We start from the raw sequence: 72,089 nt of genomic DNA on the forward strand, positions 1-72,089 counted from the left end.
TATAATTTTTATTTTGTGAGTCTAATTTATAAGTGGATAAAGTAATTTAAAAATTAACAGGAAAGTGGCCTTATTTTTTAGGTAATGTTTTAGTGGAAGTTAAAGTTGCATTTTTACTAAATTATCATTTAGTTTTGTTTCTACTTAAATATAGGAGTGTAAGAGCATTTTTAAACTAAAAATTGAGGAATCCAAACAGGAAAAGCTCCTTAAATAATAGTATAGATAATCTAATCTCTCTCACTCCGTTCTCTCCCTCGATCTGTTTATCTTTTCCTCACTGTCTCTTTCTTTCAACTACCCATTACCACCATCTCTACCCAGGGGCGGAGCTGTGTTGAAGCTTGGGGTCCATGGCCCCCCAAAATTTTGAAAATTTTGAAATTATATATATAATTACTTTAGTATTTTTAAAGTTTAGTCTATAAAAATAAGAGTTGGCCCTCCAAATATTTGAATTAGTCCAATGATACTCTTAAAAAAAATAATTGGTCTAATAGTTATAGAGATATAACTTTATTTTTTGCAATTTTATTTTTTATTGTAAAATGTGCTCTTATATCTGTTAAATATTTGATAAATTTTGCCATCAAACATGTTTGAATTTATCTTTTTTAACCCGTTATGTGGTGATTAATAAGTCATTGACTCATTAAAAAAATCTTGTCACTAAAACTACACATGAAATGTGTCTTTAGTTGGCACATAATAGGTTAGAACAAAATAGTTTTAAATATGTTTAGAGCCTAACTTATTTTAATGTCTTTAGTTGCTTGTTTTTGAAGTTTTCATTAGTTCAATTGAAAGATTTTTTTACTTTAGTATAAAATTTGATAATTTATATTTAAAATGAAACTTTTTAAGAATTTTACTATAAAAATGAAAAAAATAAATTTTATTTTATAAAGATCGTCATCAAATATAACTTTGATTGAAAATACTTTTTTTATTTTATTTTTAGTGAGTTTATATATATAACTTATCAAATAAAAAAGTGTGTATATATAATAAAAAAAAACACACACACACATATATATATATATATATATATATATATATATATATATAAAAGCTGATAAATACATTAGTGCCAAAATTTGACCTCAAATAAAAATTCCTGAGCCCGACCCTGCCTCTACCACAAGAAACCCACCACCACCGTTAAAAAAACCCACCCCTACCACAAAGAACAAAACCCATAAAATCCATCACCACCACCTCTTCCTCCACCCACAAAACTAAATAAACCAAATAAAAATCCACCATTACCACGGCAACAACACAAAAAAAAAAAAAAAAAAACCATCACCACCACGGCAACAACACATAAAAAACAAAGAAAAATCCACCACCACCATGGCAAATCCACGGCAACAACACACCCACACCACCATGGACAGAAACTCACAAAAAAAGCAAAGAAAAATCCACCTTAGAACCCATCACAGTCCACTGGAAATCAAACCCATCAGAACTCACGCCGAAAACCAACATCAGAACCCACGCCGGATATCCACATCAAAACCCATGCCGGAAACCCACATCAAAACCCATGCCGGAAACCCACATCAGACCCATGCTGGAAATTAAATCCATATAAGATCTCGTCACGCCGTGACCATGCCGTTACCACACCGTATCCACTCCAAATCTAACTCAGCTCTGGTGGCAAGCTTTGAACGAGAGAGAGAGAGAGAGATGTGAGAGAGGGAGTGAGGACTGAGAACTGAAAAAAGAGAGGGAATCAGAGAAAAAAGAAAGAGATGAAGAACTGAGTGAGAATTAGAGAAATAAAGAAAAAAGAAGTAGCACTAAGTGAGAATCAGAGAGAAAAAAAATAAAAAAATAAATATAAAATAAAATAAAAAGAGAAAGGAAGAAGGAGAACTGAGGAAGAAGAGCTGAAAGAGAATCAGAGTAAAAAAAAAAAAAAAAAAAGGTGAGGAAGAAGTATAACTGAGTGGGTGAGAGATAGAAAAAAGTAATATAATATTATGAAAAATGATATGTCCACAATATTTTTACAATATTTTTACAACAAATTTTAAGTGGCAGGTTTTTACTGGTTGTTATTGTTGGGGTAAAAAAGTAATCTTAGTGTTAAGTTCAAATTTGAACCAATAACAACTAACCACCTATTATTTGTTGTAAAAATATTGTGGACGTAGTACCTCTAATATTATACTAGTTTCGTCTTAATTTGTTTGTCCTCTATTCTCTCTATTCCATTTTAGGATGTCCCAAAATATTGTCCTGTTTCTAAAAATAAAAATTATTAGTTTACTAATATTCTTATTATACCCATACTTTATTTTCAAAACTATTTAAAAAGAAAACTAACTAATATTTTTTTTTAAATCAATTTATTTGCGGCACATTTTTAGCAGTTGCCTCATTAAAAATAACTCTTTTTAAAAAAGTTGATAAATTTATTTAAGAGTAGGGATGGCAATGGGGCGGAGCGGGCCGAAGAATGGGATCTTCGCCCCCGCCCTGTATAAATTTTCTTGCCCCATCCCCGCTTACCCCGCCCCGCCCCACATGACGGGAAAAATTTCTTTCCCCATCCCTGCCCCTTAAGGCCCCGCGAAGACGGCGCTACACCGTAAAACTTTATTTCTTAATAATTTTCCCTATAACTATTACAATTTTTTCAAATAAAATGACATATTTCAATATTAAAAATATACTTGAAATTATAAATAAATTTATCTTATCAAATAAAACTAATTTTTAGCAAAAACTAAATAATATTATCTAAATGTTTAACAAGACAATGTCACAACAAAAATCTCATAGTATGACACAAAAATCTCATATTATGTCAATGATGAAAAGTATGTTGAGAAAGACATATGAATCATGAATGAAAAGACAAAAAAAAAAGAGTTAAAATTGGTACCTTATTTCCAACTTTGCTTGAGAGAAAAGAGAGGTAGAACCACGTTAGGTAGAATAAAATAAGCTGATGAAATAGTAGTATTTTAAAGTATGAAAAAATTACAACTTAATTCTTATTAACGCGGGGTGGGGCAGGGCGGGTCGGGGTGGGTCTAAAAAGTATAAACTCATCCCCGCCCCGCCCCATGGTGCGGGTCTAAAATCTTGCCATATCCCTGCTTCATCACCTTTGTGGGGGCGGGAAAAACCCGCACAGGGCGAAGCGGAGAGGGGCGGGGAAAAATTGCCATCCCTGTTTAAGAGTAGTTTTGTAAATTTATACATTTTTATAAGGAAGACAAGACAATAAATGATGTTTCCTTAAAAAATTTAACTTTTCAAACAAGACAAACAAATTGAGACTGAGGAAGTATACAAGATGCTATGTTACTGTCATAAAAGTAAGACGGTCATTCTAAAAATAAAAAAAAAGACAGCATTGAAGTACTATTGTAAAAATGTATACAATTAAGAGACTGAATAACGAGTGGTTTTGGGCTCTGATGCTAAACATTACCAACATATGGCATTTGCAAGACTCAATGTGAATGCTCTAAGAGCACTAGTATCCAAGGATGCAAAAAGAAAAAACCTATTTTACATCTTCAAACATTACTTTATCTATTTTACCAACTCATTTTACAACTCACCCTATATCTCAATTTTTCTTTTTACATATAACCCAATAAAATAATATAAATTATCTAATAAAATAATAAAAAGCATTCTTATCTCTTTTTTCTCCCACTATCTTTTTCTCTTCGCACACAATTACAATATTAAATATTACTTTTTTCTTTACAACCAATGAATATTAACTATTTATAGGTTGCAAGGTATACAATCATGGATGGAGTGGGATTTTACATTCTTGGGTTGTAAAATGGCAAGGGGGGGTGTTTACACCTCCCTAATGCTAGTGCTTCCGTTTAAAAAAAATTTATAACTGAGCTACAATTTAAATTTAAATTTAGAAGACTCTTTAGCTCAGTTGTAAAAATAAAATACTCTTTTTTATTCATTCTCCTCAAAACATCTCATTCTTTCTCTCTCTCCCTGACTCACTTCTCTCTTTCTCTCTAGTTGAAGGTGGCAACGGCATGGGTTTTGTTGCCATAGTTGGGTTGTTCACTTCTCTCTCAGCCCCTCTCTCTTAGATTCTCACTCTTCCTGGATTGGTGTGGATGAGTTGTGATTTGTTGCTGTATGTCGATTTTTGATGGGTTATGATTTGTGCGGGAGTGGGTTTTGGGTCGGTGGGTGGCGGTGGTGTGGTGGCTTGTGGGTCTGGGGTCGTGTTTCAGTAGTGGTTTTGGTGTTTGGTGTGGTGGGCTGTGGGTTGTGGTGGCATGGTGGGTCTAGGGCTGAGTTTCAGTGGTGGCTTTGGTGTTTGGTGTGGTGGTAGCTATGGCGGTGGTGTGGGGTTTGTGTTTTGAGTTTTGTTTGGGTATTGAGTTTTAGTTTTAGTTTTAGTTTGGGTATTAAGTTTTGTTTGAGTTTGAATTTGCGGTTGTGTTGGTGGTGGGTCTAGGGCTGAGTTTCGGTGGTGGCTCTAGTGTTTGGTGTGGTGGTAGCCATAGTGGTGGTGTGGGGTTTGTGTTTTGGTTTTGTTTGGGTATTGAGTTTGAGTTTTGGTTTGGGTATTGAGTTTTGTTTGAGTTTGAATTCACGGTTGTGGTGGTGGTGGGTGGTATGACTGGGTTGCTCGACGGTGGTGGTGGTGGTGGTGGTGGATGGTTGAGAGAAGTGAGATATATTTTTATATTATTTTACTATGTTGTTTATATTATTTTAATGTATTGTTTAGTAAAATAAAAGTTGAAATATTTGGTGTATTATAAAATGATGTAATATAACAGATAAATAGTGAAATGGTAAAGTGAGATATTTTTTAGAAATCAGATGCTAATGCTCTTAGTAGTTGTAGCATACTAAACTTATATGTATTGTTGAGTTTGAGTGAGATACCCAGAAAGTTATCCTAGACAGGGCACTTTCATACAATTTAAGGCATATGATGATAATTTTAAATAACGTTTTTTTTATATATTTAAATATAAAAAAAAATTACAACAATTAAAAAAAAACTTTTTATTATAAATTTTTTATTATTTAAAATCCATTTTTCTCATCATTTTTTGATATGTTACATTAATAATTACGTTTTTTTATTCAAATTTTTACCAACATTTGAGTATTTCACTCTTCTTGTAATATAATTGATATTAAGTAGTATTTCATCAGTTTTAATTTTAACCTTTTTTTTTCTTTCTATAATAAGCAATTGTGAGAAGTATTGTTACTAAACATTTGAAAGTGAATGCATGCCTATTAAAAAAAAAATTGATCTTTTTATATAATTTAGTTTGTCATTTTGAGTATTTTATTCTATTTTTAAACTTTTGGTTCTAAAAATAGATCTAAACAATTAATACTGTCATCTAAGTTTTTTGTGATATTTGTTTATTGCATGTAAGAGCATTTATATCTAGAAACGTGAGCCCATTTTTAAGACAAAATTGGCTAGTACTGTAGCTAATTTTATTTTATTTTATTAAGTTGTTGCACTTGGCTCTGTTTAACGCTCAGTTTCCTTCTCTGTTCTCAATCTTCTAGAACCATTTTGCTTGAGACTTTTGGTAAAAAGTGTCACCATATAACAATTTTTTTGGCTTTTTACCACCTACTGTTAAAAAATTTATGGAAATGACAAATAGTGGAAAATTTTTGGTTAAAAATTTATTGTCGATTTTTTTTAAAAAAAATAAAACATTTGACAAGCCTTTACCGATTTCTTAAAAAAAATTAATTAATTTTATTTTTGAAATTTACAATGTGATTGTCAATTTCTCATTTCTTAAGGTTTTAGGGTGAATGGTGAAATCGGGCATGATCTTACAGATTTCTTAATGAATTTCTTAATTTGAAAAAAAAAATCTTCGAAATTGGCAATGAAAGTGCCCATTTCTTGTAAAGATTCAAAAAATAAAAATGGCAAACGATTTCTTTTTAAAAAGCAAGGAATAAAAAATTCATGCATGGAATTTAATTTCTTGATAACTTTCTTTCGTTTGCCATGCATACTATTCAGCCTTTTTTTTTTTTTTTTGGATAGGATATTTATTTTATTCTTCAATCTTGATTCTTACTACTTTTTTTCCCCATTCCAAAGCACAATATTCTTAATTCTTATTGGGGTTATTTTGTCAACTTCACTTTTTGACATTCTCTACCGATTTGGAAACTACGTAACAAAGCAATGGGCTTTCCTGAGTGCTATGAAAATTCCTTCATATGTATGATATAATAATACCATTCAGAGCAGTAGAAAAAGTGTAGAACTGTAAAAGTCTTTTGCAGTTTCACTAAGGAAGAAAGTCTTTTGTGGGTATTGTCACAGTTAGACTTGATTTAGGTTCAATGCATCTAGTATATTGGATCTGGTCAAATGGTGACATGTGTCTAAAAATAGACACATGTTATCATTTTTAATAGGTCCAACACTAAACCTAAGTCTGACCCGCCACAATTTTAGACACATTTCATATTAATTAGTGGGTCCCAGTCCACACTCCCACTAGTTCAAAATTTCTTTGTTTCTAGTGCAATTTACCTTTCTGAGCATCGGCATTCGGTGTGCTAAATGCTATATTTTAGCATTTAACACACTAAACACTAAAAACTCAATCACATCAAATATTTAAAATTTCAAAAAATTTAGCATGATGCTACAGTGTCATCCTAAAAATGAGAGGGTACAAACTAAAATGCTTAGGGTCTATTTGTTAGTATTGTTTAAACAACAGTTTTCATTGTTTAAACATCACAGCTCATATTTTCACATTACTTTTTCATCCACACGTATTTTTACAACACTTAAACAACACAACTGAATAAAACTAAAACTTTTATTTATTTTTTGTTCACTCTCTTTCCACTCCTCTAACCATCGTCTCTAGCTATCTTCTCTCTCTTCTATTTGTCTTCTCTTTTTGTTCTATCTCTCACTTAGCCCTTTCAATGTCTCTCTCTTGTCCATCTATGGCAGTGGCTTTTCGATGGTGGTGCATGGCCGATCTTGTGGGTCATTGGCGGTAATATGTTGCTCTTTGGCAGCGGTTTGATCTATGGGTTTTGGAGGTGGGTTGTGGTATTGGTAGTTGTGGGTGGCAGTCAAGGGCAGCCCAACAAATTTGGAGGCCTAATGCGTTATAATTAAATGGGGTCTTTTTGTTATTACTTAAATAATATTTAACTAGTATTTAATATCATAATTTTTTTATAACAAAAATCTATTCCTTTCATTTTGTAATATGCTTTTTGGGGGGGGGGGGGGAAATGCTAAAACTATAACAAATTTTACTAAAAAAAACTTTCAAACGATGTAAAAATGAATGCGATTAATGACACCTTAAGAAGATATTAAACAAGCATTTGAATGAAAGATGTTAGGGATATTATAAATTTTATAACATGAGGCTTACAAAGATGTATCACTAATCACAAAAAATAATTTAAAAATGTTTTTAATAGGTTATTGATGTCCATATATCATATTAATTGTCACATCAATTTGTAAAGTTTTCAAGTAAAATTAATAATAATTCTAACATTTTCCTATCTTAATTATTTTTTGTGATTAGTGAAACATATATTTGTAAGGGAAAATGCTAGAGATACAAATTCTTTTACAAAAACTTTTACAAACTAATGATGTGGTAAATGATTATAGATAAATAAAAAAGTGATGTTATATGTGGGTCTAGATGAGATCCAGTGAGAAGTTGGCTATAACAACAATTTGTAAAAATGTTGTAAAATAGTTTGTAATTGTAGCATTACTCTATTTGTAAAATCCATGTATTTAAAGTTGTATTATCTATAGTATTACTCAATTCTTTTGGACTTCTTAAAAGTAGAGGAAAAATATAAAACTAGTTTTTATTTTTTTCTATATCTCCAATTTTTATTTTTTTTAAATATATCAATTTTTTCCTCAAAATTTTGGTCCTTCCTCTAGTAGGGGGCCCTAGGCAGTGGCCTAAGTGGCCTAGGCCTAGGGCCGGCCCTGGCAGTGATGGTTTCGATGACTGGGTGGTTCCAATGGGTTTGGTTTTCGGTTGGTTTCAGAGGTGGGTTGTGGTGCTAGTGGTTTTGGTGGTTTCGATGCGTTTGGTTTTCGGTTGGTTTAACAGGTGGGTTGTGGGTTGCAAGAGAGGGGTGGCAGTACTGGTTTCTGTGATTAGGTGGTTTTGGTGAGTTTTGGGTGGGTTGTGGTGCTAGTTTTGATTTGGAGGTGGGTTTGCACTTTGCAGTAGTGTTGGGTTACGATTTGGTGGTGGGTTTCAGTCTCTCTCCTTTTGTCTTCCTCTCTATTCAGTGGTGGTGGCTTTGGGCTAGGCTAAATGTGGGTTCTGAGATGCAATTGGTGGGCTTGGCAGTGGCTGGGCTGCTTGATTTTTTATTTTTAATTCTGTAAGGGTTATTATCTATACTATATATAAGAGGACTCCCCTCTTTCAACTGGACTTTTATATGGTTTAAAAATTTTCTCATTAATGAAGGGTAACTTCACTTAGAAAAATGGTCATAAATGTCAAATAACAAATTTCATTTTAAATTTTAAAAAAGAACTCCTAAAATTTAGGATTTTTTCCCCTTCATATACAAAAAAGAAATTACTGTTTATATTTAAAGTTTATCATTTTTATTTTTTTGAAAAATAAATAAATATATTTTTAAATTGCGTATAATAGATGCAAATTACTATTAATTTTTATTTAAAAAAATAGAAGAGCCTCTAAGCATGTGCAACGTGCGTGCTTAGAGGTTAGTTTTAAGATATTTTAATGTGTTTTAATCTTAAAATAAAAAATGTGATGCAAAGTATATTATAAAATGATGTACTAAAATTGATAAAATAAATTTTAATGTGTTAAAATGGCAATTGGCCTAGAACAACTAATGCAAATGCTCTAAGTAAAGGATTGAAACAGTGGGTCCCACAACTAAAATAATCATATTTTTATATATACTACTATTTAAGGAGTTTTCCTAAAACAACCTTATTCTTATACTTTTGTACTTTTGCCAATTTTAATATATCAATTCTATCTTCTTCCATCAAAAAAAGAAAGACATTTTTAGTAATTCAGAAGTACCCTTACACCCCTATGTATAAGTAGAGGCAAAATTTGGGAACAACTTAGTAAAAATGTTTACAAAACTTTTCTATAGGTTTTCAAATTAATTGATCCACTTATAAATTAAATTCTAAAAGAAAATTTATATAATTAAAAAAACAAAGGTTTATGTCTTTCTTAAAAAAAAAAAAAAAACATGAATTGCTACAAAATAGAACCACTCTGTATAAAGAGATTTGAAATGCTCCTACTCCCCTACAATCCTTCAATCACCCAGAATGGTAAGCCCCCCCCCCCCCTTGTGTTTCTTTACTTCTAATCTCACGTTTTTTGTTTTTATTTTTTTCAAATCTCTTCTTTTTTATTTTGAATTAAAAAAAAAACTTCTACTATAATTTCTCATCTATATCCATAAATTTAGGCACTACCAAATATTCTTATTTTTTATGAATTGTAAGCTAGTTTTCAAAATAAAACATAAATAAATGTCTTCTTTCTCCCTCCCTCTTTTTATCTTTAGGCATAAGTAGAGGTAATTTTCTTAATACTCTTATTTTATGTTCTCTTGGTTATATGTTTGTATGTCTGTCTTTATTTTACATAAGTTTAAAGTTTTGAAAAGATTTGCCTTAACTTTCTTTAGGTGTTCAAATTCAAAACACTATTCTACACTAAAATTGGTTTATATTTCAAATTTTCATTTTGTAAATAGAAATACAAAGAAGGCGAAAACACCATTTTGGAGTCACAATTAATTTGGTCCCTACATGTTGGAAATAGTTAATTTAGTTTATGTTATTTTCAACTTGCAATCAATTTGGTCTATACCGTTAACTCATTAACAAAAAATGTCTGTGTCGCAAATGGTGTGCATTGTTGGCAAACTTAAATTCTACACGGCAGATAAAATAATAATAACAAATTTAAATAGACACTAAAAAATTCCACATCATCATTTAAATGAAAAAATATTAAAATATTATTTTCTTGTTTATATTCTATTTTTCTTTTAATGTTGTGTTTGGTGCAGGGTAGTATTTTAGGATTCCCGTGAATGTTAAAGATTTTCATATTTGGTTACAAATCACACCAAGAATGCTAGGGGTATTCAGATTCCTCTTTAACCCCTTTTTTTTTGTAGGAATGTGGATTTCCTTTAAAACATGTAGGTATCTAAATTTCTAAATTTAAAGGAAATTGTATTTTTTATAAATTGATAATTTAAACCATTTTTCCTTATCATTTGGGATAAGGAAAAATAGTAAAGAATTAATATCTTATAGACCTAATGCTGTCAAGATGTTTTGTTACGGATTTAGCTCTTTTTAAAATTGTTCTTAAGAATTAATTATTCCCCTTTTTTATATCCCCTATTTGGGATTGGTTAGATGCTAAAGTAAAATAAATTATTTACATTTATAAACAAGATTTTCATAAAGAATAATAATTTAAATAATAATTTGTATTGTACTTGTCATTTTGAAATTGTAGACTATAGTTTTAATGAATTTGTCATAATTTATAGTTCACATTTTGTTTGTCATTATTTATTTGGAGGCATATTTAAAATTAAAAAAAAAACTCGATATTGGATTTACAAATCTAAGGATAGTATAAAAAAAAAAAAATTCATTCAAGATTCTTAGGAATAAACAAAACATTATTATCTCACATTCCTAAGAATTTTATTAGATTCTCAATTAAACTAAACATAGAAATAATTACATATCTAAGCATCTAGATTGCAAAGCAGATCTGATCTTTTTCACGCCACAGAATCCCTCACTTCATTTTTTTTTGCCTTGTCCCTTGTTTTTTCATTTATTTCTCATCTATTCTTCTCTCTCTCTCTGATGTAGGACACAATTTACTATTTAATTATTGTAATTGATTAAATTTGGTATTTAATTTGTAATTTTTGTTATTTTAGGTTTGGTGTTATTATTTCCTTATTTTTAGGCGTTTTTAATGTTTTTTAGGTCAAATTTGATTCCCGTTATGGTTAGGTATTAATTAAGAGAGGTGCTACGTACACAACATTTTTACAACATTTTTACAATAAATCATAGGTGGTTAGTTGTTATTGGTTCAAATTTGAACCTAACACTAAGATTACTTTTTTGCCCCAACAATAACAACCAGTAACATCCTGCCACTTAGGATTTGTTGTAAAAATGTTGTGAAAATGTTGTGGACATATCATTTCTCTATTAATTAGGAGTCATTTTAGAATATATTTATTGTCTGTCAAGTTTTACAGAGCCCTTAAGTCTATACAATTTTTTGAACAATTATTCAATCAATAAAATTCAGACTTTTGTCTTTTTATTTTTTGGTAGATTCCAGACCCTTTCTCTTTGTCGATTCAAGGAACCCTTGTGGATTCAAGGTTAATTTTTAGAAGCAAACGTGTTTTGTTTCTTGTTTTCTAGAGATAGACGTGTTCTGCTTCTTGACACTTCTGCATTCCGCATCAGTTGGTATCAGAGCCTTGACTTATCTTGGTCTAGTGGCTGACATATGAGGTAGTAGCGATTCCCGGTGACAGAAAAATTAGCAAGTATTACATGACGTACATCAAGCACTCACAAATATCATTGCTAGGAAGCTGTCTTTGGAGCATGGAAACAATAGGGACAACTATTGCGGAGACATTACTCACGGGCAACCTATTGGTAAGCAAATTTCATATAGGCCTTATAAAAGATTTGCAAGTTTTAATGGTTATTTTTATAAAGTAGATTTTCTTGATTGGTTACTTGATCTAAAAGATTTATTTGACTTTGAGAATATTTGTAATGAGAAAAAAACTAAACTTGTTTTGTATAAACTTAGAGAGTATGCCTTATGTTGGTGGGAACGAATACATACTGATAGAATCTAATAAGGTAAAGACAAAATTCGTTCATGGCCATGGATGACAAAAAAAATGCTTGCTATCAAGTATTATCCTTTGGATTGTGATGAACTTTTTTTGTATACAAAACAAGATTATTATTGGCCAAGAAGTTCACACTTGAATTATTTTAAAAAGCCATATATTCCACCATTAAGAGAAGAATTACATGTTGAAGAAAATACTTTTCTTGAAGAATATGTAGAAGTCAAAGAAAAATATATAGAGTTTTTTAAAGAAATTAATGAAGACCTTGTTATAGAAGGACTTGAAATTAAGATTGTGTTGAAGATTAATGAAGACCCTATTATAGAGAAAGATCTTGAGCTTGAGATAGTAGAGAACATTAAAGAAGAAATTTCAGAGGAAGTTGTCAATGATCCCAATGAAGTCAAGTTAGATGATTGCAATGTTCAAGCTTCTATTATTTTGGTGGGAGACAATGAAACAGAGTTTATTGATTTTATTGGGGTTGATAGATTTGATTTGATTGTCAGTTTTTATTTGGTAAATCTCTACAACTACATGAAGACTAAGGAAAAAGAAATTTAAGTTAATTGTTTATTCCATTGATGAGTTGCAAGTATGGAAAAAAGATCAAGGGGCTCAAGCATTTGAAGTATTTGTTTATTTGGAGTAGAAGATTTTAGATTTCAAACATGAACTCGAGGACGAGTTTGTTTTAAGTGGAGAGGTCTGATATAGGACACAATGTACTATTTAATTATTGTAATTTATTAATTTTGGTATTTAATTTGTAATTTTCGTTATTTTAGGTTTAGGGTTATTATTTCCTTTTTTTTAAAGGAGTTTTTAATGCTTTTTAGGTCATATTTGGTTCCTGTTATGGTTAGGTATTAATTAGGGCGGATTTTAGAATATATTTTCATGTTTGTCAAGTTTTACGGGCCTTTAAATAGGCCCCTAAGTCTGTACACGTTTTTTGAACAATTGTTTAATCAATAAAATTTAGACTTTTATCTTTTTATTTTCTGGTAAATTCCATATTAGACTTTTGTCTTTCTATTTTTTGGTGGATTTCTCCTTATGGATTCAAGAAATCCTCGTGGATTCGAGGTTAATTTTGAAAAACAAACGTCTTTTGTTTATTGGAGGTAGACGTTTTCTGCTTCTTGGTGCTTCTGCGTCCCACATCACTCACTCTCTCTCTCTCTCTCTCTCTCTCTCATGGCTTTGGAATCTCCAATGGGCTAGCACAACGAATCACAACCCAGTTTATGCCTTCGAAGAAAGAGATGTTGTTTAATCTCTATTGCTCCCTTGAAAGGAATCATTGCCATGACCTTCACCTTAATTTGATTATTTCAGGTGCCAAGCACTCGTGGGTTTCGACGAATGACATGGAATTCAACAAATATTTTTCATATAAGAAACCAGAACGACATATACTTGGGATTTGCTTTTAAATTTATTGGATTTCTTGTAAAGTAATGAGATTGTTATTTTTATTCTTGAGGATTTTGCTTTGTAGTGGTGGTGCTGAACTGTTGAGGTGGTGGTAATTTGGAATTGGTGAGGGTGGAACTGGGTTAAGTGTTGGTGAAGAAGAAGAAAGAAATGGTAAAAAAAAAAAAAAAGATAAAATTGGTAATCTTTATATGTCAAGACAATTTAGGAAGTTACTTATCATTCCAAAAAAATCTAAAAAATTCTCCAAATCTAATTAGATAATTCTTTTTTATAAAAAAATAAAAAAAGTAGGGTTAAAATTATAATTAACAAAATTCAAAAACAAAAAACTATGGGAAAAACTTTTATTTTTTCCTAAAAATTAGCACACATACTCTCTATATAAATATATCTTACACACATGTATGATTTAATTTTTTCCTAAACATTAGCACACATTAAACTTAGTAGTTTACTCATTTTCAAAGTTCTAAATTTTAGCTTCTTAAAATTCATTCCCATGTAATCTCACTAACAATAAAAAAATATAAATTGAAAAATTACGACATTAAAATCAAAATAAAAAAAGAATCTCATTGCACATGTGTAGCGCATGTTATGAGATTAATATATATCAAATGTTTATGTGTTTTTTTTTTTTATTGTGCACGTTGATTTGACCCCTAAAATTTAGACATGTCAACAATATACATTGTTTATCACATAGACAATTTTTAATAATGAGTTAATGGTAGAAACTAAATCGATTATAAATTAGAAACAACAAAAGACAAATTAACTGCTATCAAAACGTGAGAATTAAATGGCTTGTAACTCTAAAATATAGAATCCAAAATTGGCAAATATTGTATGTGAACACTGTACTAATAATGTTTTTTTTTTTTTGCTTTTCTTTTCTTTTCGGGGGCAATGTGAATGCTAATTCTAAAGTCTAAACAGAAAGTTGTGGAGCCAATCCACCCATAGAATACAAGGAGCAGAAGCAGCTTTACAGTGTAGAAGCAGAATATAAGAGGATAATTCCCCTGGTCAAAGAGATGACCGAAAGATCTAGTTCACAAGGACACTTGGCAGTGTGTCATTGGCAAATTAGATATGACGGTTTGACCAAAGGAATCACGATCTTCAAGATGCCGACATGGCTTTGTCAAGCTTTTTCCTCTTGGCTTTATCACCGTGATTTAATACTTCTGTCATGTCCAACAACTATTTATTATAAATAAATAAAAAAATATGTGGGAATCCGCACGTGGACTTCCACGTGTAAAGATTGGATAAGATTTGTACAAATGACACCTCTTTTTCTTCTTGTCGGTGTTTTTGTTTACATTTTAAAAGTTCCTAACATATATTCTTTGCTGGCTTGGTTTTTTTTTTCTTATTTTATTTATTTGTTTAGTCACACTTTTTTCTTATATTATTATGAAGTGCTTAAAGGATAACAGTATAATTTTCGAAGTAGTCAGATCAATTTGCTTTAGAGTTAAAAAGTCTAATTTTTACTACTTTCCATCTTAATTTTTGTTGCTTTCTAGTATAAGTGGAATCTATTTTATTGTCTTTAAAAATTGCCTATAAAATAATTAAAAAAAGTTAAATTACAAATTATACCATTTAATTTTGCTTAAAATTCTATTCAGTCTTATAACTTTTGATCATTTAATTCACTTTTTAACTTTTAACTTTATTCAATTAACTAAATTACGCCCTTTTGCCAATGTTTATAAAAATTATGCTGTTAATCTCCCAAAAATCAACGTAGTTTCTATTTTGGAGAGAACTTCAAATCAGTAAATCACCAAAATAACCATTTTTCTTTCTCTTTTAATAAAAGCAGCTTTCAAGTACGTGCATGAGCGCATATTCAGAGGCTTTTTTTTTTTCTTTTTGTGTAAAGTAATCACATATATACAAAATGAATACATATATAAGTAAATTGCAAAAATGTGCTGAAAAAAGACTAAAATATTCCCTAGAAAAGAAGGCCTAAAAATAATTTGAAGATGAATTTTTACTACATCAATAGTATAAAATAGAAAAAAGAAACAAACTCAACAAAACAAAACAAAAAAGATATCAACAAAAAAAAAAAATCAAAAATCTTAAAACTTACAACGTAAAATAATCATAAAATTTGAAGTAGCCGGCCACTTATAAAAATTCTTGGATGCTATTACTTTTATTTTTTTTCTATGTTTGACACAATCTACCAATTTCTTCTCATAAAAGTACATACTTTTTTATTTCTATTTTTTTAAAGCCTGGTTTGTCATGAGGTTTAAGTCGTAGCCTCTGGAACTCTTGGAGATGGTTGAGAGCTAAAGTTGGTATTTTCTGAAAGGGGCACATAAGGTTCATAGACCCGAGATTTATTCCGTCTCTGCCAAATGGCCCAACAGATCATCGCAAACAAACCCGAACTAATGTTAGAGTTTCTCACTAGACCAAGAATATCTGCCAAAGATGTTACAAAAAGTAGGCCCATTTGGTAAGAAATTTTTAGTAACACTATTTGTATTTTTTGGAAGTAAGTGTGGATGAAAAAATATGTAATGTTATTTAAATACTAAAAACTGTTGTTTAAACAACGATAACAAACCGACCCTATTTCTCAATTTTCGCCCAATTAAAAAGGCTGGTACGTAGAATGAAATTGAGAAGTCTACTAGTAATGAAAATTGTTAGGATAAATTTAAACAATTCCCAGCACATGACAACAGGATTGGAAGAAGAAAAATTGTACTAATGAGACAGTGCAGTATGCCTACAATTTACGTTGACAGAGTAAGATGTGCATGAATGAATGAGCTCAATGGACGTTAAAGAACATTTTCAAACGTTTCTTTCTTGGAAGTACTCTGAGTTGATTTACGAACTAAACTGCTAATCCCACTTGACAGTTGTTTTTCATTTTCCAGGTCTTTTCTCTGTTGTTGGAGTACTTGTTTGTTTACATGATAAAAAAAAGTGTACTCAATTGATCACAAAAAATATAATAATATAATTGATTTTGTCAAAGTAAAGTCTTCCTCTTAAATTTTTCTATATGTGGTGGATCCAGTTAATGCAACTTGGAGAATCCTTCGGAGTTTAAATTATACATCTAGTTCAGTTATGGTTATTACGGTGTTTAATTTTTGCTTCCCATGCTCTGTTCCAAAATGTGAGATAAGCTTGAAAGAGAGATACAAATTTCTACTAAAAATGCCATAATTTATGGCGACAAAATGTGCTAATACTTCCCAACTCCAAGTCGCCCCCATACAAATTTCATTGCATAAGAGCTGCCCACAGTCTATAAAGGATCCAAGCAATCATTTCCTGCTAATCCAGGAAATGATTTGTGTTGATATTGGGCCCGTGTGGCTTGAATTGCCAAGCCCAAATTTGGTCACCTTAGTTGACGGAATCCAAATTGTAAAAGGAATGCTCCTGCCGACTTGGTTAATAACACACACACACAGATATATATATATATATATATATTGTTATGTGCCGCACTATATAGTGAAAAAATTGAGAATTCTTAAAAACCTAGCAGTAGCTGCATAAGAAGAATAGTGTTTTCTTGTCTTGTGGGTGAGAGATTTAGAAAGTATTGGGATTTAGGTTTCTTAAGAGTGTTCTTGTGTACTATTGTATCTCCCTAATTTTATAGTGAAATTTATCCATCATCATCGTGGAGGTAGGTAGTTTGCCGAACCACGTAAATTCTTGTGTTCTTTGTGTGTGCTTGTTATTTAATTTTCGCTTATTTACTGTTTTTGATTTGAGTCCTAAGGTACTATTTGCATAACAAGTGGTATCAGAGCCAAGTTAAGATTCAATCCTTTGAACACTAAAAAGATGTCAAGCACAAAGTATGATGTAGAGAAGTTTTGTGGTAAGAGAAATTTTTCTCTGAACAAGGAGTTCATAAGGCCTTGCTTGGGAAGGAGAAAAAATCGGAAAAAATGAAGGATGTAGAATGGGTAGAGATGGATTAGAAAGCAGCTAGCACTATTTGTCTCAACCTAGGTGATGAGGTCATTCACAACATCCTAGAAGCAAAGACCGCAAAGGAGGTTTGGGAAAAACTAGAAGGTTTTTATATGAGAAAGAATCTGACGAACAAATTATACGTGAAGAAGCAACTGTATAGTTTGCATATGAAGGAAGGTTCATATCTGTTGAAGAATTTCAACACGTTTAACATATTGAATACCCAATTGTCAAGTTTTGGGGTGAATTATGAGACGAAGATAAATCGTTACTCTTATTAGCATCACTTCCTGCTTTTTTTGATTATCTAGTGACTATGTTGATGTACGAGAAAGAGACTATAGTACTCGAGGAGATGACTAGTGCTCTCTTGTCACACATAAAGATGAAGCAAGATGGTGATGGTTCTCAGGATAATGGACTTATTGTAAAGTTTGAGTCAAGTAATAGGGGTAGAAGCAAGTCAAGAGGACGGAACTCCAACAGGAATAGATCACAGTCTAAATCACGTGCAAAGAAAGATGTAGAGTGCTTTTATTGTCACAAGAAAGGGCACTACAAGAATCAATGTAAAGAAGAATGGAAAGAAGCCCCTAGAATCAGCTAGTGTTGCTGAAGAAATATCAGATGACAGTGAAGTTGGTGTAGATTTACTTTCACTTTCAGTTGGTGCAGATTTACCCTTAACATGCTCATATCATATGACTCCAAAGAAAGATTGGTTTGACATGTATAAGCCTTACAACGGTGGTATGATCCAAATGGGTAATGATGCTACATGCCTGGTTATTGGAATTAGTACCGTGAAGATCAAGATGTTTGATGGAGTTGTGAGAGTTCTTAGTAATGTCAGACATGTTACAGATCTTAGAAAGAATTTAATTTCTCTAGGAGTATTGGATGATTTGGGCTTCATACTCATCAAAGGGTGGAATCATGAAGATTACCAAAGGTGCTTTGATGGTGATGAAGGGACATAAAGTAAGCACGCTTTACAGATTGATTGGGAACACAATTGTAGGAAGAGTTGCAGTTACCACTTCGGTGGAGTCTAGCACTAACGACACAAAATTAAGGTATATGCGACTTGGCCATATTGGTGAATGTGGTATGTTAGAGTTGCACAAAGGAAATTAATTGAAAGGGGTGAAGGCATGCAAGCTAGACTTCTGCAAGTATTGTGTGTATGAGATGCAGCATAGAGTTAGTTTCAAGATAGGCTCTCATACAAGTAAGGGTGTTCTTGACTACATTCATTCAAATGTTTGGGGTCCCGTATCAGTTTCTTCTCATAGTGGTGCTTAGTATATCCTCAGTCTCATTGATGACTACTCTAGAAAGGTAGGGATTTATTTTATGAAGCATAAGTCTGATGTGTTTGGCATATTTAAAAAGTGGAAAGCACAGGTTGAGAATCAGACTGGTAGGAACATAAAATACCTTAGAACAAATAATAGACTAGAGTATAGAGATAAAGAATTCATAAGATTTTGTGAATTAGAAGGCATTACTAGTCCCTTCACAGTTAAAGGAACTCCAAAGCAGAATGGAATTGCAGAGAGAATGAATAGAACCTTAGCAGAAAGAGCTAGATGCATGAGATTGAATGCAGGGTTACTTAAGGTGTTCAGGGCAGAGATAGTTAACACAACAAGTTTCATTATTAATAGATCTCCATCATTAGCCATCGATTTCAAGATTCCAGAAGAGGTTTGGTCAGGTAAACAAATTGATTATTTGAGTTTAAAAATCTTTGGTTGTCCAGCTTTTGTGCATGTACAGAGTGGAGAGCGTTTTAAATTGGATTTGAAGTCAAGAAAATGTGTATTTCTTGGTTTTGAAAAAGGTGTTAACGGCTATAGGCTTTAGGATCCAATCTCAAAGAAAACGGTGACTAGCAGAGATGTCATATTTGATGAAACTTTTATGTTGAAACAGAATGAAGCAAGGACATGTGATGATAGTCCACAGGAGAAATTAACTACTGAGGTGGAGTTTGACGAGAATAGTTCACCCAGTGATAACGGTGATGTTGAGATTGATCCATAGTAGCAACAAGAAGAGTTTTATTTAATTGCTAAAGGTAAAGAGAATCGGGTTTACAAAGCGCCACAGTAATATGGCTTTGAAGACATGGTTAGATTTGCTCTTATAACTAGTAGTGGAGATCCATTGTCTTACAGGGATGTAGAAGAGATGGGGTCACTACAAAAGAATAAGACTTGGGAATCCTCTAGTATGTTGACAAAGCCAGTTCCAATAGGCAAGTTCAAGGGCTACTTGGACTTGGTTGATGTTTGCAGCTTGCAAGCCCTTAAGGGCTAAGGTGGAGGTGATGGAGGAGTTTGCTCGTGTAGCTTGATCAATTTAAGCTAAGGTGGAGATTTGTTGATATTGGGCTCGTATGGCTTGAATTGCCAAGCCTAAATTTGGTCACCTTAGTTGAACGAATCCAAATTGTAAAAGGAATGCTCTTGCTGACTTGGTTAATAACACACATATATATGTTGTTATGTGCGGCACTAAATAGTGAAAAAATTGAGGATTCCTTAAAACCTAGCAGCAGCCGCATAAGAAGAAGAATAGTGTTTTCTTGTCTTGTGGGTGAGAGAAAGTTAGGGTGTATTAGGATTTGGGTTTCTTGAGAGTGTTCTTGTGCACTATTGTATCTCCTTAATTTTATAGTGAAATTTCTTCGTCATCGTCATGGAGGTAGGCAGTTTGCCGAACCACGTAAATTCTTGTGTTCTTTGTGTGTGCTTGTTATTTAATTTCCGCTTATTTACTATTATTGATTTGAGTCCTAAGGTGCTATCTGCACAGCAAGTAAGGGTGAAATTGCCCAAGGGAAAGAAGGCTATTGGTTGCAAGTGGATATTCTGCAAGAAAGAAGCGTTGTCAGAAAAGGAAGGTGAAAAATTCAAGGCACGATTAGTGGCTAAAGGTTACTCACAGAGAGAAGGAATTGATTATAATGAGATTTTTTCACCAGTTTTGAAGCACACTTCAATTTGAGTAATCCAAGGATTTGTGACAATGCATGACATAGAGTTAAACCAGTTAGATGTGAAGACCGCATTCCTCCATGGAGATTTAGAAGAAGAGATTTACATGCAACAGCCCGAAGGCTTCCAAGAACCTGGCAAGGAAGATTATGTTTGTCTATTGAAGAGATCATTATATGGCTTGAAGCAATCTCCCAGGAAATGGTACAAACGGTTTGATTCATTCATGGTCACACATGGGTACATGCGTTGTGAGTATGATTGTTGTGTTTATTTTAGAGTACTTGTTGATGACTCTTATATATTTCTTGCTCTATATGTTGATGATATGTTAGTAGCTGCAAAGAGTAAGTAAGAAATTGCGAAGTTGAAGTCTTTGTTGAGTAGTGAATTTTACTTGAAGGATCTTGGAGCTGCTAAGAAGATCCTTGGGATAGAAATTCATCGAGATAGAGGGGCTGGTAAATTATGGTTATCTCAGAAGGGATATCTTAAGAAGGTGTTAGAGAGGTTTAGTATGCTTGATGCAAAACCTGCTAGTACACCGCTTTCTGCCCATTCTAAATTGTCCTCATAGTTGTGTCCAAGTTCAGATGAGGAGTCAAGGTATAAGTCTAAAGTGCCATATGTGAATGCAGTTGGGTGTCTCATGTATTTGATGGTGTGCACTAGGCCTAATATTTCTCATGCAGTCAGTGTGGTTAGTAGGTATATGGCAGATCCAGGCAAAGAGCATTGGAATGCAGTAAAGTGGATCTTTAGATATCTTACAGGCACTCGTGATTTCGGTATCCTCTTTGATCAGAGAGCTAATACAGAAGTTGTGGGTTATGTGGATTTTGACTATGTAGGAGACCTTGATTCTAGAAAGTCCATGACAGGCTATGTGTTTAGGTTTGCTGGTGGCCCAATTTGCTAGAAGGCTACACTACAAGATGTAGTTGTTTTATCCACTACAAAAGCAGAATATATGGCAATGACAAAGGCAAGAAAAGAAGCCGTTTGGCTTAGTGGACTGGTTAATGAGCTTGGTTACAAGCAGGATAGCATGGTGCTACATTGTGATAGTTAGAGTGCAATTCATTTGGCAAAGAATCAGGTATATCGTGCAAGAACAAAGCACATTGCTATGCGGTATCACAAGATCAGAGAATGGGTTTTGTCTGGTGATATTTCTTTGTTGAAGATTCTTACTAGTGAGAATGCTTCTGATATGTTAACAAAGCCAGTTCCAACAGACAAGTTCAAGTACTACTTAGACTTGATTGGTGTGTGCAGCTTGTGAGCCCCTAAGGGCTAAGGTGGAGGCGATGGAGGAGTTTGTTCGTGTAGCTTGATCAATTCAAGCCAAGGTGGAGATTTGTTGACGTGGGTGGCTTGAATTGCCACTAAAGCCCACAAGCCCATTGCTTGTATGTCGGTCAAGTATGACCAAATACAACTAGGAATATAAATCCTAGTACAACCAACCTATGACACACACACACACACACACACACACACATATATATATATATATTAGGTTTATGTTGTATGGCAATAGAGACTATTCCAGTTAACCTAGTGAGCAGCAACCGTATAAGAGAAAATAGAGAAAAGGAGAGGCAGTCAGCTTTTATTCTTATTATTTCTGTGAGAGAGTGCTAGGGTGTAATTGGGATTTGGGTTTTTTGAGAGTGTTCTTGTGCACTATTGTATCTCTTTATTTTTTATAGTGAAATTTCTTCGTCGTCGTTGTGAAGGTAGGCAGTTTGCTGAACCATGTAAATCCTTGTGTTCTTTGTATGTGCTTGTTATTTAATTTCCTTTTATTTACTGTTATTGATTTGAGTCCTGAGGTGCTGTCTTCACAACAATTTGCAATATGAGATTGTGGAGGTCCTGATGATTATCCTAAGGTCGCATCATGGACGAATGAGGGAGAAAATAGCAGTTGTTGCTCATGGATGGGGTTGATTATAACGGTAATGGTCATGTGATTAGCCTTGAGCTTAGTAGCAGTTGTCTCTATGGTTCCACCAACTCTAGTAGCAGCCATTTCCGCTTTGGTCACCTTCGGCGACTTGACCTCAGCTACAATCACTTCAACTTCTCTCAAATACCATCTACTATGGACAATCTTTCCATGTTAACACATCTCAACCTCTTTTATTCCTTATTTGCTGGTCAAATTCCATAAAAAATTTCACTATTGAACAAGTTGTCTACCCTCAATTTATCTTATAATCACTTATTTTCTCCCGTGCCAAACAATAATAAATCATATCATGAAAAACAACGGAAAGTAAATAACACCATGATATGATGACCTAGGAAAACCGTTTCAAGGTAAAAACCTGAGGAGGATTTGACTTAGAAATCCTAAAGGTAAAGCAAATCTACTATATGAGAATTGAAAATTTTACAATCAGATTTAACCCTAAATCTATTGCCACCTCAAGTAGTAACTTACTGATACGACCACGTGTAAGCTTCGAATCCACAGACTCCTTCTCTTTTTGGACTTACTGCAACACAAGCACCCACGCTTGTGACTTTGAGATCATACTCAAAGGTTTCAGATCACCTTCACTTGTTAATCTTTATAGCAGCAACTAGGTTCTACCAATGCTTGACTGTAGATCTTGCTCCAGTAGACGCTTGTGTAGTTAGAAGATACAATACCTTTAAGATCTCACAAAGAGTAACACATAAATCTTCCAAAAGTCTCCAAAACGTAACTAGGGTTTCCCTTTTATATGTGGAAAAGTTAGATTGAAACCCTAAATGTTTTCGCAGTCTTGGGCCTTGTTTAAAAATTCTGCAAAATCTGATTTCTGTGATTTTTGATTGGCTGAACCTAATTTTCGATTGATCGAGCTTGGCAGATTTTGACTCTATTCTGCAGTTAGCTCGAATTTGAAGCTTGAAACATACATCTTTGAGTAATTCCTAACACATAGCCTAGACATGTTTTGTTCTCTGTCTGACCACACATACAAAAAATAATTCTAAACATTTAATCCTAAATCTTTAGAACCAAAAAATTTCCCTCTTTGACAATCCGGGACAAAACACACATACAAAATGAGTCACTCAAATCAAACATTAGCCTAATTACAAAGTATTGCCCAAATATAATTCTATCACAACTAGTAACTATTAGTTTCTAGTATAGATAGCAATTGTTGAAAGAATTAACTTGTAAATTCTTGAAACTCTAAAAACAAACCATAAGCACATGTGTGGAAAATACAGTACAAATATAATAAATAAACATCTGAACTTGAATACAAAAAAACATGAAAATAGACAGAATATCAAATGAATAAACATCAAATATACTATCATAGTCAATGAACCAACAATATTTGTGAAAAAAGAACAATAAAACAAAACAAATATACATGAAAATAATGAAAAGAAAACATACATCAAAATCTCTCATCTCAAAATCAAAAGCAACTAAGCAACTAAGCAACTCCCCCTAAATACAAAATCTCTCTACTCCCCCTAAATACAAGGGCCTTCATCTAAACTAAACCTAAAACCTATTCCCCCTTTTGTTACAAATTGCCAAAGGCAACCATCAAGCATCAGAGGGTGGAAGAGGTGGAAAAACACTTCTATACTCGGCAAAATCAGTTCTTAAGGCAGCCACCTTAGGAAGCAACTAGTCAATAAACTGTCCATGAGCTGCCTAAGTAGTCATAAAGGACTCTATCATGGCATGAAGTGAGAGAGGAGGGGTAATTGTAGGGTCAACAGCATCATCATCGCCAGAAGGATCAACAGCTGCAATAGGATCCACATGTACCTCCTCAACAGCAGGCATGTCACCAGAGGCAAGAGACGCATTAGTAGTTTCACCTTATGATCTCTTTGAAGTCCCAGTGCTTGGTTCAGCACTCTTCATCTGTGCTTGTCACTGTTTGAGAAATGTGGCTCCTATTGGGGCAGTGATATGAATTAACTCTAGAGGAGGAAATTTTGATAACCCTAGAAAGCTCAACACCCTATATATGTATACACAGGAAAAAAAAGCTTTTGTGCTTTGGACTTACTCCTATAAATATCAACAATAGTTTGAATGAATAGGGAAGGAAAACACATAGATCCATCTGTGATAAGAGCCAAAAGGAATGCACACCTATCTATAGGAATAATACATGAGAGATAGAGAAGATATTATGGCAGGATATCCTTAAATAAAGATAGTTAAGCTTAGTAAACTCACATGAGTTTATTTTTGGTTTAGATCCCCAAGAAACTGACCTACCACAAAGCAAAGACATGATATCATTTACTATAGGAAACTCAGTGTATGGATATGTGGGTTTACGAACTAAAGGTACACCTAGAGCTTCAGAAACTATTTGTTTAGTAATCTTAAACTCTTTACCTCTAATCCAAGTAGTCATATAATGACAACCTGTAACCTCAGGATAAATAGAGAGATTTAAGTAAAACTCTCAAATTAAAGAAGCAGGAGGAGGATCAGAAACATCACACAAAGAAACCCAATTCCTAGACACTAGATTCCTACATATGGAAGGATCTAACTCATCTAGAACAATCTCTCTCCCCATATCGACCTATACTTGGTTAAGGTCTCGTATACTTCATCAGTCTTAGTAGAAAGAAACCTAACCCTATCAACCAAAGGAGAGGCAGAAGAAGAAGAAGAAGTTGGGTTTCTATTTGCTTTGGTTTTGAATTTCCTACCAACCTTAGGATCCATGTCTAGGGTTTAAAAACAACACAAATAAAAACTAAGGGTAGACTGCATCAAATAGAGTTAGAGCATAGGATAACATGAAATTTTTGAAAAACTATATAATGCATGACACTAGTACACAGACGATGCATGATCTAATGCTCTATAACAGTTCAATTTCATCTCAATTTTGAAAATTGATCAAGAAAAGTAGAAATTTAACAAAATCCCCAATTTTATAAACCCTAATTTTTCAAAAATTCTTATATTGATCAATTGAATGACACAACAAGTATAAAATATGTTATAATTACTCAATTAAGAAGTATCATAAGTCAATTTCAATTAATTTAGCCAAATTGAACAAAATCCCCAATTTTCTTAAGAACACATAAACCCTAATTTCAAAATTTTGAAGAAATCATGAAAGTTTTGACATTAAAGCCTAAGGATCATGTTAATATATTGCATGAACAAAAACCCATCCAACAAATTGGATTAAAACACTCAAAATCATCAAAAACCCTAAAATCTCTTTAGTTCGAAAATTTGAAAAAATTTGATGAAAATGCATGAATGCATGTAATTTAAACAAAAAGAAGGGGTAAAAGAGTCTTACTTGGTGTTGAGGAAGAAAACCTTTGAGACTTTGACTCAGAATAAGACAAAGAAAATTTTGAGTGAGAAGAGCTCGAGAGAGGAATCAAAGAAGAAGAGGACAAAACTCTAAAGAACTATAATCTGATTCCTATTTGTTTTTAAAATAAGATTTTCAATCGGTCGAGAGGAATTAAGACAGGAATCAAAAAAACATGTAAAAACAAATTCAACTAATCAAGAGGAAATGAGACAACCTGAGAGTTTAAGCCTTAAAATTGGTTTTTTCCTTTTCTTTTTGATCGGTCGAAGAACAGCTTCGATCGATCGGATCCTAAAGAATCAGCTTGGAAATATTCTGCGGAACCATTTGGAAAATAAATTTTTATGATATGGAATGCATGTTAATGACTCCAAAGGTTTTCAAAAATTCCTTCCCTTCAAAAAAAATTTCTTTGTTGAGACAAAACGATTTCCATCACACACTTCTTACCTCACACCCCCAAAAAGTATTAAACATCTCAAGAACTTAAATTTTGGATGGTCACAAAAATTAACACACAATCACATGTACAAAGTTTGACAAAGATTTTCTTGTGGGGTGTGCAACTAGTAAGTGTATAAGATACTGTTGTGAAAGTTTAAAGTACTTGTAAGTGTACGAACCGTACCAAAGTATAGTTTGACAAAAACGAGATCGAACCCACATGGACTTGTATGAATGTAGGAAAATTAATTAAATCTTAACCAAATTAATCCTAATCTAGTTTAATAAAAACTTGTTGTTTGAAATTAAATATACGAAGCAAATAATTAAACTAAGCAAAGATATAATATAAAGCAGTAAAGAGATGTAAACAATCTAAAGAAATGAATAAAGGTTTTGGAATCAGTGGCGACTCCAGGAATGTTTTCTAGGGTGTTCCTCAAAAAGCATAAATTACACAATCTAATAAAAAGAAAAATTTATATATTGACAACAACAACACCAACAACAATAACAATAACAATAATAAAAAAACACGCAAATACATAAAGTTTTACAACTTAAAGCTTGTGGAGTTCAGTTGTGATTGTTGTTAGTATTGCTGAACAGGGATGGACGGCGATGGCTGGGGAGAGTAAGTGAGTTTCTTATTTCCTTTTAGCCTTTAGGTTTGATTTAGTTTTAGTTTAAATTGTTTAATTACTTGTGAATTCGCAAGGCACTGAGGATTTGTTTTTAATATTTGTTGAATTAAAAATGTAACCGTGTTGGTGTTGGAGTAGTAATAGTCTTAGTCTGAGATGAGATTGATCTTGTACTGGACTTTTCTATTGGGATTTGGTTTGGGCATTGTTAGTGGTTTTATTATAATTTTTTTTCTAGATTTTCGTTCAAATTTTTTTTTTCGGGGTTTTTTCTATGGTTTTATAAACCAGTATGGTAAAAGAACCGAAAAAGGGACTGGTTACTGGTTTTTTGGTCGGACTGAGATCCAACCAATAGTCGAACCGGTGACGTCATAAATAATATACTTAATAAAATTTTAAATTATATAAATAAAAATATAATAAGTTTATTACTAATAATATGCTAGCAAAATGTAAAAACATAATATTTAGTGACATTTTTTGTGTAAATTTAATCAAATTTCCTTAGAATGGACAATCACATGTTTAATTATAATCATAAAAATAAAAAGTTTATTATATATATATAATGAATTAATTGATGTTATATAAAAATTAAGTAACTTTTTAACTTTATTTACTTAATTAACTAAAACTACTATTTTTTTCTAATAAAAATTATCGGAAAAGGAAAAAAGGAAAGTAGTTGTACAATGAAAAAAAAACTAAATTTACATGATTTTAATCAATTAGTTGTATATTATATATTATAATGTTTTTAAGAAAAAGTAGTCGTACAATGACAGTGTGTCAGGTAAAGCAAAAACTTAAAGTAAAGCCGTAATATAGGCTTAAAAGAATATAAAAACATGTGATTCTTTTTACTTGAAAGACCCTAATATATTATTAAGTTGCTCAAATTATGGACCAAAATTTAATTTTATTGGCATAAAAAAAATTCAGGGTGTTCCCAATTTTTTTTTAAAGGTAGATAAATATAAAATTTTAAATTATTATGTATAAATTTTTTTTTTTTTTTTAGGTCAGGGTGGTCTTGGGACCACTCTGGCCATAAGGTGGCACCGCCCCTATTTGGAATTCACCTTGTTAATTCATATTAGCATATATTTATGATCATTAATTTTTTCCAACTATTGCATGATAATCTAAAAATCAATCTTGCCATCTTAGAAAATATTCTCATTAAAATCCTTGTTTTAAAAATCAAAAGCATGTTCTTCATCGCTTCTTAAGTATAAAATCAAATCATCAATTGTATCCGTAGCCAAACAAATCACAAGAGATATCTAATTTTAAAATCAAGAAATAATAAACCAAGCATTCAATTAATTAAGATAAATCCTAAATCATGAGAAAAATATGATTGAACTCATATCTAGAATCCCATCTTAATCAATTGATATGAAGCAAGAACAATTTAAATCATTAAAGAACAATTATTGTGGAAAAAATCAAATCACATAAATATTACTGATAATCCTTAACAAGGTTTTATTTTCAACCCTAATTATAAATTTAGCTACTCATGGAAATTAAAATAAAACACACGAATAAAATACTAAACATTAAACTAGACAAATAAAATAGAGAAATAAATAGTCATAATGCTATCATGGAGAAAAGCTACAGCACTGCCTCTTGCTCCAATTTTCTGTTTTGCATCCTGCCCTAGAAATCACCTCTTATTTTTGTGTTTTGCTCTCTATTTATATACTTACTTACACCGCTGATACTATGCCTCATCCTAATACAAGTGGAACTATAACTTTTAATGCTTGGACCACACGCTGACTTGAGGAGTTTCACAAGGTATACACCCAAATGGCCCACAAATACCTTTGCTATATATTCTAACGTGCAATTCCTTTAAGTGAGAATGAGGTCCACTTAACAACTATGCATAAAGACCACAAGCCCACTTGTAGACTCCACATAATTGAACTTCTATTTCTTCATCACGTTAGCTTAGCATTAATCCAACTCTTTTTATTTTTATTTTTCTTTCCTTCACATGTCTCCGGGCTTGCAAATTACAATTCTCTACAATTTGCCTTCTTGAATCAGTTGGCCCAACTCGTAGTTTCGGCATAGTCAATTACACTTGCTCTTCTTCTTCTTCATTTTTCTTATCTTTCAATAATTCTTGTAAGCATGCAAAGTCCTTATAACCTATAAAACAAAGATATATTAAATCCAGTCACAAATTACCATAATAATGAGGCCAAAGATGCAAATATGAGGGTATTTTATTGTATATATTTCATGCACATCAAATACCCCAAAACCTACATTTTGTTAGTCCTCGAGCAAAATAGATAAAAAGCAAAACAGTACAAAGAAATTAAAAACACTAGTGGACGAGTTATAGTCTCGTGAGGGTTTGCAAGGAATATACCCACAAAATTCTGAGAATGAATACTAAAAAAAAAAAAAAACAAAACAAAGAAAATAAATTTTTTTTTTCAATTGCCTTTTGCAAAGAGGATTAGTTCAAGTTCAAAAACACTACAAATTCTAAAAAAATTTCTCATGCCATCAAAACTCAATGTGAGTGAAAAGTGGTAGCCGACCCAAACATACTCTTAGTTTAGAATAAACTTGACTTGAATCTCTATTTGAAAGTATGCTTTAACTCAAATCTTTCCGGTGTTATGACTTAACAAATGAAATCACTCTGAAATGGGGTGTAACACTCAACAATATGTGTGAGCGGAATAATGGAAACAAAATCATATCAATAATGCCAAAAATATTTATACCACACCTTTTTCTTCTTAGTCATATCAATATCTAAACTACACAATCTTCAAGATCAATTAAGGACTTTATTAGGACGAAATGTAGGGTAAAAACAAAGGGAATGAAATACGAATGGGTGAAGATAACTATAAGAAGTGTTTTCAAGATCAGTCGGAATCTCAATATTTTTTGGAATTTCCATTCAACACTATTTTTTTTTTTCCAATTCTTCTTCTTCAAAACAACATTCATTCCTTTCATTTCACTTCTTAAAATTTGATGAGAACTTACTTTTTCTTTTCTTTTCTTTTCGACACTTTTCCATTTTGTTGTTCTCTTTTCTTTTTCTTCTACTTCTTTTGTATTTCTCATTCTTCTTTAAATTCTTTCACAACCACCACATTGAGACAAACTGATCAACATTCAATCTTGAAACACCATGGATAAGGGGTTTAAGAAAGAAATGCTAATTAAAAAGCTCAACGGGGTGACTAGCGATAGTGTATCAAGAAAGAAAAATAAAAACACATATAAGGCTCAAAGTAGACAAAAATGACCTAATCTCATCTCTCAAAGACTAGTATAGTTCATTCAACATCAATGACTTCAAAAGATTCAAGTGTGGCATAATTTTTTTTTTTTTTTTTTAATTTCTTGGCCAAAAGAAAGAACAATGAGATTACAACAAGAGAAATATGTTACGCACTTCTATATGAACTTTAAGATTAGAAAAAAAAAACCCTCCAAAAATAATGATTGGCTCAAAACTCACAAAGGTTACAGTCTCCACATTGTTATCTTCAAGATTTTCTAATCACTTTTATCCTTCAACAAGAAGTTGTGTTTGAGTGGCTATGAGCATGTGCAATGAATTGAGCATGAAAGCAATGAAATTCTTTAAGCAGGAGTAGCATAACAAACTCAAAACATAAATCTTAAGCTAGGCAAAAGAAATTTTTTTTTTTTTTTGAGACTAAACAAAACACAACAGAAAGATAGAAATCTATGTACATCCCCCCCAAACCTAAACCAAACATTGTCCTCAATGTTAAAAATGATATTCTCAAATATATGTCTTGAATGAAAAAAAAAAGCAAAATATTTTGGATACGTGACTAGAGACATGTGATTACACCAATGTGATTACACCAATCACTTGACAGAGAGACTCAAAGGTGATTACACCAATCACAAATTACCATAATAATGAGGCCAAAGGTGCAAATATGAGGGTATTTTATTGTATATATTTCATGCACATCAATAACCCAAAAGGTGATATGTAGATGGAAAATAAGCATAATTTCTACATTATCAATCACATAAGTTTGAAAGTGACTGCACCTAAAGAGTTACATCATATAACTCTCATATCTCCAAGAAAACACGCTTGCAACCATGCAATTTTTTTTCCTTTTGCTTTTCTTTTTCTTTTGAAGCATATTTTTCTTGGATTTTCTTTTAGTTTTTTTCTTCTTTTGTTTATTTTGAAAGCAATACTTCTAATATCTTACTGTGCAAGTGCTACACCTTACCAAGCAGGACTTTTATAATTTGCACACAAGTTTTCATGATTGGTGAGTAACAGTGGTAAGATGGTTATTTATGTCTTTCTCCTAGGATTTTTTAGTCCTTACAATCAAAAGAATGTGACTTCAAAATCAAAAGCATGTGTTTAAAAACCATAGACAACTCACACAATTTAAGCACTACATAGCACAAACTAGCAAAGTGCAGAAAAATAAAACTCATCTAAGCTGAACAAGGTACACAATCACGGAATGCAAATTTCATTGGCCAACTTTAATTACACAACTTGAAGATGTGTGATACAATTTTTTTGTTAATTTTATTTATTAAAATAAAAACTCAAAAACATCAAAAGCAAACCTAGAATGAAATGCATGAATGTAATGCAAATGCAAACCCTATGGCATGCAGTGTTTACAGCTTCTCCCTAGAAAGACTTTGGCATACTTTTGTTATTCAACATGACTCTGACCATCTTTTGAATTACTCTATTCTTTCTTTCCACAACCCCATTCTGTTAAGGTATCCTGGGTGAAAAAAATTCTTACTTTGTTCCCTGATCATTGCAAAAGGACTTAAGTTTGGAGTTCTCAAACACTCTTCCATGATCACTTCTAATCGAACAATCAAAGTATTCTTCTCTACTTGCAACTTCTTGCACAGATGAATCGTTTTGTTAGAAGTTTCAGATTTATCTTTCAGGAGAACCATCCAAGTGTATCGTGTGAAATCATCCACCACAATAAGGATGTACTTCATTTCACCTAAGCTTTGAACTCTGACAGGACCCATAGGATCAACATGTAGCAACTCTAAGGGTCTAGATGTCTGGACTTCACTAATTGATGGATGCTTAGCTTTCACTTGTTTACCAATATGACATAGTCCAAAAATACTCTTCTCTATCTTTTCAAACTTTGGTAAACTGAGAACTGCTTCCCATTTGGAGATTTTCTCTATTTGCTTGTGGCTAGCATGTCCTAACTGTTGATGCCATAGGTCCACCTGATTAATTTTTATACTATAACACTTATAATTTATGCTTGGTGTTATACTGTAACAATTATCAACGGTCCTTATTCCAACACAAATGCAGTCACCACCATCATCAAGTATCTCAAATTCATACTTCGTGAATAACACATTTAGCCCATTATCACAGATCTGACTGATACTCAAGAAGTTTACCTTCAATTCATCCACATACCACACATCTTCGAACATGGGCAACTCTGGACTGTCTATTGTTCCAATACCTAGGATGACTAACTTGCTTCCATCTCCAAATGTGACGGTTCCAATCTTTCCTTCAAAAAGAGTATTGAACAATGCTTTATTACTTGTTATGTGCCTGGAACAACCACTATCCAAATACCAAAGACAAGTATCACGTGCCTTTAAAGCAGTTAAAGCAGTACAAAAAAAATAATTATTGCAACAAGTAGTTATCCCTAAATACTCAAGGATAGGATTAGCACATTTAAAAGCCACATAGTCCAAGAGGAAATAGATTCAATTCTCAACCTAATTGCATTCAAGTATAAAGACAAAGAATCCATGGGAGTAGGGGTCAAGGATCAACTCTAGGAATAAGAACCTAAAAATAAGAATTAACCCGCTCTGATTCCACTTGTTTGTTTGTTTAGACTTCTTAAACTAGATTGTTTAACCTAATATATTAACCAAGTGATTACTTAGGTTAATTATTCAGATCTAGGTCAAACAACAATAAATCATATCATGCAAAACAACGGAAAGTAAATAACACCACGATATGATGACCTAGGAAAATCGATGAAACGAACTGTTTTAAGGTATAAACAAGGGGAAGATTATATATATATATATATAGGGCAAGACTTAAGTACAATACTTAGGTGTTATGTGCTATTCCTTAGGTTCTCCTCTTATATATAGGGCAAGACTTAGGTGCAATACTTAGGTGTTATGTGTTATTTCTTAGGTTCTCCTCTTAAGATTCTGCCATGTGAATTTTTTTTCATGGGATTGAAGTGTATTTTTTAGTTAATTAGCCACATGGCTCAATCTTAAGTAGGGAATCTAAGGAACAACATCTAAGTTTTGTTCATATATATATATATGTGTGTGTGTGTGTGTGTGTGTAAAACCGAAGCTTTTGACTTTTTGTTGACCTCTCCACAATTTTACACATCAACATTATTTAAATAAATAAAAACAAAATTTTTGATTGGATTAAAAAAAAAAACAAAGAAAAAAAGAGACTCACGTTGAAAATAGGACTAAAAAAAAAAAAAAAAACTCACGTTAGATTAAGAAAAAGAGAGTGTTAGGACATATGTGAATCATGTTAGGAACATATATCATTTAGAATTAGCTAATCTTTTGACAAAACACACTTTACTTGTATTTGGGTAGATTTAGAATAAGTTTAATACTTCAAAAAATAAGAGTTCAAGTTTAGTATTGAAGCCATGCAAATTTATTTAAGAAATAAGTGAAGAAGTGCTGATTCATTAAAGCTCAACAGCTGCTTAACAGATACTATCTATCGAGGCTCGACAGATAGGTCTACAGCTGTATCTATCGAGAATTACAAAATCAAAATTTTCAAAGTTGATTTTCAGCCCATGTTGACATGTATGTGTAGGGTTTCTTTTCTCAGAACCCTAGACATATATAAGGCTTATTTTAAAGGCCTTCACATAAGAGAATACAAAGAGAACACATGCAAAAGATAACCGATGCCTTATTCTATTTGAAAGAAGCTACAGCGTCTTTGCGCCTTAGGGTTTTGTAACCAAGTGCTTCTTGATCTTCATTTTTAATGAAGTGAAGAACTTTGCAGCCAACAATTTTCTTCAAGTTGGTGAGTTAGTCACGTACTGGGAGGCATCATTGGTTAGTCACGTACTGGAATTCGTGTATCAAAATGGTAGCGTTTATATATTGAAGAGTTTAGAGGTTCTGAAGTGGTAGAAGGTTTCTACTGTGAGTTTATCTACGGGGATTGTAGAGTCTAGGGACAAAGGTTTTGTACTAGATCTGAAACTTCTCTTTACTATAGTGAATTGTTTTTTGGAAAGGTTTCTTCCCAGGTTTTCTACTGTGAAACTAGTTTATTTCATTGGTTTTCTTGAGTCATCATATCTTGTTTTATTTACTTTTATGCTATGTATGATATTGACATGATATTGGTGTTTGTTTGTTTTAACAAGGTTTATTCATAATAAATCTAATTAACAACTTGAGTTTAAACTTGTTAATTCTATCAATCAGGATCTAAATTTCCCAACAAGTAGCATCAGAGCGGGTACACTCTGATTAGATTAATTTCCTGAGTGTGATCCTTGACACCCGTTGTCATGGAAACTCTTTATTGTGTTGATTTTGCATGATCTTGTGTTGAATGATGATAATGATATTCAAGATGCCTATCGCAAGTTTTGTAATTTTTGTATGAAATCTCTTGAATGTTCCACAAAATTAAAAACTAATTTTAAAAAGGTTAAACTTGAAAGAGATGATTTGATTGCAAAATTAAATGAAACTAATAATTTGAATGAGAATTTGAAAAATAAAATTTCATCTCAAGTTGACAAAATTAAGAATTTGGAAGAGCAATTAGTGGAATTTAAAACTGAAGTTGAAAAATTAACTAGTACCAAACTTGTTGTTGAGCCTAACTCAAAAGAAAAAAGATTTTTGTATTCCTCTATTCAAAAGGAATAATGAAGAGTTGAAGGGTAATATTACTAGGATAGACAAAGGTAAACAATCTGATATTAACGCTGAAACTTCTAAACCTATGTCTAAAACTCGTCTTAGGTTGAATAAAAATTCTGAATTTGTCCCCACTTGTCATCATTGTCATATTGTTGGTCATATTAGGCCAAATTGTCCTAAGTTTAGGTCTCTGTCAACCTCTAAGGTTAGACCTCTAGGAAGCCGAGTAGCTCTAAAACTGCTAATGTTTGTCACCATTATAGTGTTTCTGGACACATTCGTCCTAATTGCTTTAAGTTATATCCTCAAAAGTAAGTGTCCAAACAGTCACAAGTTTCCTCTCGAGGACCTATACCTTTGTTTGGAGAGTTATTAAATGTTTTGATTTTTTAACTCAATTTCGGGATAATTCTAATTCTTCTATGTCCTTTAGTAGACGTACTAGGACACGTGTCTTTTCATTTTCAAGGCCAAAGACTCGTGCTATGTGGGTGGGAAAGGAGCCTAAGACTTAATTGTTTTTTCTGTTTGTCCTCTACTTTAATCATTTCTATCTAAAGCAAGACTCTCTTTTCTTGATTTCTTATCTACTTTTGAGAATCATGCTTTCATGCATCTGCATCTTTTTTTCATGCTTTCATGTTGTTTGTCTTCTTTGTTTGGTTTTTTAGTTTTTATTTTGTTTTGTTTATCAAAATAAAAAAAGGGAAAAATAAGAAAAATACAAAAACAATGTGTTTGTGTACATTGGTACTTGTGTACCTTGGATGACCACTGAAACAAAATTTTCTAAATTTTGTATCTTTTGTAACTTAGATGAGCATTTTCATGCACAACTAAGCAAGTGAGCTTTGTGGCTCGTGTTTGTGATGCGTAAAGATTAAATAATTTCTTGTACTTAACACTCGTATCACTTTTTTTGACGGGTAGCACTAGAAAATCCTAAGAGAAAGGCATAAATAGTCATTTCACTACTGTTGCCCGCCAATCATGAAATGACATCTGAATGCTTCGGCATAGCGAAAGTGCAATGTCAAAAACTTAACATAATTGAGTATTTATTTTCTCTCTCTTATATGCCCATGCATGATATGCTTAATAAAAGAAAATATGCAAAGAAAAATTAAAGTAAAAATAATTAAAATGCTTTAAAATATGATTGCAAGCGTGTTTTCTAGGAGATGTAGGAGTTATAGGATGTACCTCGAAGGTGATAGTCCCCATGAAGCAATTATAATCGTGTGTTAAACTGTCTTAACTTGTTTTGAAATATAAAATTGGTTAGACTTGTTTAGTATATGTGTGTTTTGGATCTATATGCTTGACATTTTTCTTGATTGAGAGATGATTTTGAGAGTTTAAAATATTATTTGGATCTTTGATTAAGTAGTATGTTTGATTGCATTCATGTCTGTGTTTTTCTCTTCTTGAAAAGCTGTTTTAAGAAATCTCGACAGTTTCTCGATACCTCTCGATAGTTAGGCTATCTATCGAGGTCTTCAGCTTCTTTTCATCGCAATCTTAACTTGTTTTAAAATATAAAATTGGTTTGACTTGTTTAGTGTATGTGTGTTTTGGATCTATATGCTTGACATTTTTCTTGATTGAGAGATGATTTTGAGAGTTTAAAATATTATTTGGATCTTTGATTGAGTAGTATGTTTGATTGCATTCATGTCTGTGTTTTTCTCTTCTTGAAAAGCTGTTTTAAGCAATCTCGACAGTTTTTCGATACCTCTTGACAGCTAGGCTATCTATCGAGGTCTTCAGCTTCTTTTCATCGCAATTTCGATAGCTTCTCGATCTATCGAGAAACTTTCTGTCTGCTAGATAGCTGCTTGACAGCTTCTTGATCTGTTGAGATCCTCTTGCATGCATTATTTTTTCACATGTTTCTATTATCTTGTCATCCATAGCATCTTGTTTCATTATATTCATACATTTATATGGATTTCTTTTGCTCCCTTGATCATCCTTGATCATCTTTATGTTTCTCAGGTGAAGCTTTATAGCTTCCTATACCCTTTGTCAATCATGACAAAAATGAAGAGAATTTGTGATTTCTTTTTTAAGATTCTACAAGTTAGGAAGAGAAATACATGCCTTTGTAAGGGGAAGTTGTGTTTCATCTTGTTAGGGGGAGTGTTTACCTCCTTGTTATAGTAGGAGCTTCTTTTAGCCTTTTCTTCTTGTATATATACATACATACATACATATATATATATATATATATGATGAAGTATGTCTTTTTCACCTATCTCTACATGTGTTGTTTCTTTTCTATCTTTATACACATGTTTCTTTATGTATGTAATCTTTTATTTCTGTTTCACACTAACATGCCTTGATGAGTTTTGTGTAAATGTTCAGAAATATAAGTTGTCAAAGTCTTCCTTGCCATGAACTCTCTTCTTGCAAAGTTTTTTCAAGAGTTTGTGTTAAAATAGATTTGATTGTATTCAACAAGTGAATATGAGTTGAGTGATGTATGACTTCTCTCATATGTTCATTTGTTTGTTGTGATTTTGTCACGGATTGCTAAATGGGGAGATTGTTAGGACATATGTGAATCATGTTAGAAACATATGTCATTTAGAATTGGGCAATCATTTGATAAAACGCATTTTATTTGTATTTGGTTAGATCTAGGATGTGTTTAATACTTCAAAGAATAAGAGTTCAAGTCTAGTATTAAAGCCATGTAAATCTGTCCAAAAAACAAGTGAAGAAGTGCTGATTCATTAAAGCTCAACAGTTGCTCAACAGATACTATCTATCGAGGCTCGAAAGATAGCTCGACAACTGTATCTATCGAGAATTACGAAATCAGAATTTTCAGATCTGATTTTTGGCCCATGCTAACATGGATGTGGAAGGTTACTTTTCTCATAATCCTAGACATATATAAGACTTATTTTAAAGCCCGTCACATAATAGAATACAAGGAAAACATGTGAAAAAGGTGACCGATGCCTTATTTCTCCGAAAGAAGCTACTGCATCTTTGAGCATTAGAATTTTGTAACCAAGTGCTTCTTGATCTTCATTTTTAGTGAAGTGAAGAACTTTGCAGCTAACAATCTTCTTCGAGTTAGTGAGTTAGTCACGCACTGAGAGCCGTGCATCATTGGTTAGTCACGTACGGGGATTCGTGCATAAAAAGGGTGGCGTTCATATATTGAAAAGTTCAGAGGTTCTGAAGTGGTAAAAGGTTTTTGCTGTGAGTTCATCTACAGGGATTGTAAAGTCTAGGGACAAAAGTTTTGTACTAGATCTGAAATTTCTCTTTACTATAGTGAATTGCTTTTCGGGAAGGTTTCTCCCTATGTTTTTTACTGTGAAAATAGTTTGTTTCATTGGTTTTTTTGGATCATCATATCTTGTCTTATTTACTTTTTTGCTGTGTATGATATTGACATGATATTGATGTTTGTTTGTTTTAACAAGGTTTATTCATAATAAATCTAATTGACAACTCGAGTTTAAACTTGTTAATTCTATCAACTGGGGTCTAAATTTCCCAACAGAGAGAGAGAGAGAGAGAGAGAGAGAGAGAGAGAGAGACTCCTGTTAGGACTTTCTCTCCCCTCCTTAAAGCCCTAACAATTATCTCCTCAAAACCCTAAACTTAACTTCACTTTAGGATTCGAAAAAAGAAGAAAAAAGAAGAGAGACTCATGTAACCAAAAAAAAAAAAGACTTAGGATTATGAAAAGAAAAGAAAGAAGGACTCTTGTTAGGAGTCTCTTTTCCTTCCTCAAAACCTTAGCAATTACCACCTCAAAACCCTAAACGTAACTTCACTTTAGGATTAAAAAAGAAAAGAAAAAAGAGACTAACGTAAAAAAAAGAAAAAAAAGAAAAAAGTAAGCAATCTGATTCAACTTTCTTCTTTTATTAATGAATTTTATGTCGATTTTTTTTTATATTGTTATTATTAATAAAATTTCAATTCAACATATGTGGATATATGTTTATATTGTTATTAATGAATTTTTTCTTTTATGTTGAATTTTTTATTTGCTTTCATATGTGCCTGGGATTTTCTTTCTACCTTATTCTTTTGTTATGTTTAGAATTGATTTTCTTTTGAGTGTTTGGGTTAATCTCCATATTTATATTGACATTATTTTCGTGGGTTTGGTTTTTGGGTTGAAATTTCTATTAATTGTTTTTTTATATTGTACATAGTAAATAAAACATCTTTATTTTTTTGGAGAAAAATCAAAATTGCAACCTATGTCTTCTAGCTTAGGGAACGATAAATTTTTATTTGGTATGTTATATATAAATTTGTTGAATTTGGTTTGGTTTTGAAGTAGAATTTGGAGATTCTATAAATTTTGAAGTTTTAAGTCTTGAGGTTTTTGGTATTTGTATCTCAGTAAATTGATCTTAATTCTTCACCTTAAATGCTTTTTATTTAGGTTCATGTGATTTTTTGTTTTCCTATTAACAACTATGATTTTTGGTTGATTTATTATTTGTTTGGATTAATTTCAATTAATTATTGGTTGGATTCAATATAAAAGATAATGGAATTAGGTAGTATAAATTTGATATTGTTTCATGTTTTAAATTGTCTATATTGTTATTATTACAAGAAAGTTATATTGGTACTCAAATTTAAAATTTTATGTGTCTTCCTTGTATCATAGTCTTTGTTTATATATTTGTACTTTATATTAGTTTTGAGTGTGTATATATTTAACTATTGTGAGTTTTGCTTTATTAATTTATGAATTGTAATTTACTTTGTAGGTTTCGGTAAATATGCACTTGCAACTCAATAATGTTCAATGTTAGACAACACTTCTAAACTATGGAAAAGTATAGAAGTTAAATATTTCTTCATTTTTTTTTTAATATTCACTTGGAAAATGTCTATTTACTCATTGTTGGATTTTTTTTTAAAGTCAATAGTTTTTCCGTGTATCACACAAGTTAGCGACTAGTTGTTGTTATTATTATTAAATGGAGCATTAAAACACCATTACAAATAAGAACAAATTTTTAACTAAATAATCATGAGCATAACATCAAACAAGCACAAACTATATGCGAAGAACTTAAGATTTGGGTTTTATTTAGGAAGAGGGCAAATTTTTTTTTTAAAATATATTAAATATAGGTGAGTCGGGTTGAGTTAGGCAGATTGGTAAATCTTATTATCCGAACCCAACCCAACCCACTGTAAAAAAAATTTCATGATCCACTAGTTGAGTCAGGTCAATTTTAGCGAGTTGGTAGGTTCGCTGCACGAATTAACAAAATGGTTTGAAAGCTATGGGTATATGGATAGTTTTTGGTGTGGGTCACTACCCTCCTAGTGTTGTTAGTGTAGTTTAGAAGGAGGTTATCCTTATCAAGCTTTGTAATCTTTCTTTGCTTTCCTCTAATAAAAGTTTTCAGTTTATCCCCAAAAAAAAAAAAAGTACTAAACATTTTTTTTGATGAAAAAGTACTAATCATTTGGGCAATAAAAAAGATGCAAACTTTACTCCCAAAAAAAAAAAAAAAAAAACCCACATAAGCATTGAAGCCTTGAAGGCCGCAATAGACAAAATCTCATGGTTAGACCTTTTTATTCTAGCGTATTTGGTTAGGTTTAAATCGGGCAGCAAACAAGTCTGCCTATGAATTAGCAAAAGTCTTTCAGCAATTCTGTTTTTGGGTATTTTGGTCTAGCTCTTGGTCTTCCAAGTTCTGTTGATGTAATATCAATGAAGGCTGAGGCTTAATTGTGTCATGGATTCTGGTGTGCTGTTAAAGTTCATTGCTTTCATTTAAAGAAAAAAAAAAAAAAAACCCAGATAAGCAATAATTTGGAGGAAAATATGTTGAATCAAACACATTCTGTATAGAAGTCTCAAATTTTGACCCTCTCCACCCGGTGGCCCCTCCATCTCCCCCAAAAATGCCCAAACCCACAAACCACAAGAGAGGAGACCCATCACTTCTAAATGGCGATAACACTCAATAGATGGAGAAATACAATCAGTACTTCTCTTAGTGCTTGTTTGTTCGAAATTCCCTGTATCTTAATTCCCCTTCACCGCATTCATTTTCATTACACCAGGTACTGTACTTCCATTTATCTCTAAATGTTTAAGTGTTTAATGTTTATGTTTTGTCAGATGAGAATTGCAGTAAACATACAGATGAGAATATGTAATAAACTGGTGAAATTCAACTAGGAAAAGGATTTTAATTGAACTTGTAAAAGCAAATAAATCTTAATTCCTCTAGGAAAGAGAAAACAACATAAAATATTAAAATATTTTATTCTCCCTTAACCAATCTCACCAATCCGACTGCTACTAGGAATCCAAAATCCTTATCTATATATATAACCCTCTCACTATGTAATAGACACATTGTAATAAGAGTTTCAAAGAGAGTTGCAGTAGTTATTAAGGGGTTGGGTTGTTCTTTGCTAGAGAGAACAATGGTGAGGGAAAGAAAGTGCTCCCAATGTGGCCTCACTGGCCACAACTTTAGGACTTGCACCACCTCTGTTATTAGCAATAATGCCAATAATAACACTAATGCAGCTGCGTGCATTAAAGTTTTTGGTGTTTATTTACAGAATAATGTTAATGGAAACGTTGAGAACAACAAGAGTCAAGTTGTTAGAGAGCCAAGCATTGCTATTGATCAGAAAACGAAAGGTATATATTATGTCAAAAAACTGCTTTTAGTTTTAGTTTATAGAAAGTAAAAAAATCTTGTGTTTTCTTTCTTTATGGAAGTAAAAACGTTGTGTCAATATGTTGTTTGCTGGAAAGAAGTTAGCATTGGACATACAAATTTTTAATTAGCAGTTTTTAATGTACTTAATTTGCTGTTTGTTTCAGTGAAGCGATGGACTGAGGAAGAGCACCAATTATTTCTAACTGGTCTAAACCAGCTTGGGAAACATGATTGGAAAGAAATTTCACAGAAGTTTGTGACCACCAAAACCCCAGCCCAGATTGCTAGTCATGCACAAAAATATTTCTTGAGACAGGCTGAAACTAATAAGATGAAACGTAGACCGAGTGTGTTTGACTTGTATTTGCAGAATGAAGCGGAAATCTCTCCATCTGCTCCTAAGGATTGCCAAGTTTCACAAACTAAGAAAAGTGATGCTGAAAGCAGCTCTGAATCTTTGGTGTTGGACATTCCACCACTTGCTCAAATTCCCGCCTCTGTATGTGGTGCTCCAAGTTATTGTCAGATTCCTTCCATGGTAATTAAAAATTTGATTTTTGCCACCTTTTTTAATTGTTGAATTCTATTTCATATGGTAGTAAAATAAAAGTTATTTAAACTGATTTTAGGTCACAACATAGTGTGTATTTTATCTTTACTATTAGATAACTGGATAAGAACTATATCAACTATTACTCTAAAAACCATTCATTGTTAGTGATCTTTAATGCAACTTGTCAATGCAATGAACCTTTGAGGAATTAGACCATCATTTGCACACTGTTTACAAATTTAATATCTTGCAGTGCTTTTAAAAAAAATAAAAGTTCTTTATGCAATTTTTGGTGAGGGATTAATAGAAAGGGTTTTCCCGGAAATATGCTTGCTTAAATTGTGGTGAGTGGTAGCTGGCAAGATTATGGGGGAAACTTTTTACTTAATAGTGCTATAATCGTATGATCTTCTATGCTGTGCTTCATTAGAACTAATGCCAGTAGATTGGAAATTTGCAACCTTACTTTATGCTCCATAGGCTGGTGGTATCTGTGTTTTTAATAAATTGCTGCAGAATTGATTAAAATTGGATTACATTTCTCTAAAGTTCCACATATAGCATGTTGAATTATATGGTGAAGACTTATATATATATATATATATATATATATATATATATATATATATATATATATATATATCCTTGATTCGAATCAAGATTGTAGCCTCAGATGTTTCTAATAGCTAGCCACATATGGCTTGTTACAAAGTAGATTTCTTTAAGCATGGAATTTTAATTTATTTATTTTCATTCGCCACTAAATGTAGCATGTTGAATTATATGGTGAAGACTTATATATATATATATATATATCCTTGATTCGAATCAAGATTGTAGCCTCAGATGTTTCTAATAGCTAGCCACATATGGCTTGTTACAAAGTAGATTTCTTTAAGCATGGAATTTTAATTTATTTATTTTCATTCGCCACTAAATGTGAACACTTCATCTCCTAGGATATACATAGTATCAATTTCCTTCTGTTTCTTTGATCTCTTAAATTCTCATTTTTATACGAATCTTTCTTCTAGCCAAAGCATCAAACCAGTATCTTTTTATAATGATCTTGCTTGTCTTAACAGGTGGGAATGCCTGGCAGTGCACTGTTCATCCCAAACCCAATGGTTAATTTTGCCAGCCAAAGTCATTCGTGCTGGTTGCCTGGAACCCAGCAGACTTTTTGTACTCGTGCTTCTGGTGTTATTGATCCATCCGACATTCCTTCACCACCGTCTTTCCGTCGCAGTCTATCTGATTTAGGCAATAGGCTTTCATCAATTGCTAGAGATGTTGAAGAGCTTACAATAGGACAGCCTCAGACCTCCCGGGGAATAAATGTATCAACTCAAACATCTGGAGCTATTAGAGTGACATGAAAAGTTTTGATGAGTTGAAGCTTAATTTTTGCATTTTGATTTATCAGTTAAAAGGCTATAAATTTTTTTCCCCTTGCGTATAAAATTGGGGGATGAAGGCTTGAGTCAGAAAAAAGTTAGAAGACAATTTATTCTTTACTATTTAGTGTACTTTGAGATATTTTAGTTCTTATCTTTTTTCCTTTTAAGTAATTAATAGATCTGTGGCAAATTCACCAATTTCTATCTATTTTTTATTATGTCAGTTTGCAATAGTAAGGTCATTGCTAATATGTTCCAACCTCTTTTTTTTTTCGGTCAATCTTAGTTATTGCGTTATTCTCTCCCTAGTTCACCTCTCTAGTTCGACTTAGAGGCAACCACACGTTGATCACTAGGTTCCTAAAAAATGAAATTAGAGCTGTCATCTTGATAAGTGTAAAGATGAACTATGATAAGATTTTCAAGAATTGCGGCTAATCTTCAAAAGAGTAACAATCTCTTGATTCGATGGAAATTAAAGAGAAAATTAAGTTTTAAAATATTTTTTCCAAATTTGAACAAGTTTGACTGTGATAAAACTGAGTTTGATCTAAAACTGACCAAGATCTAACTACACGATTAGGAATAATTTGAGTCCATATCAAAGAAAATAAAATTCTCTTTAAAATGACTGCTCAAGGATCCAAATTGGAGTTAAACCAAGTGAGATATCTTGAAATTGCCAAAATGCCCTACATATAGTTAGTAATTTTTACTAAATGTTAGGATGTAAATTTTACATTGGTTGTCTTTCAGTGCACACAATACATATGTGAAATCGAAAGCTTTATAAAGGGACACTTAAGGCTTTGCCCTATACAAAATCTCTACTTTAGTCTACACAACCTAACTCTCTACGTAACAGCCTAGTCTTGCTACCAGCCCACCATATTTTAGGCCTTGGACACCATCTGAGAGCCCATGAGAGTAGCCCAACACTATCCTCGCATATATTAGCAACATTTGTCAGACCGCAATTGGCTCTTACCAATGCCACCCCCAACACTTGTATAGCATGATCCAACAACGCAACACAAGCCCAATATCACATCGCCCCCACTTGTATTGCATCATACAAATACGCTCTTAATTGATAGACAGACCAGCTTTGCCTTTCACAACGTTGCTTGTCCCCTGCACAACAACCAGCCCAAGGCCCAGAATGTTAGACCACCATATAGACCAACTCAGAACATGTCCACTATCAGGTCCATTTTTACAGCAAAAAGTCCCTTAAGGCCCTTTAGTCTTTATCAAATGGATCATTCGTGAATAGCAATAAAATTGTCCAAGGCCCAGCGTCCAAATACAAAACCTGATTTAAGGGCGAATAAATATCATCAAGAATCTGTCAAAAGAACCCACTGTACTATATAACCTATCCTGTTAGAAAGGCTAATAGGAAGAAATTCAATAATCAAATTCTGGATTATTGAGTTTAGGTATGAATATTGAGAACCATTTTTTATTCTATTTAGATCGACCAGTTATGAGAATTGTTAAGACAAATACAACAATTAGAATACCCTGAACATTCCATTCCAACAGGATTAGAAGAAGTGGGCCTGAATGAAAATGTGGGTGAAACAAGATTTTCTAATTTCCTCTTGAGAAGGGAAATAGATCAGAACTCCTTTTAATTTCCAACACGTGAGAGACTTTAAAGATAAAAAACAAAAGAGACTTTAAAGATAAAAAACAAAGACAAAAAACTTCGACCAATTTAATGACACAGGATAGTACGCCATGTCAACCCCAGAGACCCGGCGTGACCTACAGTAAGTGTAAGATGCACATGAATGGGTTCAATTTCAATGACCCTTTTTTGGGTTAAGTGAATGAGCTCAAGATGGACGTTAAAGAACAACTCACACTCCTTTTTTTTCTAGGAAGGTTGCAATCACAAACTAACAGCTGCTAATCCCACTTGACTGTTGTTTTCTTTTTTGAATCTTGGTCTTTTCTGAGTTGTATTTCTTTCTTCTTGTTGCTGGTTGGCCACGTTTTACAGAGTTTTATACACGTTATACTACCCAAAAAATAACTTAATCAAGATTTCCAAGTTGGGAGTAGTGATTTTGTGTGTAATAGACAGAGCCCATGATCCAAAATATATATATTCTAAGTTAAAAAAAAAAAGAGTGTTTTCACAAATACTCGAGCTTTTTACTGTTTGGTGTTATTGGATTTTTCATAGCCGAAGAAATCTGCCTTTCAGCAAATAGTGTATTTCCTGGCACATAAATGAAGCTAGAGGAAAGCCAGGGTTGTAGTATTTACTTGTAATTTTTTTTATTGATACAATAATAATATTTCAAATTTATGTCAACGGATTTTTATTTTTTATTTTTTTTTATTGTCGAATAAAAACTCTATCTCCAACCTATTATCTAATTGATTTTCATTTTGTTACTATAAAGTCTTGGTCTTGGCCTTATATTTTCTTTAAGTCGTAGATCCAGCCCTTCAATCAGGGTATGGAAAACTGGTTATGATGCTTGTTTTTATCGTAATTTCTCATCCTGTATTCCTAAGGCTAAATGCGAGATACAATACTGAAAGAGTGATAAATTTCTACTAAAAAATGAGGGTGCGTATACATGCTGCTTCAAATGCCATAATTGACGGGGAGTGACAGCTTGACCTACAGTGAGGCCAACACAGAGACTTCCTAAGTACCGCAACTGGTGCTGGTGGAGTCCACCCAATCTTGTATGCATGCCATTGCGTATTTCATTCCATTTGTCTATAAATGAACTACGCATTCATTTCCTTGCTAATCCAGGCGTTGTAAACACATAAAAGATACTACTACTAGATAACTTACACAGACACTATGAGGCTAGCATTAATATCTTGCTTCATGCTCTTGAGCTCACTTTTTCATCCCGCTTACTCTTCATCTTCTATTCGTCCATTGTGTCGCATTGACGAGAGCTCTGCCTTGTTGCAATTCAAGGAAAGCTTTATTGTCAACTCCTCCACCTGTTCAATTCCTTCTGCTTATCCTAAGGTTGCGTCATGGATGCTTGAAGGAGAAAACAGCAGTTGTTGCTTGTGGGATGGGGTTGATTGTGATGATGACACTGGTCATGTGATTGGCCTTAACCTCAGGAGCAGTTGCCTCTATGGTTCCATCAACTCTAGCAGTAGCCTTTTCCGCCTTATGCACCTTCGCCAACTTGACCTCAGCTGCAATCACTTCAACTACTCTCAGATACCATCTACTATAGGCAATCTTTCCATGCTGACATATCTCAGCCTCTCTTATTCCTTCTTTCACGGTCAAATTCCATCAGAAATTTCACTACTCTACAAATTGTCTATCCTCGATTTGTCTTATAATTATTATTCATATTTACGGCTTTTGGAACTCAAAAGACCCACTCTAGAAAGCCTAGTACAAAACTTAACCAACCTAGAGAAACTCGATCTCTCTGTGGTAGACATATCTTCTCCAGTTCCAAATCAGTTGGCAAATATATCCTCCCTGACTGCTCTTGCCCTCCATGATTGTAGGTTGGTTGGGCAATTTCCAGTAAGGATTTTGCAGCTACCAAACCTACAGTTTCTTGAGCTATGGAGCAACTTTGATCTCAAAGGTTATTTGCCTCACTTGCATTTGAGCAGTCGCCTTAAGTATTTGTCAGTGGGGAATACCGGATTTTCTGGTGAGATACCTGCCTCTATCGGAAACCTTGATTCCTTGGAGCGTTTGGATCTCCGAGATTGTAAGTTCTCAGGGTTGATTCCCCCTTCACTAGGTAATCTTTCTAAGCTCACTATTCTATACCTTTCAGGAGATCATTTTAGAGAACAGACGCCTTCTTTCTTCTCAAATCTCTCCCAACTAATTCAGCTATCAATTTCCTCTTATAACATGAGTAGTGGGAGCTTGTCATGGCTTAATCAGCTCAACAAAATTAAACTTTTGAGCCTTTCCAAAAACAATTTAAGAGAGATTCCACCATCTCTTGCCAATTTCACCCAACTCACTTTTTTGTATTTAAGCTCTAATGATTTCACTAGCCGCATACCATTTTGGGTTTTCAATCTAACCAAATTAGTTTATCTGGATTTTTCATTAAATAAGTTGAGCGGTGCCATTTCGAGCTCTATCTCTCAACTTGAGAATCTTGAATATCTTGATCTTTTTTCAAATAATTTAAGTGGCACGGTGGAGCTAGACATGCTACTTAGGCTTAAAAATTTAACAGCATTGTGTGTGTCACTGAACAAATTATCTTTGCTCCCCCCCAAAAATTCCAATGCTACTCTTCAAAAGTTCATGATGTTGGGGTTGGCTTCATGCAATCTGAGTGAGTTCCCGAACTTCTTACAAAATCAAGATAGATTGGTTTCCTTAGATTTAGCCTTCAACAATATTCATGGCCAGATACCCCAATGGTTTTGGAAAATAAGTACACAAAATCTGATCTTTTTGGATCTCTCTCACAACTTTCTAACCGGCTCTCACAACTTTCTTCCTTGGTCTGGTTTAGAATTTCTAGACATAAGCTCGAACAAGCTCCAAGGATCATTGCCAGTTCCACAATACCCCATCTTCTTCTATTCAATCTCAAAAAATGAACTTACAGGAGAGATCCCACCATTGATTTGCAATTTAACATTTCTTGAAGTTCTTGATTTGTCGGAGAACAACTTGAGTGGGAAAATTCCAAAATGTTTGGGAAACTTCAGCAATTCTCTCACAATATTGAATTTAAGAAGAAACAACTTGCATGGCACTATTCCTCACACGTGGACAAGCGGGAACAAACTAAGGATGATTGACGTGGGTGACAACAAGTTGAGAGGGCAAGTCCCAAAATCAATAGTCAATTGTGTGTTGCTCGAGAATCTTGATCTTGGAAACAACCAGATCAATGATAGTTTTCCCTTTTGGTTGGCAACCCTTCCTGAGTTGAAGATTCTCATATTGCGCTCTAATTATTTTCATGGTCCAATAGCGGCTCCTGAATTTAGTCTTGTGTTCCCCAAATTGCGCATCTTTGACATTTCTTGCAATAGTATCACTGGTAGTCTACCTTCAAAATTCTTCCAAAGTTGGAATGCCATGAAAATTGTTGACGATGGCCAGTTAGGTTACATGCAAGTAAAGACATTTGTTTTTCAGATGGGATCAACTGGTCATTTTTCTGATCATTATGACTATTCGATGATAATGACAAACAAGAACTTGACAACATAATATTATAAAATAATAGAAGACTTGTCAATTATTGATTTCTCACACAATAGATTTGAAGGATTGATTCCAAAATCTATTGGAACTCTTAAGGAGCTCCGTGCATTGAACTTATCCAACAACATATTCACTGGTCATATACCATTATCCTTGGGACACTTGACACTACTTGAATCATTGGACCTTTCTCACAACAAACTCTCAGGAGAGATTCCTCAACAACTAGTGCAACTTACTTTCCTAGCATCTTTTGACATATCTTACAATAATTTAACAGGATCCATACCACGAGGAAACCAATTTGATACATTTCTAAATAGTTCATTCGAAGAGAATTTAGGATTGTGTGGAAACCCGTTATCAAGAAAATGTGAAGGATCTCCGCCTTTAACCTTCAAAGAGAATCTAGAGTACTCTAGATCTTCAATTGAAATTAATTGGACATTTGTTGTGATTGGATATGGAAGCGGTTTTATAATTGGACTGGTTATTGGCCACAAAATGAGCGCTAGGAAACTTGACTGGCTTGTGAACTTATTTGGAATAAGGAAGCAGAAATGCAAAGACAGGAGATATGGGGACGTTGGCAATAAAATTCCGTGGTCAAAATATCTTCCACGTGTTCAAATTTGTATTTGCTTGTCGTACTTCTATACTTTTTTATTTTTTATTATGTATTTTTTTTAGAGGGGTGGGGACATGGGGTATATGGAAGCACTCCAAACTAGATGAAAAACTGAGCAATTAAGTATTATCATATATGAATAATTTTTTTTTTTTTAAATAGATACCATTGGATATAAAACTTATGATGTACGGTTTATGATGATTATTTTTTTCTTTTTTATCATCAAATTAAGACGTTAATTTTTTTTTTTCTTTTATAAGTGGGATTTGAATTCAACTCACCCTTATAACGATTGCTTATAACATGCTACGTGGTGCATGGTTATCTCTTTGTTGTTGATTGGACTGTTATGTCTTAACACAGGCTCGAACTATATTGTAATTTGCATCAACTTTTAACAAAAAATAAAGCAATGAATATTCTATCCAAGAACCCAGATCTTACCTATCAATCCCATGATAAATGGGGATAAAATTGCAATTTCCATTGGAAGTATGTACACTTACAATTTTGAATTGTGATCTCATCTAACGAAAACAATTGAGCACATTGCCATTCAGTGCAAATTCTGCATATATATGTAGTTTTGGGCATTTCTTCATAATTGAAATTTAATCATCACGGAAAAAGAAATAGAGGAGGATGTAGCTTTCATAGTAAAAGCAAAAACTAAAGAAGGTTTGGTTACAGAAATGACATACAGTCCCGAAACCTAATATGACATGGGCAAGACGAACAAATGAAAATATCAAAATATGTTTGGATAATATAAAGTGAAAACAATTTCCAAAAATAATAATCATTCAACCCCGTTGAAATCTTTATTTTTTTTCAAAGGTTTAAGAATTATGTTTGGAGGCCAAAAGTTTTTTTTTATTCAACCTAAATACTTTGAGTTCTTAGAAGGTGCTCAGTACTATATTTTTGGGTAAACAAAACATGTTAATTTAAAATAATTACTTAGCCTTTTTTTGTTTTGTTGGGAAAGACCCTCATAAACAAAAGTTAAGCTCGACCATTCGTTTTTGTTGAGAAATACCCTCAGCGGCCTGCACTATACAAAAAAAGAAATTACTGTTTATTATGGATTATTACTGAGTTTACATCCATATGAAGAGCATATATTTACAATTATTGAAGTAATAAAGTCTCTTCCAACCAGGGCTGATCTAACAAATTTGGAGGCCTAAGACGATATATTTAAATGAGGTCTTTTTATTATCACTTAAATAATATTTAACTAGTATTTAATATCATAATTTTTTATAACAAAAATCTATTCCTTTTATTTTGTAATATGTTTTTTTTTTTTGGAAAAATGCTAAAGATATAACAGATTTTACAAAAAAAAAAAAAAACTTTCAAACGATGTAGAAATGAATGTTATTAGTGACACTTCAAAAAGATAATAAACAAGTATTTGAATGAATGATGTTAGAGATATTATAAATTTTACAACAAGAGGCTTACAAAGATGTATCATTAATTACAAAAAATAATTCAAAAATGCATTTAATAGGTTATTGACATCCACATATCATATTAATTGTCATATCAATTTGTAAAATTTTCAAGTAAAATTAATAATATTTTTAGTATTTTTCTATTTGAATTATTTTTTGCGATTAGTAACACATATATTTGTAAGGTAAAATGCTAGAGATATAAATTCTTTTATAAAAACTTTTACAAATTAATGATGTGAATAATGATTATAGATAAATAAAAAAGTGATGTTATTGGTGGATCCATATGAGAACTGGTAAGAAGTTGGCTACAACAACAGTTTGTAAAAATATTGTAAAATAGTTTGTGAAACTATTGCATTGCTTTATTTGTAAGACTTATGTATTTAAAGTTGTATTATCTCTAACATTACTCAATACTTTGGGACTTCTTGAAAGTAGGAAAAATTATAAAAATAATTTTTTTTTCTATATTTTCAATTTTTTTAAATATATTAATTTTTGTCCCAAAATTTAGAACCTTCCTCTAATAGGCCTAGGCAATGGCCTAAGGCCGGCCCTGCTTCCAACAAAGTCTCAACCAGGATTTGACCAGCTTTGGTTACATTTGGATTTTGGAAGGAACAAAAGGAAAGACTAATAAGAATTAAGAAACCAGCAAACTCCTTTACATGCTGTAGCTAGTAGGTGCCCCCCATTGAAGAGAGCTCTGTTTCTTTGACTTCAAAGCTCAAGAAGGTGGACTGGTAATCACCCTTCACTATAGCAAGAGCTCTACGTATTGTTACATTCATTCATTGCTTCCTCATAACTTTGCCCCATGCCATTATTATTCAATCTACAAGCCAATATATATATAGTTCCTGAATCAGCAGATTCAGCACCCGCAATCCAGATAAAACTTGGTCCTTCCTCTGGATGGTACTGGTATAAATGTGGAGATGGCAGAGTCCATTCCTGTCAGGAAAGACCTTGCTTCTTTACCTTCTCAACCGTTGGCAAAGCAAAGCGTGCGTTTGAGATTCAATCAAAAGCCAGTTTTTTTTTTCCTATTCTTTGTTAGGACATATGTGGGTCCCGCAAAGATGAAGCGTTCATTGCTTAAGTTATAATTGCTCAACCAGCTAGGCACATTTTGCATATCCCACAATAATTTTTTGGTCAAAGAGTGACATTAACTGTTTATATATGGGTCTCTAGGCCAAAATGGCCAAATACCACCTTTGGCTCAAATTATTCTCAATTTAGCACTGTTTCGAAATTAATTGGCGATGTACCACTTTTTTAGTGCTTGAGTTTGAGAAGCTCGAGTACTAAATGGTACTCGAGCATAGTAGACTCGAGTATCCCTAGTTCTGCCATCATGTTCTAGGCTGAGCTGGCATAAAATATGCCACGTAATACTCGAGTTTAAGAAGCTCGAGTACTGCGTTAGTGAACTACCCGAGTTCTCTAAACTCGAGTATGTCTCGGGTATGATGGCAAAATCTTACAGATTAATACTCGTGTGTGGTGGACTCAAGTATCACTCACTAAAACCATAAAATATTCAAATTTTATTTCACCCTCAATTCTCACTCACCACTCACATACCTAAACACACACTCTCACTCTCCTTCACACCCAAACGTACAAACCCCAAACCCTCACTCCACCAGAGACAAGCCCATCTCATCGACGGTAGAAATCAAGAACTCTCCTCTCGTCGGCAACCTCGCACTCACTCCACCGGAGACAGGCGCATCTCATCGGCGGCGGAAAACAAGAACTCTCCTCTTGTCGGTGACCTCGCACTCAAAGATTAACATTTTGGGAAATTGTTTTTTTTTTCCTTTCTGGTTTACACTTCCATGATTTTTTAAATTACACTTCTGTTTAAGATTACAAAATTTTAAGTTGAAAATGATGAAGCTAGCGTGCCTTTTACCTTCCAGGTATCAATTTCTTCAAGACTACTAAATCTTATATTCAACCCAAACCTTTGTTTCTTTGTTTTCCAAACTCACACTCATTTCTACTTGTACTTGTACTACTCTTTGTCTTTTCATTCTTTGTTTGCCCACCACACCGATTATCTAAACAACATTTAAAAATTCAAGCTTTTGGTGTCTCGGAATTGGGATTTTCCTTTGCCAAAATCATCCACTCCGATTACCCCTAATAGTAATACAGACAAAATTTTGTTCATTTTTTGGGTGGTCAAAGATTGTAACTTTTGATGCTTGTGCTTTCTCTATATATTGTGAACTTTTATGATGCTATAACTATTGCTAGCTATACACGGTCACTCCTTGAGTAGCCACTGTTTAATAATTTAGTTGCAATGGGCTGCTCTTCCACTGTTTGGGTAATATGAATTCTAAAGTTTTGTGATGCTGTATGGCTAATTAACTATACATGTCTATATTGTAAGTTCATTTATTTTCATTCCACATCTTGAAACTGGGTGAATGGTTAATTTTAGGTACTAATTGTTGTGTTCTTTCTTGTAGCAAGAGGCTTGCACGTTGTGGTTTCTCACATTTTTAGTTGAAATAAGGGGGTAAATTTTTTTTATTGCACCTTGATTTTGATTTTGCTAGTGTAAAATTTAATCACTTTATTGTGATTGAATCCACTAAAGATACATGTTGGGGCATCCCCTACTAGCAATGCTGCATAAAATGACTTCATATAGGATAGAATGGTGTAAATATGGTCGATCCTGGTTAGTCCATTGAAAATCCATAACAGACCTAAAAAAATTTGGGACCAAGACTTGGTTGTTATTATTGTTGTTGTAGGTCCCTAATCTTGGTTATTCAAATTTTCTACCTACCATGTTAAATTGTTGTTATGGTCGGTAGGCTATAATTGCTTGGCATTATGTATATGCCTTAAGTAATAGGTACCCTGTATTATGTAAATGCTGTCACTTATGCAAGAAAACACTCCTTTCCATGGGTAAACTAATAGTTCATTTATTTAAATTTTTTTTGTGGGGCTTAAAATGGCTTTATTGATAGTTTGTTACAAAAAATTGATTTTGTTTTGAACCACCTCCACCCCCAAAAAAAAAAAAACTATTGCAATAAAATTAATTATCTTCGTAATTTAGATGCCATTATATCTTAGTAATTTCACTAACTTTGATACAAGTAAGCTGCAGTCTTGAGTTAAACGCATAAATCTTCAGTAAATACTCTTTCCATATATATATATATATATATATATATTGCGAATTGGGATTGATCAAGGGTATGCCAGATATGGACCCATATCGAGCGGAACCCTCTATAGGGACTGTCTTGACGAGGCAACCTATGCATCATTCAAGTTTGCTTTGGGATGCTCCTTTGGCAGGCGAGGTATGCACAAGTCCAAAATCGTAGTTAATATATGTAGTAGAAAGATTTTTGGCATTTAAGTTTGAAGTGTAATTATTATGTGGTTAGTGAATGCTATTATTAATACTAAGTTGCTTTGTTTGCAGGAAGTGCCAGGTGTACTGACTTGTCATCACCGAGAGAAAGCTCTGTTTGAAGGTGGGTTAGATCCACAGATTGCCACTTATATCACAGATGCGGGGTTAGATGGGCTACTTCGAGTCCCACATATGGACCTTGACCATGCACTAATCACGGCCTTAGTGGAGAGATGGTGGCTAGAGACGCACTCATTCTAGTTGCCCCACGGTGAGATGACCATCACGCTACAAGACATAGAGGTCATGATGGAGGTACCTGTACATGGCTTGCCGGTGGTAGGATTTACCTATATGGATAATTGGCGTGACTGGTGCGTCGAAGTGCTAGGTACCCCCCTCCACCGAACAGACTAGTTGGTATGAAAAAGAACACTGCAGTGTTGGAATGGCTGAGGATAAAAGCCAAATGGCTTGAGGAGCAGTTTCGCAACCCTTTCCCTGTTGACGCCACTGAGGTGCGTGTGTAGCAGTATGCTCAGTTTTACATACTCTAAATGTTGGGTAGTATGCTGTTTATGGACAAGTCTGGCGAACGGCTCTCAATCATGTATCTACAATTTTTCAATCCAATCAGCAACAGAATGAATTATAGTTGGGGTAGTGCAGCACTAAGTTGGCTCTATAGACACCTCTGTAAGGCATCAGAGAAGACAACCAAAAAAATTAGCGGTGCACTGCTGTTAGTACAGTTATGGGCGCGGTGCACTGCTGTTAGTACAGTTATGTCCTGTGATGAGGCATCCACACCAAGCATTGCCCCCAGGTCCACTTGCTATCAGGTTTGTAGGATCTTAGATAATTACCATTTTACATTTCCGCATTAACTTTTTTCGCATGTGAATTATGTAAGTAACTAATATGAAGGTTATGTTTGTGTTGTCTGCTAGATGGAAAGGGGCTAAGATAACAACTGAATATCCAATGCATGTCCTACGCGCCTATCGTGTGTCGCTTGCTTCACTACGGCCAAATCAGGTATTGTGCCTTACAAGTGGGAACCACTTTGGCATGTAGTTTTTGTACTTTTCTTTACGCTTTGGAATGAATAAACTTAATACCTTTCAGAGTTAAACATTTTTGCCATGTATTGTTCACATTTGTTACACATTTTTTTTTTCTAATTATATTGTCAATATGGTTGTTTGCATCTGTTGGATCATTGTAGATTGTCTGGGAACCATATACAAATTATTTGGGTTCCTTGCCCGCATATTGTATGGTAGGCCAACACATATGGAGGTCCATCGTGCCACTCATACATTTTTGGGTGGTTGAAGGCCATCACCCCGAACGTGTTCTCCAACAATTTGGGATGAAGGAAGGCGTACTGAACAATGTCGATACTTCAAATGAACTTCACAAGATAACACTCCAGGGCAAGTATGAAAAAAATTGGGCCGAAGAACATGCCATGCATATTGCTAGATGGGCTGCGCACGCCAGAATTGCTAATACACCTCCTTTTCATGGGGAGATGAGCTACAATAACGAGTATATGGTGTGGTTTCGTTCCCGCACTGTTCAGCATATTACAAAAGAGACCTCGTATTGGGACACTTTGGTAAGTTTACAACGACTGTTCTATTATAAATGTACCTCGCTTCGCATAGTTTAGTTCAACCTTCTAAAACTACTCTTGCATACTTGTGACAGGTTGAATCATAGTTGAGGATTATGTCGAAGTGCGAAATAGGGTCTGAGATCTACGTCGAATATATTAATGCATTGCAATCTGTTGAAGAGATCGATCGGTTGACCTTGGATGATGCACGCACTGCGGGCAACATAAGTGAACCGGCTGTAGGGCGTGGTCGGCAAGCAGGTGGATGTCAAGGGCATGGTTGTCAATCTAGTCAGCATCATACATCTAGTTGGCGTCCCACAACTGGTCGCCGTCACACATCTGGTGGGCGTCACACACCTGTGCATGACCACACCATGGAGGAGGCAAGTCAGACATCAGATGAGATGTGTTTGGACACTGGTTATGACATGGGCTCCATGGCACATGACGATACGGGTCCATCCCATACGTTTGCCCATGGTGAGACATGTTGGTCCCCACCCATAATTAGCGATGATACCTGCCCACCCACATCCTTTACTGTTCAAGTATGCTTCCTTTTAAAGAATTCTAAATTGAATTTGTAGCAACTATTTCTAGAATTACTTTTTTTCTTTGTGGCTTTGTCTTATACTAAGACTCTGATTTCTCTCTCTCATATCCTCTTGATTGTCTTGTTCCTGTCTTATAATTGGTGTTTGATGCTTGCAGCCAACTAAAGATTGTGTGGCAAAGACATTCAAAAGATTAGAGGAGAAGATTCATGGACGTGTGAGTTCTCTTTTATAATACTGTCTTTTTGGCTTGAATCATTTTAGCCATTATGTTTATCTAGTTAAGATCTTGCTCAATATTATTTGTATAAACATATATTGTGTGACCCAGGTACCAATTCCTATTATGCTTTCTCTTTACAGGTACTAAACCATTTGCTATATCTGATGAGGGTTTCAGAAAAGGCAGTTCAAATTCAGGTTGCCTTGGCTCTTGCTCATCTTTGTGCACCCGATGATCGAAAAGCTATTTTTATTGATAGTAATGGTAATATTGTTTCACATATTTTCAAGCAGTGTTATTTTTGGCATTCAGGTTTACTTCACTGGTCCTATTCTTATGGGATTTTCAAGTGCTAACTTCTGGCCGCACATACTTTTTTCTGCAGGTTTAGAGTTGATGCTTGAGCTTTTACAGTCTACAAGCCTGAAGCAGAAACAAGATGGTTCAGGGGCCCTGTACAAGTTGGCTATTGTGGGCAACTTCACTCTCTCCTGTGGATGCTGCTCCTCCATCATCGAATCCACAGGTTATTTCATCGATAACTTATTGGTTAACATGCCTATTGTTGTATCATCTTTAGTTTGAATCTGTTAGGACTTAGGGGTGTGACAAAGTAGGGTTTGCCATGTGCTGGAACGACCTCATTAATTTACTACACCCCACTTCCACCACTTTCTCCCCCTCTCTCTCTCTCCCCCCCCCCCCCCCTAACATACAAAAAGAAAAAAAAAGGGGAAGGTTGTGTAGGGTGGATCTATTCTTACGATGAATATCATTTGTTTGTCTTAAAAATCGAAGGCCATTTGAATAATGGTTCCTTCTTTAAACTGTATTGAAAGTTATGATTTTTGGTGTTTGAGTGTAAATAGTTTTCTTCACTAACATTCAGAATAACTACATTTAATATTTTCTTTTTGGTTCTTGTCTTTTATAATTTCTTGTTGCAGGTGTATTTGGGTGAGCAATATATGAACAATCCTACGCTTTCTGATGTCACCTTCTTAGTTGAAGGTTGGAAAATTTTCTTGCATATGTTTCAACTAGTTTATTGAGAACAATGATTTGCTTATGTTTATGCCAGCTGGTGAGTTATGAATTTCAATTAGCATAACATGCTATACTTGTTTATACTCCTTCCTTTTATCAGGTTAACGGTTCTATGCTCACAGAATTTGTCTGCTTGCTTCTTCGGATGCTTTCCGTGCAATGTTTGATGGTGGTTACAGAGTGAGTACTGGTTTAGATTAAAGCTCTCTGTTTGTGTCCATTATAATTTGATGATATCATTACCTCTTTGTTCAGTCACTAGCTTTTCTCTTAAACATGACTTTAAAGAACTTTAAGAGTTCAAACTTCCATTAGAAACAATGACAAAAGCTTAATGCTGATAAGCTAGCTCATCAATTAGTATGTCAAGCTAGCCCATCTGATTTGTGTCTTACATTTTTGCCTATCAAATATAGTCTGGTTAAAGTTGTCTTTTCTGTAGCAGAAAGGATTCCCTGGGGGTTATTTTATTGTGTAATAAAATCTTAAAACTATGTCTTGTAGGAGAGGGATGCTAAGGACATAGAGATTCCAAATATTAGATGGGACGTGTTTGAGTTGATGATGAGGTGCGAGTTTGGGTTCTATTTTACCTATTTTTATATTCTACTTGTTTCCTGTAATTATTACTATTTATGGTAAAGGCTGCAATGTTACCCTGTTATTGCTTGGCTTGTTCCCTCTTGTTGCAATAGTTACCTCCACATTGTTATGAATGGAAGTAAATGGACCCTACTATGTGCTGATACTTTCTAATCTTTCTTGTGCTTTTAGATTCATAGACACAGGATCAGTAGAAGTCAGTCTGGATATTGCACAGGATCTCCTCAGAGCTGCTGATCAGTACCTTTTGGATTGTCTTAAGCATCTCTGCGAGTATGCTATTGCTCAGGTTGGTTATGGAATTAGTTCAATAACTGACTTTTCATTTCTGTATTACCAGTTCATCTGATGGCTTCTCATTATCTTTTGAAGGATATTTGTGTGGAAAATGTTTCCCTAATGTACGAGTTATCAGAAGCCTTTAATGCTATGTCATTAAGGAAGGCATGCATACTGTTTATTTTGGAGCAGTTTGACAAATTGAGTGCGAAACCATGGTATGCTATATTTGGCCGAATTTATACTTTTGAGTAGTGCTTCTATTATGAAGTAAGGCTGTTTGGTTTATATTTTTATCTTTGGGTTTGGACCCGGGAGATGAATGTATATGAGGTTAAAATTTGTTTCTCAAAATAAGTAGAATTTTGAGTTTTTGACTGGAGTTAAATGACTAGGTTTACCTTTATAAGTCTGCATATTTCAAATTAAATTATTAAAATGTTTAAAATCTTTTGATGCAAATATGCAGGTACTCTCACCTGATCAAGTGCATTGTACCAGAGATACGCAAATTCTTCACTAATATACTTACAAAGCCTATTCAAGCTGACTTGCAGCAATTATAAATGGTTCAGCTCAAGTTTTAATCTTTTGACTAACAATCAAGGTGGAAGACAACGGATGTACAGAAAGATCTTTGGAAATTGAGCAAGCAGGAGTAAATTTTTTGTAGTGTAATATCTCATGTATTTTGTCATTTTTTTGGAAGCCACTCATCTTGAAGTAGTCACTTTCTTGTTTGCCACATTGTTAGGCTTATACTCCATTAGATTCATGGAAGAGCATGGTAGGCAGTAATAGAGAAAGTAACAAATGTCACCAGGAATAATAGAGAAAGTAAAACCCAAATACTCCATTAATACTCATGTATATGAATGGATAAAAGTCAATGTACTCTTAACTTCTCAATTGAGGTTCCATTGTTTTAGTTTTTGAACAATATTGTTCTATTATTCTCCCTATAGCGTGTATGACTAAAGAAGAATGATAAGTTTAATAGGAAGGCTTATAACTTGTGTTTAAGGGGAACCATTCCTCTAATGACAACAACACAAAAACCCGGGTACAGCTAACAAAGTACTCGAGCCCATAAAACTCGAGTATCAATCAGCATGATTTGAGGTAATCATACAGATTAATACTCGGGTTTAATGGACTTGAGTACCAGACTAACACAGTACTCAAGTCCAATAAACTCGAGTACCAAGTGAATTTTTTTAATGCCAAATGCCAGATCAGCCTGGGACACAGTGACAGAACTAGGGGGTACTTGAGTTTACTGTACTCAAGTACCATTTAGTACTCGAGTTTTAGAAACTCGAATACTAGAAAAGTGGTAGATCTCCAATTAATTCCGAAACAGTGTTTTTTGGCTACAAATTTTATAAAATTGTGGTATTTGGCCATTTTGGCCTGGGTCTCTAACTATGGTTTTCGCACAAATATTAAAATTCTTTTTCAGTCACTTTATTTTATTTTTAATAAAATACTTTTAACCAAAAAAAATCAACTTTGATATATATTTAAAATGTTAGCTTTTAAAAGTTATATAAGCTATTTCCAAACTGTTTCCCTATATCAAACAATTGGTGCAATAGTAAATGCAAAATATTTTAAGCTGTTTACCGCGTTGGCATTGAGAAAAAACTTCCACTAAGGTTTGTATGTTGATCTTGGTTGCTGGCAACACTTCAAAGTGCAACATTCAGGCTTCCCATTAACTCCACCTCCACCCCCATGGACAGGGCAACTTAGCCCACTAGGCAACTTAGGTCAATGCCGAAGACCTCTAAGGGGGCGTTTGGTTCGCCACGAATTTCATTATTATAATCTTACATTAATGTAATTTCAATATAAGAATACAACATCACATTGTTTAAGAAACTAATGAGATTAAGATGATATCATATATTTTGTAATTTTAAATTATGATAATCTTAAAAAAATAAAATAAATCAAAAACTTTAATATTACATCATCGTAATGTGTATCACATCAAGAACATATTACAACAAACCAAATGACCCCTAAATAGAAGGAGGCCCCTAAGTATTACTCAAAAATCTTGAATATTACAAAAAAAAAGGCCCAAATATTAATCAATGAGTTCTTTATAAAAACTCCAACTAATAAAAAAAAAATTTAGACTAATAATTATCTTTTCTACTCACATATTAATTAAGCATCGAAATTTAGCCAATGTATGAAAATCATTCTTTTCTTTATCGTAGTAGCCATGCATTACTACACTTTGTCTTTGTTTGACTCTTTCTTTTAGATGGTCCAAATTCTCTCGTATACCTATGACTTTAAAATCTACTCCCGCACACACTAAACGTAGAACAATTTTAGAATTCTCTCTAAAACTCCAATCTTATGACAATTGTTTGGTTTGGGCTTAAGCTTAGATTAAACCCTGTGTAAATTAAACAAAGTCAACCCTAACTAAACACGAGCTCAATAATAATAATAACAGTTACAATAAAAAAATTTGAGAATTAATTTATCAATAGAAATTTAAATGAACTTTTGGCATTTGATTCAAGAAAATTTATAATTGTTCCTTATTATCAAGTTAAGATACCAGTTGTGTTTTGGTGTAAATGTGGTTCAAATCCTAAATTTATTATTTAACGCTAAGAGACTTTACTAAAGCTAACTTGAATCCGCAATCCATCTCTTTATTATATGTTTGTTCAAAAAAAATTCAAAATTCAATGTTATCTTGCAAAATGTCTACAAGTTAGTATATTATTAATTTCATTTACTACTACTAAGCATATTATGCATTTATGAAAAGTTTTTTTTTTACTATATACAATGATCATATGATAATTGAAACAATTTCTGACTTGCAAAAGCTCAAACTACAAATAAAAAAAGATATATCCAATAGAGAAGAAAAAAAAAACCAAGATTTCTTTAAATAATATTTCAACAGCTTTTTTGTGTGAATTATTAAATTTGATTTGTTTTCAAATGATTGTACCAATAACTTAATAAAAGTGAATATATAGTATATAATTACCGTTAATTATTCATGCATTGCACATATTAGCTACTAGTTGTGACTTGTGAATATATGTAAGAAAGAATTGAAACAAAGTGTATTGATTATACACAGACTAAATGCTGAGAGTCTATAATTGATACACCGACTTTCGAATTCAACATAGGTTTAAGATATTTCCTTGAATGGTTAATAAAAAAATTTATTCTACCGGTGTCCACATTTATCTTTACACTTTACCCTCTTCCCAGATGTATCTTTTCTCCCTTTTTTTTTTAAATTAATTTCTAATTTAGGATATATTTGAATATCGTTTATTTTGTTAAAAACTAAAAATTAAAAATATTATAGCAAAATAGTTTTTAAATATATTAATAGTATTACGAGACTCATTTTTAATGAAAATTTTGTTAAAAAAAAAAGTTTAAAAGTTCTATGAACAATGCACAGGACTCACTCATCAGTGCATACTCACATAAAAACTAACTTCTCAAAAAAAAAAAAAAAAAAAAAAAAACATGAAATGCAAAAACACATAGAGACGTGGACGTGTATCCAAATATATCTATCTAATCATAACAAAATCTATCTTTTTGCTATGGTGGACCCAAGCTCTGAATGGGGAATTAAAATATTAACAATTGACAGAGAGAAATAAAAACTAAAGTAAAACGTGATTGTACGTAGTCATTGCCATTGGCAGCTAAATCTTTCTTCACTAAAAAATAGATTTTGTTGTCGATGTTATAATTGGAATACACAGCGATGAGCACTCAATTACAAACTTAGATATTACGAACTCTTGCTTGGAATTTAGGGATACTGTTGACTGTCTGTAATCTGTACCCTATCTGTATGTCCGGTCCGGTCCGGACATACAATTAGAGAAGCTTAACTTGCTTAATTTAAAATAATAATAATAATAATAAAACCTTTATCATTTATTGAATCTCTACTTTAATTATATTATTATTTATTTTATGAGTAATATAATTTCTTTTAAATTTCTTTATACTTATAATTTTGTAAACTTTTCAAGCTTGAATAACAGAATTCCTCCAATATGAACTTTTTGAAACACATGAACAAAGAAAGTCATGTCATTTATGGCATTGGCGTTGAACCATGCATCTTTGCCTGTACAACATATAAAAGGCATGACTAAAGAATGTCATATGCAATACATAGTTGTTATCAAAAAAAAAAAAAAAAAAAAAATTCAATACATAGCATTGGCGTTGCTGACTCATATATGCAAGTACTAGGGGTGTCCAACCGGTCCAGCAACCCGCTCAACCCGGCCAACCCAACCGCGTTCGACCCGCTGCCACCCGATCCGACGACTCCGGTGGTCGGACGCAAGTTCCAAGCTCGCTAAGTCGATCCCATGCGGGTCGGTTTTCGGTTTTTCATTTCAAAACCCCGTGACACCCAACCCGAACTGAGTCCTTTACCTTTCCAGCGAATTATTACGAATTTCGGACCAACTTCGGCGAGATCTCGGCGAGATCCGTTAAGATTTGGTCCAGATCCTTCGGGATCTGACGAGATCTCGCCGTTATCCGATGAAATCCGGTCCCTACCTTGATGGATCCGGCCAAATCTCGACGGATCAGGCCAAATTTCGACTAGATCTCGTTGGATCAGGCCAGATTTTAGCCCCAGTGATAAAACCTAAGACTGACTCGAATCAACCCGAAATCGATAAGACCCGAACTGGAAAATCCAACCAAATCTCTAGGTCAACTTCGGGTCAAATTTTTATCCACCTGCCTCATTTGGGTCGAGTATGGGTTAGGCACAAACCCGACCCGTGGTGTTAAGGTTGGAACTTGATGGTTATGGTTTCTCTAGCTGAATTCGAGGTCAGTTGGTCCTCCAAAGAGAAAGAGAGAAGAACAGGGAAGGAAACAGAGAAAAGATAGAACAAATTGAATGACAAACTTCTTATATTCCTTCTTTACAACTATCTTCTCCTATATACATGCTACCCATGGCTGTTATAGCAGAGCTAATCCCAATTTCCTAACTAACTGACTTGCCACCCTGTCATAACCACCCTGCCCTTGACTCACTGCTCTCACTGCCTTGCATACAACAATTACAACACCAACAATTACAACCCAACACTATACCATACTGAACTACTAATACTACGTGCACAATTGCATTACAAATATCCCACAAATATCTCACATATATCCCACAAATATCCCTAACAAGTACGTGCACAATTGCATGAGAAATATCCCACAAAAATCCCCAAATATCTCTAACATGTGGACACCCCTAGCGAGTACAACATATAAGACAAAACTTTTGCTTCTCTTCCTTTTAGATATGGTAGAATTTTAATTTATGAGATTTGTTTTATGATAATTATTCTTTATCATTAGATCTAAGACACTAATTAATTTTCCGGGTAAATATGCTTTAAATTCCAAATATCTTATTGGATAACCAAAAAAAAAAAAACTTTAAAACCTGTACTAAGACAAAAGTTTTACTTCTCATGTTAAACATGATATAAATTATAATAGTTGATACATACACAGATGAGTCTCCCAAGCCAAGCAATATATAAAGGCATATATGTAACATAATGTTTCTAAGCAATAACTACCAAGAAACCATAAGAGCATTCACATCAAAGCTCTCAAAAAATTTAGCATTTAACATCTCAAAAGGTCACTTCATAAATTTTAATATCTCACTTTACAATACACCCAATATCAAAGGTTCTACTTTTACATTCATTTTATTAAAATAATATAAACAACTCATTATAATAAAATAAAACGTTCTCACAAAAATTCATAGCAATAGCAACCGGCCACCAACCTTATTTATCACCACCAGCACCACTGTGGCAGCCGCAATCCACCACAAAAATAAAGCTTAAAACAAAACTACGCCACAAACACAATAGCAACCACCGTCATCAACAACCCAAAACAATTCACTAGGACCACCATCACCTGAAAAATAAACCCCATAAGACTTCAACTACCACCATAGCACCACCATTACCACCGTGACCTAAAATCAACCACAACCACCATCCACAGCCATCAACCATTGCATAATCTAGAAAAAACCCATCAAACGAATACCCACCCACACCATCAACAATGGCAAAACGTCGTTGTCCGCCTCAATAAGCCACATTCGCATTCCCTCACTCCCCTTGCATCTCCGATCCCATGAATCTGACTTTGGATAATTCTCCAATTTGGCGTCGTTTCCTCTGGATAATTATCCGATCCCTTCATCTTCTCTGCTATCTCCTTCAGGTCCTGCCAATTCGTCGATTTTGATACCCAATTGGATCGGACCCATTTCGCTATGGAGCCCGATTTGCTTTCTTTCGCTTCGATGCCAACAGCTATAGAAGAAGACAAAGAGCCCTTACCTTTAAGAGCGGCGAATCTCACAAAGAGATCAAAGTTGTCTATTCATTTTGTGTGAACAACGGATGAGGAGGAAGTTGAGAACAAGCGTGAAGGGCAAATAAAATTGTATTATTTTAGTATGACATTAAGCTACAGTGAGCTGCTAGAGATAGTAGCTCATTGTAGCACGATCTCAAAATATATAGCAGCTCACTGTAGCATAATTTTAAAATATATAACATATAGCATGTTTAATGTAGTGTGCTTTTTTGGAATGAGATGCTAAAAAATAGCTTTTGAGAGCTTTAATGTGAATGCTCTAATGAGCTATACCAAAGGCCTTTGCCAGTGGCTCTCAACCTCCTTGCTTCACTCCCTATTTACAATTTCCCATCTAAAGGTCCCATCCATCTCAAATCACTTGTAACAAGCAGAAGTGGCATTGTTCCTGGTCCTATCCAATGCATGGCCGGCAGCAAAATTTCTGAGAGCACCAATATTGTTCAGAGATCTATAAATTACCAAGCTCCTATTTGGGACAAAGATTACATCCAGTCATTGAGAAGCGAATATGTGGTAGATAATTAATATATAATATTGTTTTCATTGTTAGATTTACTAGTAATTTTCAATTACTGCCTGAAACTGATCATTGGGGTCATGTTAAGGATGAAATTGTGGTGTAGGGAGAAATGTACACAGGGAAAATTAACAAGTTGAAGGGACAAGTGAGAATGATGCTTCAAAAAGGGTGGATCCTTTAGAGCAACTGGAGTCAGGGACGGACCCAGGTGGGAGCCTAAAGGGGTCCGAGCCCCCCCCTGGGCTAAAAAAAAAAAAAAAATTAACAGCTTAAATTTTTCAAAAAAAAAAAGAATTAGGCCCCCCTTAGTTTTTTGCTCAGGCCTTCCTCCCGCTCAGGCCAGCCCCCTCCCAAAATTCAAGAGTTCCAACTTCCAAGCCCGGCTGTCTAGCCCAGAGGCAAGAGCCCATCTGCCCATGCCATGACCCATGTAAATCCAAAAAAAAAATAAAAAAAAACTCAGCAGAAAACCTAATGCCTAATGCAGAAAGTGAAAGCCAAAGGAAAAAAAAAGAAAAAGAAAAGAAAGGAAACAGAACAGAGAGAGAGATAGTGAGGCGCACGAGACAGAGAGATAGAGAGGCGCGACGCGACGAGGCTGAGTGAGCCACTGAGTACCCACCCACGCCGGCGCCGGCGCGCCATCATCACGCGAGTCGCGAGCTTCCTCAGCTGTCGCCGCCACCGGTTGCTTGAGGCTTAAGCCTTCACAATCACAGGTACTTAAATCTATGATCCTTTCCTAGTTTCCTTCAAGTCTCAAGAATTGTATCTGTGCACTGCTGCGGCCTGTGTTTTTTTTTTTTTTTTTGGGATTTTTGGCTTTGTGACTGTTATTCTGTGTAGACTGTGTTTGTGACTCTCTCTCTCTGTCTCTTGTATTATATACAGATAAGAGAGATAATATTTCTTTGTGTGGCTCATTAACTGTTTGTTTGTGGCACAACTACCGGTCAACAAAGCACAAACTTTGTGCTTTGTTGACTGGTAGTTGGGCATAATAGGGACAAGTGACCGACAAAAATAATAAAGTTAAGGAAAGTTTTTCTTAGTAGTGCTGTGTAGAATAAATAAAGAGTGTCGGTAGTGCTTTAGTGGGATTGGGTTAGTGGGTCAATGTCAGAAAAATGGAGAAAACACAAAGATAAAGATAAATAAAGGCAGACTAAAGACAAAAAAAATAAAAATAAATCATATAATATAGAAAATTGTCACACAAATTTAATATATATGATTCTTATTTTATTTGTAGATCATGAAAAAATCAACTACAATGCTTGATTTTTTCAAAAGAAAAGATTCAAGTTCTTCTGAAGTCGATGTGGGATTGCCAACAACTAATGTTGCTATTCCAATTCTAGAAAATGTGGATGTTCCAATTCTAGAAAAGGTGCATTCTCCAATTCCGGAAAATGTCAATGTTCCATTCTCTCAAACACAATTTCAAAGAGTTGATCTTGATTTTTTGGATTATGATCCCGAAACACGCAAACAAATATGGGAATATCATGTTAATCAATGTGATAAAATTCGACGAGCTTACATTACAAAAGGTCCGCACCAACCTCCTCTAAAGAAAAACAAAAAAAGTGGAAAGCATAATCGTAGCTTTCAAGCTTCTTGGTTTGAACATAATAAATCATGGCTTGAATATTCTCCTACGACAGATGCAGCTTATTGTCTACCTTGTTTTGTCTTTCATAGTCCAAATGGGGTTGTGGGACAAAATACATTCATTGTTGGTGGATTTAGAAATTGGAAAAAAGTTGGGGGCAAAGATTGTTATTTTCAAGGTTATATAGGAAAAGATCCTAATTCAGCTTATAGAGTTGCTGAGCAAATGTGTAAGGATTTGACTAACCAATCACAACATTTACAAAGGGTAGTTAAATATTTCACTACTGAACAAATTGCAAATAATCGGTTGCAACTAAAGGCCTCAATTTTTATTGTTCGATATCTTGCCTTTCAAGCTATAGCTTTTAGAGGTCAAGATGAAAGTTTTAGTTCATTAAATTGTGGGAACTTTTTTGAATCATTGGGTATTGTGACTTTTTGGAATAAGGAGGTCACTGAAATAATAGAAAAAACTCCCAAAAATGCAACCTACACATCACCCAAGATTCAAAAGGAAATTCTACATGTTTTCTCAGCCAAAGTGAAGAAGGCCATTCGGGAAGAAATTGGTGATGCAAAGTTTTGCATAATGGTTGATGAAGCTCGTGATGAGTCTATGAAAGAGCAAATGGCTGTGGTTTTTAGATATGTTGATGCTGAAGGCTTTGTGAAAGAACGTTTTTTTGGGCTTATTCATGTTGTTGACACTGCAGCTTTGACTCTAAAGAAGGGGATATATTCTTTGCTATCTCAACATTGCTTAGATATACAAAATATTCGAGGGCAAGGATATGATGGAGCAAGCAACATGTGAGGTATGTGGAATGGATTACAAGCTTTGATTTTGAATGATTGCCCATATGCTTACTTCATTCATTGTTTTGCACATCGCTTACAATTGGCATTAGTAAAAGCATTAAAACAAGTTAACCCCATTAGTGGGTTTTTTCTTACATTGATTTTTCTGATCAAAATTGTTAATGCTTCATGCAAGCATAATGAGCAATTGAAAGTTGCCAATGCTAATGAAATAGCACGTTTGATTGATCTTGAAGAGCTTGAGACTGGAAGTGGACTTAATCAAATTGGTACTTTACAACGACTTGTAGAAACACGTTGGAGTTCACATTTTAGATCAGTTTCTAGCTTATTTAGGATGTTTACTCCAACTCTTGAAGTTGTAAGTCAGCTTATGATAGTTTAACTTCATTTGAATTTATCTTCATCTTGCATCTTGAGAAAGAAACTATGGAGATTACTGATAAACTTTGTCAAGCTTTGCAAAGCCAATCTCAAGACATTTTAAATGCCATGCATTTAGTTTCATCTACTAAAGCACTTATCCAAAAATTTAGAGATGATGGATGTGATGGCTTGCTCACCACTTTGATATCATTTTGTGAGAAGCATTCCATTGATGTTCCAAATATGAATGCTCGTTATGTTGCGAGGCGAGGTCAAGCTCGTAATCAGCAAGATAACGTTACAATTGAGCATCATTATCAAGTAAATATTTTTTATGCTGCAATAGATTCTCAACTACAGGAACTAAATTATCAGTTTAATGAAGATGCAATGGAGTTACTTAGGCTTAGCTTAGCTTTAGAACCTCGAGAGGCATTAAAATCTTTTAGAAGTAGTGATCTTTGTTTGTTGGTAAAGAATTTCTATCCACAAGATTTCACAGATTATGACAAACAAGTGTTAGAGAGGAGCTTTATCATTTTAAGCATATTGTAGTCCAAGATCCAAAGCTCAAAAAATTGAAAAGTTTATCTGAATTGTGTCAATGGTTAGTGAGAACTAGAAATTCAGAACACTACAAACTTGTTTATAGATTGGTGAAACTTGTGCTTATTCTTCTAGTTTCTACTGTTACTATAGAGCGAGCATTTTCAGCTATGAAAGTTGTCAAAACTAACCTTCGAAGCAAAATAGAAAATGATTTTTTGACGGACTCTTTGATGTTATACATTGGAAAGGATATAGCTTCGACATTTAGTTTGGATTCAATCGTAGATGATTTTGAAGATTTGAAAGAGCGTCGAGTTCCATTTTCATAGATGATTGTATTAAGAAGCAATAATGTTTTGTGTATTTTGTTTTTGTTGGTAAATGATTGTATCTTAATATATTAAGAAATAATGATTTTTGGATATTTGTCTTGATTGATAGTTTATTAATACTATATTGATGCGTATTTGAAAAAAAAAAATTTGCTTATCTCTGGCCCCCCCCCCCCCCCCAACTTCAAATCCTGGGTCAGTCCCTGACTGGAGTTGATAGATATCTTGCAAAAACTAGGATTGTCTTATCACTTTGAGTGTGAAATGAAGAGAATGTTGGAAGGTCTATACAACAATGATCATGGTGGTGAGTGGAAGGAGGAGAATTTATTTGCCACGACTCTTAAATTTCGACTGCTTAGATAACATGGATATAGGGTGTTTGAAGGTAATTAAGAAGATATTTGATTTCACAAATGAATATTTATTATTGACAAATATTTTTAAACTACAGGGCACTTTTGCCTCCTTATTTTTTGGATTTTTTTCACTCTTTAACATTTTGCTTTTCAAAATTTTCATTTTTTTTTAATATTTTTATTTTGTTTTCATATTGGTTATATCCATTTCTATTAGTAATATGATTGTTATTCTATTAAGTTGTAATACTCCAAATTGTGCAAATACAATTGGATTGGATTGTTTGAGTGTAAGTTGCGTGGGTGTGTGTTGATTCCCACATCAAGTGTTTATTATATGGATCTTGTATATATAACTAATTATGAGGAGTTTCAATTGCAACTTGAATAATCATTTTAGAGCGTAATTAAGCACAAATGTAGCTAGACCTTTAATCAAGTCACGACATAATGGTATTAGAGTCGACTCTCACAACTTATATATGGTCAAAGTTTAGCTAGAAAATTGGTTGTAGCCTTAGGCTACAACCTTACTCAATATATTTTTATTGGAGGTGAATTTTGAAGTAGTGTTATATATATGTCTATGAATATCTAAGCACAGTTGGGTATGTTTGTTTGTAACAAATCACCTATTCTTAACAAACCACATATGAATCTAATTTTAAGGTTTATTGGCTCTGCATTACCAAATGTTATTGTAGGTCTAATTTTGTAAATCTTGTATACCAATGGATAAAAATTGGATGAAGAAGAGGAGAGGTGACAGGGAATATATTCAAGGTGTACTTAGATTTGTCGAATTTGTTTCTTTACATGCATGCGATGGGAAGATCTTATGTCCTTGTACCAAATGTGTGAACTTGAATTTAGTACCGCCCGAGGTGGCACATGAACATCTATGGAGACTGGGGATGCTTGGAAGTTACACACATTGGAAATTTCATGGGAAATTGGCGGCTGCGCCAACGGCCCCCAAATGTGGGAGTAGTCATGTGCAAGACTCCCATGAACTATACGGTGACTTTCGTGGGATGTTGCATGATTTGTGCCCCATGCATGAAATGCAACTGAACCAATGGAACAAGGTGAAATTGCGCAACAACTAGCTGAAGGTCCGAATGATGGTGCACAAAAGTTTTACAAAATGATAGATGATGTGGACAAACCTTTATATGTTGATTGTACGAAATTTAGCATATTCTTAGCCATCGTTGTGTTGTTCCAGTTGAAGACTCTTTGTGGTTAGACGAACAAGTCATTTACTATGTTGCTTCAAGTCCTGAAAGATTTACTTCCTTCAGACGGACCATTATAAGGCTAAGAAGATAATCTGAGATTTGGGTTTGGGTTATGAGAAGATCCATGCTTGTCCCAATGATTGTATGCTACTTTGGAAGGTGTTAACCTTAAGGCGTGTCCTTGTTGTGCCGCTTCAAGGTGGAAAACGAATGAGGCATCCGTTACAGGTAATAATGCCTCATCCAGTAACGGAAAGAAGAAAGTTGCAAAGATCCTATGGTGGTTCCCCTTAAAGCCAAGATTGCAGCGACTGTTTTTGTCACCCCGACTTGGCTAGTTCTATGAAATGGCATGTTAATGGTCGTACAGATGACGGGGTAATACGACATCCTGCTGACTTGGATGCATGAAAAATATTTGACACTACGCATTTGCAGTTCTCGTCAGAGCCTTGTAATGTCATACTTGGATTAGCTGCAGATGGGTTCAACCCCTTCAGAATTATGAGTACTACTCACAACACATGGCCTATCATGCTGGTCCCTTACAATCTCCTACCTTGGCTATGCATGAAAAAATTATCTTTAATTCTATCACTAGTTATTCTTAGTCCTACATCGCCAAGGATTGCCATAGGTGTGTACTTGCAACCCATAGTAGAAGAATTGAGGGAATTATGGGATGTTGGAGTAGAAGCGTATGATGCATCTTCAAAAAATGTATTCCAATTGCATGCAGCATTGATGTGGACCGTAAATGATTTTCCTACATATGCAGATGTGTCGAGTTGGAGTACGAAGGGTAAGTTTGCGTGTCCTTGTTGTGCCTCAGAGACCGACTCTCGATATTTAAAACATGACCACAAATTCTGTTACATGGGACATAGGTGATGGTTGGATAGTGACCACGAATTTTGGGAAGAAGATACATTATTTGATGGATCTACTGATATGCGAGTGGCTTCTGTGCCACGAGTTGCGTCAGACATTCTTGTGGAGACTGAGAGTTTAGTTGGATGTTGTCTAGGGAAGAAATGTCAACTTCCTTACAACAAAAGAAAGAGAGGTGAGGCAAACCAGTGTGCTTGGAAGAAGCGAAGCATATTTTTTAGATTGCCTTATTGGGAGGATCACAAGTTGCGACACAATCTTGATGTGATGCATATAGAGAAGAATGTGATGGACAATATACTTGGCACAGTGCTGAACTTGAAGGACTGGACAAAGGATAATTGCAAGGCACGCCTTGACTTGGTGGACATGGGAATAAGGAGTGAACTCCACCTATAGCGAAAAGGTGATGATAAGTATACGATACCACCGACGTGTTTTCATATGAC

The 72,089-nt window shown here is 33.8% G+C and overlaps 3 protein-coding genes and 1 pseudogene across 3 annotated transcripts; all 4 read left to right on the top strand.

Annotated features, from left to right (window-relative positions):
* The first annotated feature begins 40,914 nt into the window (after positions 1-40,914).
* On the top strand, positions 40,915-43,661 carry LOC142619139 (uncharacterized). The gene is made up of 3 exons (XM_075792213.1): positions 40,915-41,467; positions 41,654-42,027; positions 43,128-43,661. The coding sequence occupies exons 1-3, from the start codon at positions 41,245-41,247 to the stop codon at positions 43,419-43,421; spliced, it is 891 nt and encodes a 296-aa protein (XP_075648328.1). The 5' UTR covers positions 40,915-41,244; the 3' UTR covers positions 43,422-43,661.
* Positions 43,662-46,278: 2,617 nt separating this feature from the next.
* LOC142620648 (receptor-like protein 7) lies at positions 46,279-54,409 on the top strand (annotated as a pseudogene).
* A 10,427-nt stretch (positions 54,410-64,836) lies between these two features.
* LOC142620649 (uncharacterized) lies at positions 64,837-67,897 on the top strand. Its single transcript, XM_075793985.1, has 2 exons — positions 64,837-64,937; positions 66,760-67,897. The coding sequence occupies exons 1-2, from the start codon at positions 64,837-64,839 to the stop codon at positions 67,895-67,897; spliced, it is 1,239 nt and encodes a 412-aa protein (XP_075650100.1).
* Positions 67,898-68,331: 434 nt separating this feature from the next.
* LOC142620650 (uncharacterized) lies at positions 68,332-69,146 on the top strand. Its single transcript, XM_075793986.1, has 2 exons — positions 68,332-68,731; positions 68,950-69,146. Exons 1-2 carry the CDS (start codon positions 68,332-68,334, stop codon positions 69,144-69,146), a joined length of 597 nt encoding a protein of 198 aa, XP_075650101.1.
* Positions 69,147-72,089: the final 2,943 nt, after the last annotated feature.

Source organism: Castanea sativa, chromosome 12 (assembly GCF_040712315.1).
Source record: "Castanea sativa cultivar Marrone di Chiusa Pesio chromosome 12, ASM4071231v1".
Taxonomy (NCBI): Eukaryota; Viridiplantae; Streptophyta; class Magnoliopsida; order Fagales; family Fagaceae; genus Castanea; species Castanea sativa.

Bases quoted from the DNA above. Each gene is read 5' to 3' on its own strand.
- LOC142619139 (XM_075792213.1), top strand. From the start codon at position 41,245: ATGGTGAGGGAAAGAAAGTGCTCCCAATGTGGCCTCACTGGCCACAAC. The intron at 41,468-41,653 runs GTATATATTATG...TGTTTGTTTCAG, and splicing joins TATTGATCAGAAAACGAAAG to TGAAGCGATGGACTGAGGAA. The intron at 42,028-43,127 runs GTAATTAAAAAT...TTGTCTTAACAG, and splicing joins ATTGTCAGATTCCTTCCATG to GTGGGAATGCCTGGCAGTGC.
- LOC142620649 (XM_075793985.1), top strand. From the start codon at position 64,837: ATGGAGCCCGATTTGCTTTCTTTCGCTTCGATGCCAACAGCTATAGAA. The intron at 64,938-66,759 runs GTTGTCTATTCA...TTTTTTCAAAAG, and splicing joins AATCTCACAAAGAGATCAAA to AAAAGATTCAAGTTCTTCTG.
- LOC142620650 (XM_075793986.1), top strand. From the start codon at position 68,332: ATGGAGATTACTGATAAACTTTGTCAAGCTTTGCAAAGCCAATCTCAA. The intron at 68,732-68,949 runs GTTTGTTGGTAA...TTATTCTTCTAG, and splicing joins TTTTAGAAGTAGTGATCTTT to TTTCTACTGTTACTATAGAG.